Genomic DNA, 72,089 nt, shown 5'->3' with positions numbered 1-72,089 from the left:
TGTCAAAGCCGGCGCGAGTAGTTGTCACGTTTGGGGGAGGGAGTGCCATTAGAACTTTTGCCAACCATAAAAAAAAAAAACGTCATCGTTTTTTAAAATTTGCATACTGCATTAACGACTTTTGCCGACTGACTGTGTTAATTTACCGACTAACTTGTCTAAAGGGTCTACATTTACCGACTTACTGGACAAAAAGGGTCAAATTTGCCGACTAAATGAACAAAAAAATTATTGATAGGGGGTGTTACTTTCTCTCCCCCCCCCCTTCCCCCACACGCACACCCTTTGCGCCGGCCTTGTATACTGTTTTCTTGTACGAAATCAGAACTCTTCCACCTCGTTTATTTGTATAAAAATATCTAAAAAACTATAACAAATAAAACTCTATAAAAATATCTAAAAAACTATAACAAATAAAACTCTATAAAAATATCTAAAAAACAAAGATGGTAATCAGAGTTATTATGCTCAAAAATGCTTTAATATATTTGAAATAGCGTAATCAATAAATTAAAACTTTATTATTCACTTTCCGATGCTGTTGGTTTTGTTTGAAAACTAGTTCTGTTGGTTAAGTTTTATATGAACATTTTAAGAAAGACATTCTTCTTAAGACATTCTTCACAAGAAAGACAACTTTCTTGAGATATATTAATTGTTGCATTAATGAATCAATTTGATTTGCTTTCGGTCAAAATGTCAGGCGTTCGCAAACACTACACCTTAAACAAGGGAAAAACAGTGACTTGCAAAATATGTGGAAATACCAGTAAATAATCAAGTTCTACAACTGGAATGTGGTATCACCTAAAAAAAAAACATGGAATCAAAAAAGAAACATAGGTAAAGTTGACAACAAAAGCTGCAACAGAATCAAAGAAGCCTAAGATTTCATTTTTTTCCTAAAGCACACAATTGAAGAACTGATTTCAAGACTTGCAGCACTGAATAGATTTAGTTTTTACGCCATTGTTAACAGCACTTTCATTCGATCTGCTATGTATGAAAAAGATTATGATTTTCCAAAAAATCACAAGCAAGCAATTCAGTCAGTTAAAAGTTTGTGGCCGGCGTGACCATTGGAAAACGCTTTTTAATTACACAGGATGAGTACACTTCTTTGAAAAGTCGGAAGTAAATAAATATTAATATTCATCAAAAAAACACGTACTGGAATATGGGCTTGAATCAAATTTCTGGATCATTTCCATCAGAAAGAGTGGCCGAATTTAGGTAAAACATTAGCTTTACCATTGTCTGCTCAATTACGGATGGAGCTTCCAGCGACATATCCGTAAGTCGGTGATAAGAGAGGGTACGAACAAGTTGAATTTCATTAGGTTGATTTTAGTAATTATTTTTGTTATATGTATAATATAACGGGTGATAAAAATAAAAACGTCAACAACTTATTTATAAATAAAAAAACAAACTACTATTATATATTTTTTAAATAAAGCATTTATCTTTAAATAAAAATATATTATTTTTTATATGAAAAACCACCACCGTCTGTAATTGATCTCAATTTTGCCCTGACGCCTTTCATATGCGACTGTAAAAAGTTTAAATCAATTTCTTGTAGTTTTAATTTAATGCGATCAATCAAAACTTGCTCTTTGAAGCTTGCCAATCTCCCTCGTAAACCTTCTGTGCCAAATGTCCCCAAATATTTTCAATTGGTCGTGCTTGAGGCACATTTGGGGGATTGGATTCTTTATCAACGTAATAGACGTATTGGTCCATCCAAATTAGAGAATCTTTAGAATAATGAGAACTTGCTAAACCTGGCCAAAATAAATAGTTAAAGTCTCCATGATACTTGTGAATAAATGGAAGAAGTCGTTTTTCTAAACATTCATTAATATAGATTGATGAATTGATCGCTACAGCCTTGGAAGTGCGAAACAATGGCTCGGACATACCACGGTCAGATATGGCTATCCACAATAATAATTGTTTTGGAAATTTCTCTTTTCCTATAAAACGAACACTTTCTGGGCATGTCTTTTTGTTGTTTTTGTAGTATCCAGAATTTCCAGGCATGTTGTCCTCTGCAAAACAAAAGTATTTTTTGTCATCTATGACTAGAAGCGATTTTGTGTTATAGAGTTGGTTAACTAGTTTCCTGCTTCTTTTCTTTGCCTTTATTTGTTGTTCTATAGTGTATTTTGGAGTCTTTTCACGTTTTCTATATTTAATATTCATTTTTTTTAACTGACGACCAATTGTCGATTAATTTACACCAAATTTAATACCTATTTTTCTCTGACTGACCCCTTTTCGATTGTTGACAAGTCTCGTTAATTCGGCTTTCTTTTCTCTAGTCCAGGATGTCGGACGACCAGGGTGCTTTCTATCAGAAAACGATTGAGCAGTTTCAAGTCTTTTTAGGTTATCATATATTGTACTTTGAGCAAACCCTTTCTTTTCAAAAGGATTTACGATTTTTTTTTTTTTATATTAGGTTTATTTACAAAAAACATTTTTAGTCGCTTTCGAAAATATTCTCGTTCAGCTGCATTTAACCTCATTTTAAATAATTGTGTTTCAAATAACAAAGTTTATATTTTATAGAACGTTTATGCCTACGCATAAAACCACAAAAACTAATTATTATGCTCAAATAATGAAATTAGGATTTGTCCGATAACTTCCGCATCACCCGTTATATATATATATATATATATATATATATATATATATATATATATATATATATATATATATATATATATATATATATATATATATATATATATATATATATATATATATATATATATATATATATATATACATATATATATACTTTTTTTTTTCGTCATTAAAAAATAAGCTTTTACAATGTTTTTAGAACATAAAAATATAATATTAATGCTTCGACCGGAGCTGGCAGAAGACATGATCTTATCATTCAGCCACGTTAATATAACTAAAAAATTCAGCCGATAAAAATGAAAAAGGAAAAAATAAACTAAAATATTATTTTGTTTCTCTATTTTATTCTACTTTTAATTTTATTACACACGCACGCACACACACACACACACACACACACACACACACACACACACACACACACACACTTACACACAAATAAATGTCCGTTCATATATACATACAAAACAAAACAAATCTGTTTTATATTCCATCAACAAATTGCGTAAGATATAATAAATATTGCATTTAAAAATTACGTTATTATTGTAAAATAGAATAATATCAAACATGTTTTAAGTACCATACAATATAATTAAGATGTTATGTCAATTTATAAGACGTTAAATAATTAAAATTATCAAAAATTTTTAACAAAGGGATAGTAATTGCTTTGTATCAAAATCAAATATGTGTTGTTTTGTTGCACGTTTAAAATGTTGAGTTGAAGTTAAAGTTTTTATATTACTTGTTAAAAGCAAGTTCCATATCCGCGGCCCTCCATAACCGCGGCCCTCCGCAAGATGTCGAAAAATCAGCTTGTTTTAAATAATGTTTTTGGTATAAACAAATTATTTATTTAGTCTTTAGTTTCGTATTTGTGGTTTAAGGAAAAAAAGGTATGTTTGGAAAATGCTTGGTAGCATACCATTTTTAAACTTAAACATAAAAATATGTATATTAGGAATATTTATTTCATAGACATTAGGCACTCTAATTTTTCTCAGTAGTGGTCATGCACTAGCGTATTTATTTGCATTTAATATCAAGCGACTTGCTTGTCTTTGTATTTTGTGGATGGTATTTAACTTTGACTTGCCCAGATAACATTGCAGTAGCTAATGTGGCTATGAATAAATGCAAAATAAATATTTTTTAAACAATTTGTGTTCAGGAGATGTATTGTTTTATACATTATACCAATAATTTTAGATATTTTATGTTCTATTACTTTGATTTGAATATTCGTGCTAATATGTTTATTAAGAATTACGCCTAAAAACTTGATTAAGTATTCTTATTTAAGTTTAGTTTTATCAATTAGTAAATCAGGTAGTTTTAAAGGGCGGGTTTCAGATTTTTATAATTGTGTAAAAAGAATATATTTACTTTTTTCAACATTTAGAGAGTGTTTGTTAGCATTCTTTCAGGTTTTCAAGTTCTTAATTAAGTGTTAAATAATAGGCTAATGTTTGTGTGGCTAAAGAATACTTGCATATCATCAGCAAAAAGGACAAAGTTAAGTATGTTGGAAGATAAGTAGATATCGTAAATGCAAACAAAGAATAAAAATGGATTAATAATTGATCCTTGTGGGACCCCACAATTAATGTTTTCAAGTCATGTTACAGTGTTGTTATATGATAAAGCTTGTTTTTTTTTTTTTTTTTCTTTTTTTCTTTCTCTGTTTTAATATAATATAAGATTTTACAACTTCGTAACATAAAATTTCAATAAATAAAATAAGTAAAACAGATAGGGGCTCAAAGAAGATGAGGATGGCAGTACGTTATCGCAATCTTTTCATAGAGCCCCTATAACAAGATTTCAAAAAAATATCGTAATAAGTTACAATATGCGTAATAAAATTTCAATAAAATATCGTATAAAACGCGTAATTCGCTAATAAAATTGATAAGCAACCAACAAAAGTAGAAATAAAACAAAAACAGATTTATGAGAAATTATTCAAAGTATCATTAACCAAAAATGATTCTTTTATTTTAAAAATTTCTTTTTTTTGTTAAAAACTTGAATGAACTTAACGAATTTACCGTACCTTTGAATCCTTTTTGAAAAGTATTCCATACTTTTGGACCTCGATATAGAATGCTGTTCTCTGAATATTTGTTTATTATCCGAGGCAGTTTATATGTGTTGGACATATTCGCTCTAAGATTATAGCTATTGTTTCCGATTATTAAAGTTAGAGCGAAACCATTTTAAATTGTTATTTCTTATTCAATAATTATGCAGTTTATAAAGAAGAATTTTGTGGTCAACTGTGTCAAACGATTTTGAAAGATCGAGAAAAACCATAAGACTGTATTTATTGTTGACAAGTTTGGCTACAGCGTGTTCTGTTGAATGGTGTTTTTGAAAACCATATTGGTTATTATTTAGCAGGTGGTGGTTTACCAGATAGTTGTAAAGTCTGTTGTGCATTATGCGCTCTAATTTTTTTGAAATGCATGGTAAAGTAGAAATAGGCCTGTAGTTAGAAGCTATAGAATCATCTCCGCTTTTAAATAGAGGAACAACTTTTGCTAGCTTTAGCTGAACAAGGATAAATAAAAAATGTATGCAGGGCGTTAAAAGGGCGTCTATAACACACTTTAGCATACTAAAATTCTAGGTTTTTTCAAATAAAATTTTTATTTTTTATTGCAATTTATATTATTTTTTACATTTTTTATATTTTTTATGTTATATATACTATTCAATATTGTTTTATTTCATTATATACATTTAAACATTTTTAATGTTCAAATGTTTATTATGATGCTCCCTCCCCTTACTATAGCTATAGTGTTTATAGCGGAATATAAATACTATAGTGGAATATATGAACTATAGTGGAATATATATACTATAGTGTTTATAGCGGAATATATATACTATAGTGAATATAGGAATGTATATACTATATATATATATATATATATAATATATATATATATATATATATATATATATATATATATATATATATATATATATATATATATATATATATATATATATATATATATATATATATATATAGTGTATACTATATATATATATACTATATATATATATATATATATATATACATATATATAGTGTATACTATATATATATATATATATATATATATATATATATATATATATATATATATATATATATATATATATATACTATATATATACTATATATATATATATATACTATATATATATATATACTATATATATATATAGTGAATATAGGAATATATATACTATAGTGTTTATAGCGTAATATATATACTATAGTGTTTATAGTCTATATAAATATTATAGGAATCATGGCTATCTTTATACTAACAGGCCGTGTAAACGAACAAAATGTGCAATAAACTGGGAGCCAGTTTTATTCAATGTTAAAAAAGCGAAAGTTAAGAAGTTCACTTGGAGAATTAAATTGATGAAAATTTTTTTTCAAAGTAAATCGTTGTACTTACTCTATATTGTGTAAAATAGAAACGTATCGATTGTTGGTATAAAATTATAGGAATGCCAAAGAAATGTTGTGTGATGAGTTGCAATGGCAACAATAATAAAGAAAATAAAGAAAACATGTTTTGGTTACCAACTGATAAAAAAGAACGTGCTCGATGGATTACTTTAATACAACGGGATAATATACCTGATAGTGACAATACTGTTGTATGTGAGCGTCATTTTATACCAAATTATATAAAACTAATTAGGCATGGTAAAATGAGACCTCGTGACCCACTTTCACTGTTTACTTGTGTGAAAAAAAGTCTTTTTCCTACAAACCTGGTCCATCTCAAATAAATAAAACTTTGTCTGAAGTGCGGAGTATAATTCCAGATGAACTCCATCTTATCAATCAACAAAATAAAGTAGTCAATTTTGAGCATCTTAAAAATAAGTTTGAAACTGGCAGTCTTGATTTTTTGAAAATTTCTACTTTGTACTTCACCAACAATACATTATGCATTCAGTCTGCTGATTTTGAAAAAAATACATCAATACCCAGAGTTTTGATAAAGATTAAGAATGATTTGACCTTTGAAGAATTTCATTGTGGTGTAAAAAATACCATCCGAAGTTTATCAAAAAACAGAGTAACCAAATTTAAATATTCATATTCACAACTTGAAGAATGTTGGAGGTATCTTAATACTTTAATGAAAAGCAACAAAGTTTATGTACTTCAGGAACATTTTGATGCAATGAGTCCTGTTATCTTTGAAACAAAAAAGTATAATCCTGAAATGATTTTTCGTGGTTTCAAGTAATATTCTTTATCAAGATCCCTATATAACAAACTACCAGCTCCCAAGTATTTCACTTCTTAAAAAGCTTACATCAAAAATTAATTCTTCTCTTGATGATTTTAAGTTCATCAGTGAGATATTTAAAAAAGCGAAGAACGTTTATGAAAAAAAATGTATTTTATGAATAGATGAAGTCTACGTAAAGCCTTCTCTTACATATTGCTCTGAATCTTTATTAGGAAAGGCGGTAAACAAACCTGACTAATTAGCATCAACCGTTCTAAGTTTTATGTTGGTTTCAGTTTGTGGTGGTCCAAAATACTTATGTCGTAGGTCGCCAGTATTTGAACTCAATGTTGATTTTTTATTTGATCACGCGAATCATTTGATTGATTGTATTCATAAATCTGATGAAGAGTTAATTGCTATCATTTGTGATAACAATCGCATCAATCAGTCTTTTTACTCTAAGTTTACTTGTAGGGAGCCATGGCGAACAGAAGTAATATATTTTTACTTTATGACTTTGTCAATTCTATAAAGTCAGTGCGAAACTACTGGCTAACTGAGAAAACTCAAACTCTAAAGTTCGAAGATGATGGTGAATTGAAATCAGCATTATGGGCTCATTTAAAACATTTACATGAAACTAAAAAAGGAAGTTTAGTTAAAATTTCAAAACTTAATGATGTATCGATAGCATTAAAACCCATCGAAAGACAAAATGTATCTACTTGTCTCCGTATATTTTGTGACGAAGCATTAGCTGCACTCAAGACATGTTTTAACATAAGTAGTTCAGATGGTACCATACGATTTATTGAAATTATATCAAGGTTTTGGAAGATTGTTAATGTTAAAGGACGATAGACAGACTTACGTAATCGTGATGATGATAGAACTGTTATATCTACAGAAAATGATGAAAGAATAACTTTTTTGAACAAAATTGCATGTACTGCACAGAAAATGATTGGTATTCAAGGTTAACGTCAGTGTCAGCTCACAGGTGATACAGGGACAGCACTTTGGCATACATGTTCAGGTATCATTGCTCTTATCAAGTACCTTCTTAACTCAGGATTTAGATAAGTGGTAATTGGTAAATTTACAACAGACCCTTTAGAGAAAATGTTTGGGAAACATCGACAAGGGTCAGGTGAGACTTACTTATAAACACTCAGCAAAATTTAGAAAAAGTCAGAATATTTAAAACCAAAATAATTTTGCAAGTGGGTTTAAATATAGATGAAGTTGCAGAAAACGAAGCAGGCCATGGTTGTGAAAAGTGCATGTTTTTATTAGATGATGATTCATCTAGTGTTTTTCTTAAATTACCTGATCTAGAAGAAAAGCTGGATGTAAATGTTAAAAAAGCCCTAATTTACATTTCAGGGTATGTTACAAAAACAGAAACAGACGAAGGAACAAAATTTTATTATGAAAAATATGGCAACTACGTTAAAGAAATTAATCATGGAGGTCTTAACATACCATTTGACAATGTCTGTCAATGGATCATATGTCGAAAGTCATTATGATATATATTTATGGCAGTTTCTGATTTTTATGGTTTCAGAATGAAAAAAATTCTGAGTAATTTTATGATTTTAATATGATAATATTTTGTTTAATAACCATAGTATTTTGTATTATCCCAGATCATCAAAAGAACCAAAGCAAAAACTTATAAAGCTGTCAAAGTAAATGTCAAAGTATCGTTTCTCAATGAATGTATTATAAACCAACTGTTTTTAATTTAAAATAACTTTTTTTAATTTATCATTTTATCTATTTTGTATCAAAATTATCTAATCTAGTTTCGCTAATAAAATATTTACTTCACAAATTTAACTTATTTATTGCTAAGTTAGGATTATTAAACTTATTTTTTACTTGAATAATGTTAAATCTGTGTTTTCTCATTCAAAAGAATTTATTAAAAACGTTTATTTAATATGATACATAAATATGCTGTATTCTTCAATGGCCCCCAGTTTATCGCACATTTTGTTTACACGGCCTGTTAGTATAAAGATAGCCATGAGCGGAACTCAAATAAATAAAGAGAACCTGTTTTGGATGAGTTAGTAGGGTGTCTGCAGTTGTTTTTTTTTCATAAAATTTGGAATATAACAACAAAAATGATTTTTGCTGATGTCTGAATATATTAGAAAAAAGTCTCAGCATTCCTTCAATACATACCTTATCCAAAAACAACAAGGAAGTTTTAAACAACAACAAATTCATTATGAACGAAATTTTGACGAAGAAAACGGCTCAGATTTAAACGTAAAATATTTTTATATTTTTACACTTATAGCTTCAGGCTATAAGATAGTCGATCTATGTAATGAAACCAATAAATATTCCTTTTGCTTATATTAAAAGCAAGCCTCCACACAAAAGCACAACAAGCCAAAAAATTAAATTATTTTTGACCGCTTAACAGTACAAATACCCTTCTTATTACCTGCCAAAACATGCAGTTGTTGTAAAAATGGGCACGTACCTTTTTTTATTTATTAAAAGTGGTAAGTCATGTATTAAAACTATTTATTAAATTATTTATATACCACAAATCTTTAGGTATTTGCAAATCGCAAAAATTGGTTTTGCAACTTTACAAGGTATAGCAATCGTTTTAAGCACTATTCTATCCTCCTTACCTATACATCATCCAAGCACCAATCTTCCCCATTTTTCCAGTCCTACTCCAAATAGTTCTCTTCCCAGTAAACACAGATTGGTTTAGAATTGGTCAATATTTAATCGAAATCGGTCGAAAAATAGATAAAACGTTTAGCGACCTATTATTGATTAAAAATTGACGCTTGATTTGAAATGTATATTTCAAACTTTTTTATATATACGTTTACTAAACGTCGATCTAACGTTAGAATATCGACTTACATTAGTCAATACTGTAAACCTTTAATCGACCTTAATTAAACGTAAACATTTATAGATTTAAAGTCTACGCTTTAAATCTTTTAATTTATACGTTTGTTAAACGTCAATCAAACGTTTACAATATTGACTAATATAAGTTGTTATTCTAAACGTTTGATCGACGTTTAATAAACGTTTATTATATTATAATATAGCAATATAGACATTGGTCAGAAGACTCACATAACAGCTTAAGTCACGCGGTTTAAATACGCATAATTAAAACAAAATAAAAAAAATTATTAAAAAATTACTTTTTATTGGCTAAATAATTAATTTAAATGCGTTTACAAGATTCACTTCCATACAACAACTGAAAGCAAAACGACTGGTTAATAAATAATAAACGAGTGTCGGAAACTAAAAAAGTTAAAAATCTCTTATCGCGACAATCTACCTTCCTAAATGCCAACAACTTAATGGACTCAGATGTTTTAGAAATTATTGATTGCAACATTGACACAGTTAAAAAATATGAGTTGCTCGTCTCTTGTTATGAAAGTCCTGCTGCAAGAACTTTTTTCGTAAGTTTTATAAACAGTTTAAATTCATTTTGTAAGCGTTAGTATGATAGTGTAGCTGTAGGTATTCATCTTTGCATTAATTAAGAGGTTTAATAAATTAATTTTTTAATTTTTTTAATTTTAGATGCATATTAGCTTAATTTGCTAAAGAAAATTGGTTGAACTGAGCTGGTAAAAGCCACTGCATATAATATGGCTCGACTTTTGAAATTTTCCATGTTTATTTTTATACAGATGGTACAGGAAATTTTGGAAACTTCCATTCAGAAAATCCTCTATATGTAAAGTTGTTCTTTGTAATTCTAATTTAATTTTATGAATTTAAATTATTTTAATTAAAATAGTTTTTTGCGGTTACAAATCAGGTTACGAAATAAGACGATCAGGATAAGAATGTAGAAGATGATGTTGCACAAACAGGTGCATGATAAACAAGTGGTAGACGGTATTCTAGGAAGATTTTTGATAATACATAAACCAGTGATCCAAAATATTTGTTTATGAGTTTATTAACTTTATAAATAATCTTAATACTAATGTAAACTTTTATTTTCTCCTGAGATTATATTTAAAAAATATTTGATAGAAATTTTTTAATATAATATTTCTACTGCCAAAAGCTTGATCATTTAATTTTTTTTAATTATTGAAACATAAACAAGCACAGTGCACAAACATTTTTTCTCTAAACCCCCACTATATGAAAATGTTTTATATAAGTTTATAACTTTATACATAGTTTTATAAAATAAAAGTATAGTATAAGTAGTATAGTATAAAAGTTTATAAACATATTATAATAGTTATAAAAAATACAAAAAATAAGACCAGGTCTTTTATAACTCTATCTTATTTATAAATTTCATTACTTTTACAACTATATCCTATTTATAAACTTCACGACCTATATAGCTCTTATTACTTATATAAAGTTAAAAAGTTACAACGTATTTTTAACTTATATTAGTTTTAAAGCTTAAATAAATCAAATTTACGTTAACTAAATCAAAGAAACTAATCGACAACTTTAATATACGTTTACTTAGACTAAATCTAAACGCTTTATATGCGTTAATTAGACTAGATTTAAATGTAAATTAGACAAAATCTAAACGCTTTATATACGTATAATAATCCTATAATAGACGTCTAAAATACGTTTGAATATAGACGTTTTATGGACGTTTGTTCTAAACGTTAATCTGGATTTCATTCTAAACGGATAATTGACCAAATCTGAATTTTTTGTTGAAACGTTGTTTTGACGTTTAGTAAACGTTTGTGTGTTTACTGGGTTACTACTGTTTCAAGTAGTTTAGATTATTCATCACTTGAGCACGTAAGTAATTTATCACAACTAAATAATGATCCTTTATTTTCAGAACATTCTATTAAAAATATACGGATTTGGCATGAATCAAAAGGAGAAATGAGCCCTAGAAAAGTTTGAAAACCAGGTTTATTTATTTAACTTCTCAGCTTGCGGTCAAATTCAGCACACATTGAAAAACATTAGCAACAGTACGGGCAAAATTGAAAACCACGCCATACATTGAAGTTGCAATTGAAAGTGCTGAGACAAAGCATTACACAAAAGTAACAAATTAGTTATGTGGTCTATTCACACAGACCGCAAAAAGAGGATCTAATGAAGAATAATGATATATTCAAACAGAGATTTCAAAAAAGCATGCATGCAAACGTCAAAAAATTTGATGAAAAAGACAAAAGAAAGTTAAAATGACATTTGCGTGAACTTTCTTACGACAAATTAAAGAGTTTATATACATTGCCTACGAAGCAACTTGATGACTTAAATGTTGCAATGTCAGATAGATTCGCTGAGCAAAAACTTTGCCATGAATGGTTAGATCGTGAGTATCTAAAGTATGTCGTGTATGATGGTAGAATAGAAAAGCTTAAAAATACAAAACACAAAAAACAAAAGTTTACTCTGTTTCTTTATGGAATAAAAATGATACTGAAACTGAAGCTGTTGACTACAGCATGAAAAAGTTACAGCTTGTTGTTGATGTTGTAGGAGGAGAGTTGATCTTTTCTTGAAGTGTAATATGTAAAACATTATATTAATATTACTTGTAATGAAACTTTTAAAATAGATACCGCAAGTGATGAAACTTGCAAAACAGATAAAGCAAATGATGAAACTTTTATAAAGGTTTCACAAGTCATAAAGCTTGCAAAATTAGTCATATCAAGTCAGGTATACCAGGTACTCTCGAGTCCTTAATACAAGGGAGGGAGGAACAAACAAGGGGGGAGTGGGTTGGGAGTTTTAGTCTAGATCTAATAAACCTTTTTTTTAATATAAAGGGGTTTTAATAAAAGGAGGGGGGAAGTTTTTTACCTTACAGTATAAGTATTTTTTATAAAAAATTTCAGTTTAAAAATCTAAACTAATATTTTTTACACGCATAAAACTATTTAATTCTAGCATGGCTTGCGGTCTATTGCGCATTTTTTAACAGCTGTTTTATAATAATTCAATAGGATATACGATGCTATAAGTTTTATTTTTTGGTAAAAAATAGAAATTTTATTTTTGTTAAATGATTGAAATAGTTCTTTTCTAATTTTTAAGGCCGATTTTTTAGTTGTTGTTGCTGATAACAAGTAAAAATTAACTAACATCCCCCATGTTTATTAATTTTTACTTGTTATCAAGTAAAAATTAATAAACAATAAGCTTGGGGTGGGTGGGAAAATTTTCCAAATTATACAACACTGATTTTTTTTTGGTAATGAAATGAAATATGTTTAATGAAATATCAAAAAATGAAATATACTAATTTATTTTGTTTGCTAAACAGCCAAACATATAAAATTAAAAATGATTAGCAACATATCAAATTCAAAACATATCAAATAAATTAGTATATTTCATTTTTTGAAAAATGAAATATACTAATCAAAAAATGAATTATACAAATTTATTTCGTTTGCTAAAGATACAATTATTTTTGAGAATTCAACATATTTTTATTTTAGGATGTGGGTAACAACCACCACCCTATTCAACAAACTTCTCATCTTAGCCAAAATTCACGAAAAGTAGTGAAAAGATTTTTTGTTTTTAGCTACTAGGTTATACCTACTGCAAAAAGCCTAATTCAAGCTTTAAACTGTTAGCTCATTTTAAAATAATTATAAATGTTATTATAAAAATTTATTTTAATTTTTTAATTTTTTTGAGTTAAAGAGGGGTGGGGGGGGCACGCTCGACTCACAAGTCATGCTTGTGGGTGGAGCGTGCTCCTCCCCCCCTCACTATGCACGCCACCAATAAATGAAATTCTTCTAAAACTATTTTTTAAATGTTTTTTATACTGTACACTTGTTTCACTTATTTTATTAAATATAGAAATATTTATTTATAATTAAAAAATTAAACATTTTTAAAATTAGGGTGTGTTAAACCACACCACCATATCCACCACCAACTTTAATATACACCAATCATTGTTGTTGGTCTGGAATAAAATTATAGCAACGTTTTGTATAAAAAAAATTCCCATTCGCTGAAAAAAACAACACTCTTTATAAAAAGAAACACGCCTATTTTTAGGGAGAAGGTGGTGGTTCGGTACCCACTATAGACCCCAGTAAACGCTCAATATGTGGTTGTAATCAGTTATAAATTTGTAGCCCATTGTTAAGCCTATCTTTTGGTACCAAGTTATAGGTATTTAGATAAGAAATGACAAAGTTATAACAATTTATGTAAAGAAAAATTAAATCTTGAACATAGTTTTTTCAACAAATCCATATATCAAAAATTTACAACAATAAACCTCATAACTTTTTGTAAAATTGTTATATTTTAATAATACTTTTACCTTTAAAATACTGCTTTGAAGCTCTTTTTAATGATATATAACAATCTATCCTTAGATCAATGTAAAATTTTTAATTCACATACCTATTATAAAATTTTAAAGTTGTATCAAAAATTGTGCTCTTCTAAGTGTAATCAAAGCATATTTGGAGGTATATGAGGAAGGCATATTTGGATTAACAATATTATAGTATAGAGACAAAATCTTTTAATGCTTGATTTAGATTGAAACAATAAAAAATATCATTATTACTTTCTTGCACAATCGTGTAATTAGAAGTTATATTAAAAACTATTGTTATACACAGTTGAACAATAAAATCAAAATTTGTTATTAACATCAGTAGAAGAAGCAGTAGCAGAGGTTGCACGATTGAATGTTCTATTGATATTTAAAGACATTCTTTGAGACAGAAAGCCACAGTAATCAAAATATTTTCACTTTAATAATAACTGTATATATACAATCATGCGGGACATTTATAAACAGTTATAAACTGATGATGTGTAAAGACCTATGATGGTATCAATTATAGCATAATAATAATGATAAATAATAATAATAAATATTAATAATAGTAATAGTAATAATAGTATTAATTACAGTAATAACTCTGTGTCTTCCTTTATTGAATCAAAAGAATATCGTGAGATGAAAATTTTTAAACAAATAATATAATATTTGGTCGCCTAACTTGAAAGAAAGTGTTTTTTTCCAACGGACTAACTTTTTCTTTGAAATGAACTTCTATGAAAATCTATGAACTTGTGAATTAAGCGACATTTTGAACTAATCAACGGCCATATTTTATTTTTAGTAAAATTTAATAATTTATCAAATTTAATAAAAAACAAATTGAGCAGGGTGTATGACAAAAGGGTGTATTGCAGGGTGTATAACAAAAGCGGAGTCCGAATTTTATTTTGTTTATTTGAAACTTTTTCTCTCCTTATTTATCATTTAAAATGCAAGTTATTAAAATGATACGCAGTCTAGTGTAATAAAATTGCGAATGTCAATTGATATATTTTGATGTATACTTGTTGTTACTACCTAATTTTATCTGCTAATGATAATGATAGTAAATTTATTAATAAAATAATAGTATTAAAACAAGTAATAACTCTGTGCCTTCCTTTCTTAAATCCATTTTATTTTGTTTGAAACTTTTTCTCTCGTTATTTATCATTTAAAATGCAAGTTATTAAAATGATACGCAGTCAAGTGTAATAAAATTGCGAATGTCAATTTATATATTTTGATGTATACTTGTTGTTACTATCTAATTTTTTTTTAACCGTTTCAGATAATTAACTGTGCATAAATTTTTTGGTTTTTGCTGTAGTTTGGTTTTAATAGTTATATAAAGTAAGGGGTCGTCTATAAAGTACGGACGCTCATAGGTAGGGGGGGAGGGGGGAGGTCTTCAAAAAGCGTACGGAAACGTATGGAGGGTTTAACAATTAACCAGCTAATCAATAGAAAAGTTAAAATTCTGACTAAAGATCCTAGTTTGCCAACATAAAAAGATGAATTAGTAAAAGAAGTAGAATTTTATTCTATGCACACACATGCATGCGCGCCCGCAGGATTTTTTGATATTCCAAATTGGACACTTTCACACATTGTGCAAACTCCAAACATAAGTGTTTTATACTTATGCCAAATGAGGAGGCCTTTTAAAAAATTGGGATAGCGGAAACCTGGAAACAAAAAATCCCTAAAACGCGTGTTCATCTTGCCCAAACGTGAGAGCCTCAATGTGCTAAAATTTTAACTTTTCTTTCTAAAACTAAATTTAAATTTATTGACAGAGTTTAAATTTCGTAAAAAAAATTTTGTAAATAGCAAAAGTTATGACCATGCAAATTTTCAAACAACTTCATTTTACCAAACTTCTGTTATGACATGGACACTTTGAAATGTCGTAACTTTGATTTAACATTAATTTTGTTAAAAACTCTTTAAAATAGTTTATTTAATGTAGTACTTTAGAAATAATACTTTTAGGTGAATACCCTACAGCTAATATATTTGTTGAATACCTTAAGACTACTTTTGCTTAATACTGTAAAAGTTATACTTTATTACTATTACTTGTGTTTACTGCTTTATTACCAATATTAATGCTTTATTACTAATATTACTTTTAGATTAACATGTTAATCAACTATTTGTTTCATATTAACATAGTCTTCGTTATACTAAGCTTATCTTAAAAAATTAAATATGTCATATATTTAACAATTTTAGCACGTGGTTTACACAAATATGCATACACTATGTACTCATTTTCATGAACCACAAGTTGTTTGAATTGTAAATTCAATCGGAAATAGGGAGTTAAGTTATAAAAAAAAAAGCTACATAAATTGCTCAATATTTGAAATAAATTATTTCAATATTTGAAATAAATCATTTTAATATTTGAAATAAACCATTTCAATTCTTGAAATAAATCGTTTAATATTTGTTGCTGCTAAAATTTAGATGCAATAATGAAATTACAGTCACGATCAAAAGGTTGGAATATTGTATAAAAAAACATGATTTGTGTCAAATTATTTATTATAAGGGATTGTCTATAAAGTACGAAAGCTCATAGGGGAGAGAGGAGTCTTTAAATAGCGTAGGAAAGAGTATGTAGGAAGAGGGAATGGGGAGAGAGTTCAATTTAAAAGTACGTACTTTGTACTTTTAAATTGAGCTACTTCTTAGTAGCCTAGCCTCAGTTCTGAGTTTTAGATTTGTTTTCAATATTAATGATCTCGCATAAGACTCTTTTTTTATGGGTTTGAGAATAAGGGTGTCGGAGAAACACATCCTCCCTAATTAAAGAGGATGTTTTATGATTAAAATAATTTTCTAGAAAACTAAAACCTAAACTTTTGTTAAGATTTGAGATTTAAACTTACTTTGACATATAAAATGTCACAAGATCACATTGTTATTTGCTTGTTTTCGCGGGAAAAAAGATTTCAATAACAATTCAAACATATGTCAGTTAAAATCTGCTTTAAAAAGAATTTTATTAAGAAACAAAATTTAGCAACTGTCTTACTTTTGACCAAAGATCTTCTGGGTCAATCTTTTTTTATTAAAATGGAGTAAAAGGAGATAACCTTTTATCGAAAAGAATACAATATTTAGTGAGGGTTTGAATTACATTAAAGACCTTCCTAGTTGCTTTTTATCAGCCTTTTCTTCTGTTTATAAGGAAGCTAAACTTGGGTATATAGCAAGATTTATCGTTAAAGAACATACTTCATAGTAAAATTATGTCTGACATGTCCAAATTGTTTGATTTCTCAACAGGATTTTTCTTTAGATTATTAATCCTCTAGATTTTGCAGTTCACCGTGGTAAGATTTTAAAGCGTTTGAAAATCTGGGTATTTTAATATTTCTATCCTGTAATGTTTTAAAGATTGTTATAAAATATTTTTTATGTGAACACAAATGTGAGTACGTTTTTAAAGTTTTGGAGTGTAGGACAGTTCCATACACTCTGTAAATATATTCGAGTTATACTCTTTAAATGTTGATGGTTTACTTCGTAAATCAATAACATGCAAATAATGCGTTGTTTCCTAAAATAAATATGCACGATTTAGAACATGAGATCTTGACTGAAGACATGCTTTCTTCACAGTTTTTTTAAAAAATATTATAGAAAAGTATTAAACATAGCGTCTTTACCAAAACATGCAAATATTTAGGAAACCATTCAAATTCCAACCCTTTCACTTAAGGACAATTTTAATTTTAATTGTAATAAGATCAGTGGGCGAATTGGCTTACTAAATAAAACACGACAAATTATTTTATGTCTCAATGATCTTGCCAATTTGTATTTATTGTGGTTTAATCAACTTAAAACACACTTCAACCCAATTAAACCGCATCAACCGTTTATATTGTAGAATAAACCAAATAATATTGAATACAAATAAAATTTCAAACGTTAATATAAATTTGCCGCATTTTAAAAAAGTCAATGACAAAAAGCTTTAACTTGCGTTTTTAAGATCATAAAGAAAGAACTTGGTTGATGTGTATTTTTCTAACAGTTTTAAGGCGTTTTGTCATACAGCAAACACAAGAAACAATGAAATATCACTGACCATACCTAAAGTAAACTTTGAATCGGCGAAAAAAGGTTTCTTTTACCAAGGAGTAATTTTGTTTAATAGTCTCCCATTCGCTGTTCGCCAGAGTAAGAACCTAAGAGAATTTAAAATTAAACTAATGGATATTTCTAATTTTTAAATTTTAAATTTTAAAAATTAGAAATATCCGTTAAGAATATAAAATAATATTAAAACATTACTACTAATGTTTTAATATTATTTTATATTCTTAATTTACTGTTAAATTTGTTTTTATTTTAATATATCATGGCCCAACAGGATAACATCCTAATTTATTGTGCTGGTTTTGCATTACTCGTATAAATATTTTACAAGAAATAAATAAATAAAAGTAATCATATGGTTAGCTGTACCTTTGAAATGGGTATAAAGGAATGATTATAGTTTCAGATGTATCCTAACACTTGCAGTTGTAGAAATACAGTTACAGTTGCAATTGCAGTTGCAACTTGCAGTTACAATTACAGTTGCAGCTGCAGAAATTGCAGCAGCAGAAAATGCAGTTGCAGAAATACAGTTGCAGCTGTACCCTTGAAATGACATAAAGGAATGATTGGATTTCAGCAACAGTCCAATAAGCTTGTTTTATTTAAAGGTTTAAAAAAATATGCAATACTATTTTTATAATGTGTTAAAAAAGAAAATAACTCTTTTACAAAATAATTCTTTCATTAATGAATATTCCATATAATCTTATATAATTGTTTTTATTTCAAAGTAATTGAAATTTTTAAATTGAAGACTTCCATTAATAACGAAAAACATTAATCATTTCTCTATAACAGTAAATAAAAAGTAAGATGTGAAAAGACTGCGATACGAACTCGGACCTTCGCCGCAGTATCGCTCGCGTTGGCCTCTCGGCTAAACAAACTCAAGACTCAACGTGTAAAATAACTTTATTAAAGTAAATATTTGTTATAAATACACACATATATAAAATGTCAAATTAGGAAAGGTGTTTGTGTGTGTGTAAAGCTTTTTGCTAACCTCCCCGCATAACCCTAATTAGGAGAGGGGGGCTTAACGAATTTAGGGGACTATTCACAAATTTAGGGGAAGGGGGATCTGCAAAAAACGTTCAATAAAGTGATGGATGGTAACGTATAACCAACTTTTAAAAATGCACACTCCAATTTAAAAAATAACTTTTAATTTATACAATTTTTTCTTAATTTAAATTTTTTTAAACTTTTTTTAAAAAAAAGGGAAGGGTATTTTAAGAACGTACATATTTTTGAGGGTATGTGTGTTAGGGAGGGGGATATACTTAAAACTACGCATGTCAACAGGAAATATGTACTTTTGAGAAACCATCTCCTCTTCTTATTTATAAAAAAAAAATAATAATTAGACAATTGCAGACACCTTTGCATATAAGCGTACATACTTTATCGAAGATCTCTAAATTCTGAGCAAAATATAAAAATTGTAAAATTATAAACTACATTTATAATATTTATAATGATATAAAATAAATTAAAAGAAATTTTTGTGAACTTAGTAATAACTAATTCAGAATATATATAAAAAAATGGATTACGGAAATCATATTGTTTCCCATTTTATCTATATGTTTCGTTTTAACGGAAAAAGATTTTCGGTAACCTTCTATCATATAACGACTTCTATTAAAAGATTATTACTATGTAAATGTTTATTTGAAGAAGTAATCGAAATAATAAAAGCTGTTCAAAGTTTTAATACAGAAACTTATGGTGAAAATAATACAATCACGAATGATACAAAACGTAATATCGCAAAGTGTTTAAACAAAATGGGAAAATTAAACGAAGCTTTAGAAATTTATTATTCTGTCGATGAAATACAAACTGAAGTTTTAGGTATCAACCATCTGGATAAAATGACAACAAAACATAATATTGCAAGCTGTATGGACAATATAGGAAAATATAACAAAGCTTTAGAAATTTAGTATTCTGCTGATAAAATACAAACTGAAATTTTAGGTATCGACCATCTGTCTACAATGACAACAAAACATAATTTCGCAAGCTGTTTGGACAATATTGGAAAATATAACGAAGTTTTAGAAATTTGTTATTCTGTTGATAAAATATGAACTGAAATTTAACCATCCGCCTACAATGACAACAAAACATAATATCGCATTCTGCTTGAACAATATGGGAAAATATAACGAAGCTTTGGAAATTTATTATTCTGTTGATAAAATACAAACTGAAATTTTAGGAATCAATCATCCAGATACAATGACAACAAAACATTATATCGCATTCTGTTTGAACAATATGGGAAAATATAACGAAGCTTTAGAAATTTATTATTCTGTTGATAAAATAGGAACTGAAATTTTAGGTATCAACCATCCGTCTTCAATGACAACAAAACAAAATATCGCACGTTTTGTAGCTATAATATTTTAATATTTTAAAATTTGAATTTATTATTAAGTATGAAAATTCAAAGATCTCATCTTTTAATTTTTCATAACTAAGTTATGGTTTAAACTTCTTATATAAAGTATAAAATTATTTGAAAGCAAAAATTTTATTATTGCATGCTTCTTTATATATATATATATATATATATATATATATATATATATATATATATATATATATATATATATATATATATATATATATATATATATTTATATATATGGATATATAATTTATAAGAAAATATGGAAAGTGATCGCTGATATCAGTTTTTAATATTCCTCTTTTGATTTGGCAAGACATTGCAGTATAAGTAATAATGTTATCTATAATTAAATAAGTATTGCGTGTTACGCGCGTTAATTTGTTAATTGCAGGTATTAAACTGTTTTGAAGTAGAGTATTTACAAACCGTTTAGCGTTTTAATCATTACTTATTTTTTGAATAACTGTATTAAAATAACCAATTGAGTAAATATGTTTTTTAATGACTTTTTGCTATATATTTTTTAAGTGTTTTTCAAATGCTTTAAAAGTACCATTTTAGGTGGTCTGGTCTTCAAAATTACCAATAGGTGGTCTGTAAAGAGAAGTTATAAAAATATTTATGGTTTTTTGATTGAGAATTTCAATTGTTAACGACTCACAATTAGCGTCATTGACACTGAGGTTTAGTAATTTTGTAGAAGTAAAAGAATTACGAATAAAAATACATACACCCCTACCAATGCCGTTTTTCCTGAAAATAATATGAATCTAACTCATCGCCATGATGACACTAAGTTTCCGTTAGACAGATTACACTAAAATTGTAGTTTAAGTTTTTTAAAGTTATTTTTAGGGATTCAAAATTTTTACTTATACTCATGAGTTCAAACTTAATAATGAAATATTGGATAATATAGTTTAAATAAGAGTTTAAATAACTTGAGGCATCACTTATATTAAAATAAACAGTATCTTTTGAAAAGTTATTAAAATAATTCACGTCAGGGTCAAAGTCATTTCTTAAAAGTATTGTGTTTTCTCTAAAATATATCAAAAACATTAAAAATATTAATTTCCGCTATTTAAAAAATTTTATCTTGTCTTTATACCTTACCAAATTAATAAAAATTTCTCTGGAGCGTCCATTTCTTTTTAACCTGTTCAATGAGCCCGCCCTACATCTATTCTAATTAATCCCTATTTATTTTCAAAAAGCGATTGAAGTTTCCTACAACCCATCAATTCTCAGATTTTTCTTCTGGATCTATCTTTAGATATTCTTCGTTTTACCCAGATATTTTCACTAAATGATGTTTCTCTTCTTGATTTTTCGCTTTCTCGTTCGTTGATACTGGCAATTTTTTTATCGAACAGCTCCTCGTGGAAATTCAAGCTCAACTTAACATATTCTACGTCCTTAACTAATAACTTTATTTCGTTAGAACTATCATTAACTTCTTGTTCAACTTTTTCTAGTCTTTCATTGAATATGTTGGTGTTTGCACTTAAAATGTCGATAACAATTTGTTCTTGCTGTTTCAATAAAATCGCCATCTCATTTTTATATTCTGAAAATATTGATGTAGTTTCTTTTTTATATTCTAAAAACATTTCTTTTAGCATTTTTTGAATTTCAGCTATTGTGATATATTTATCAAACTTTCCTGTTGTTATTTTATTTTTTATTTTTTTTGTAAATAAATATATGTTATTATGAAAATTTGTTTAAAGATTAAACTTTTTTCAGCGTGTTTTTTTTTAATACAGAAAAAAAAACACGTCCAATTACTTCCGTGCACATATTATGTTGAGTAGTAGCAAGTGCTTTGTTACTACTCAACAAAATATAAAATATTATTTCAAATATTCTAGAACAATTGAGAACAATTTGGAATAATTTAGAATATTCTAGAAGAGTTTAGCCTGTGTATATCTAATTTTACAGTTTTTAATACAAAAAAACTCACAGAAAATGTCCGCGGTGTTTCTACGGATATGATAATTATATTTTAAGGTATTAATATTCCTGATGTTCCTGATTATTACCCTGATCACTGCCATTGGGTCAATTTTTTTGTTGCTGAACATGTGGTGGCATCTACTGTTCCATATTGCACTTATGATGGTTTGAGTGAGTGTCAACAGCAGCTGCGAAGTGGGGTTTTTCTCCGATAAATTCGCCGTTTCAATCGAGAAAATCGAATTTATCGGAGAAAAGTTGTTTCGGGATGCCAAGGAGTTATATACGTGTTTAAAATACTCCCAAATTTCAACAGAAGGAGGACAGTAGGCAAAGATATAGATGTTGTCCTCGATTTTACCACAAGTTTTGCATTTGTTATTTTTGACGATCTGTTGCCTTGTGCTTTTGGCTAGCAAGGCCGCAGAAGGTAAACTGTCGTGTAAAAAACGAAAGAGGATGTTTTGAGTCGGTCCGCATGCGTGGAAGGTGAAGTTTTTTTTCCAAATTTGGGTATTTTAAGGTAATAATATTCCTGATGTTCCTGATTATTACCCTGATCACTGCCATTGGGTCAATTTTTTGGGTCAAAAAACGGCATCGTTGTTTTTGTTGAACTGTTCCAGAAAAGTTTTGCTGGGACGACTGTCTTTTTGTTTTTTGCCACTTCTAAGTAAAAAATTTTTTTTTTTTTTTAGGGGGATGTTAAAAAGAGACTCGTTTTTGCCTAATATTTCTATTGTTGTTTTGTAGTACTGAGACGTTTTGTTGTCCCAGTGTTTTGGAAAATTGTTCTGTTTTAAAAAGTTCCAGCTTTGGTTTTGGTTCGTAAATTTTATGAGTGAACTCGCCAGCTAAAAAGTAGTAATAATCGTGAGCTTTGTCCTCTTCGCATTCTTTCAGTTGAAAGAGTGTTTTGAGGCGAAGTGCAAGACTTTGCTCCTTCGGTGATAAAATTCCGAGACCCCCGCTTTTGACGGGTAAGAAAAGTGTCTCTCTCTTGACCGGATTGTAATAGGTCTTTTGCCACAGGTTTTCGAAAATGGCTTTGTGCAGACGTTCTATTACCCATTCGGGAACGGGCAGCACGTTTGCCAGAAACCACACTTTTGACATTTCTAACGTATTTGTCAACGTAGTCTTTCCCCTAAGTGACAAATTAAGTAGTCCCAGAAACTTGAGTTTTTTCTCTATTTTGTTTAGAGTTACTAACCAGTTGAAATTGGTAGTATCGCTCAGTCTGGTGTAAAAAGTAACACCTAATATTTTGAAACCGGTGTTGTTGTTCCACTCTATGTCGTCCAATTCTGGGTACATTTTAGGATCAAAACCCCCAAGGGCGAGACCCTTGGTTTTTGAGGCGTTGATCACTGAACCACTTGCTTTTTCAAACAGTTTTATTTTTTCGAAAAAAAAGCGGACTGATTTTACGTCCCTGGCAAAAAAGTTCGAATCATCTGCGTACTGCTGTATTTTGAGGGGTTTAGGTGTACCTGGTAACGGGAAACCCTCGATTCTGCTGTCCGCTCTGATCACCAAAGCGAGAGCTTCGGCTACAAAAACGTACAGCAAAAGAGAGAGGGGGTCACCCTGTCTAACTCCTCTTTCTGTAGGAAAGGAGGCTGACAGGAAACCGCAATTCAGAACAGATGCCGAAACTTCTGAATATAAGGTGTGAACAAAAGACACAAAATTTTCTCCGAGATTGAATTTTTGGAGAATCTGAAGCAGAAACGCACGATCGACCTTATCAAACGCCTTTTCTTGATCTATTGACAAAATGAAACTAGGTAGATTTTTAAATTCCGCGTAATCTATGAGATCACGGACTAAATGTAAATTTGAGAATATTGTTCTACCTGGGATTCCGCAAGTTTGATTTGGTTCTATAATTTTCCCCATTACTTTTGCAAGTCTTAGGGCCAGCGCTTTCGTGATTATTTTGTAATCAGCGCCGATTAGGGATATGAGCCTCCAATTTTTGCATTCGGTAAGATCTCCTTGTTTGGGGATCAGTGAAATAATAGATTTTTTCATAGAGTGGCTGGTGTTTTTTTCTACGAAAAGTATTTCGTAGGCAAGTTCTTCAAAATCTTTTTCTAAAATGTGCCAAAAGGTTTTATAAAATTCAGCTGGAAGTCCGTCATAGCCCGGAGATTTTCCGTTTTCAAATTTAAAAAGGGCTTCTTTTAGTTCGGCGACGGATAGGCGGGTGTTTAAAAATTGATTTTCATCATCACTTAAACGTTTAGTGATGTGTGACAAGACATAATTTTGGCTGTCTTTGCATAAACTAGTTTTGGTGTAAATGTTTTTGTAATATGAAATCAGGGAGTTTAGTATTTCACCAGGTTCACTCGTCAATGTGCCGTCATTCTTGCGAATTTCGGTAATTGACTTGTTCCGCTGTTGAACTTTTTCCAAATTATACAAAAATTTTGAAGGTTTTTCTCCTTCTTCGATTAGTTTTTGTTTCGTGCGAATAAACGCTCCGGGAAACTGGAGCAAGAAAAGAGCATCGCGTTTTTCTTTGATGCTATCTAAATTCGGGTTAGCGTTTTGTCGCTCCCGTTGGATTTCCTTTTCAATCCTTTTGATATTTTTTTTGTTTTTCGCACTTTCCTGTATCGATATGTGTTGTAATTCAGCCCTAACAAAAAGTTTGCAGTCGTCCCACCATTTTAAAATTGACGTATAGGACCGTTTTTTAGTTTGCCAATCTTGAATTAAGAGCTCAATTTTTTGCCTATGCACCTCTATTTCCAAAAGGGAGCAGTTTAATTTCCAGTATCCTGGTCCTCTCCTGGTTTTACTAAAATTGACAGTTGTTGACACGAACTCGTGGTCGGAAAAAGGGTTGGTGAGAATTTTGTTGTATGTGGTTTTTTTGGCGACTTTTTCAGGGCAGTAGATTCTGTCGAGTCTACATTTGGCCGTCTGATTGCGCCATGTGAATTCTCTTTTGTTGGGAAATTTATAACGATAAACATCTACGAGGTTATACTTACCTTGGTGGACCCCGAGTTCATCAATGCCGTAGGTGTGATATTTAGCATTGTTTGTGCCCTCTGTGTCAAGAGGCAGGCTTTCGACCATGTTGAAATCCCCGGCCATCAGGACGGGTAGTCCTGTGTCCTGCAAGAAATCTCCAAGGTCGCCAAAAAAGAGGCGCCTTTCTCTCGGCACATTAGGCGCGTAAATATTCAGCACCTGCATTTCGTGTTCATCAATTTTTATCATGACATTTAATATTCTTCCGTTGTTGTCCCTTTTTAGTTCGTGCAAAGAAACATTGGATTTAGAGAATATCGCCACCCCACAACAGTTGTGACTCGGACCAGAGTTCCAAATAGACTCGCCAGTCCATTCGTCACTCCACTGTTTAACAGTGGACGGTCCGGATTTTGTTTCCTGAAGGAGGATGAGATCGAAGGTGGATTTTTTGAGAAAACCAAAAAAATTAGTGCGTTTATCTTGGTCGTTTAGACCATTTATGTTGCACGTTAAAATATTAATAGCCATGATGGAGAGGGTCAGGTTTCCTAATTTGAAAACTCGTGTATCTTAAACAAAAATATAATAATTTTACAACCTGACATAAAAAACACAAACATAAAAAGCTTAACCTTATAGCACGAGTTTTCGTTTGAACTGACGTAATACGAACAATAGGACGCACTGGACCATAACATTCCACAAAAAAGCGCGAACTACAACAATACGAATTACGACAGCTTAAGCGCTTATTTAAAAATAGAACATGCATTTCGTAATAGAACGTGAAAGAATCGAAAAAAAAATTAATAGATTTGAGAATAGAGAGAAATTAATAGTTTAGAAAAAAATTAAAATAAACAAAAAACCTAGAAAAATTAAAATGAAAGAAAGATCTTACGACATCTTCTCCGCACAACTTAAGGCATCGTATTTATCAAAATTAAAAGTTAAATCTTGGTCTTCATCTGTAGCGCCATCAGTGTCCATCTTTTCTTTTTCCAACAAATCTACGCTGTTTATTTCCTCTGAGTTTACTACACACGGCACTTCGTTGCTGCTTTTTTTAGAATGAAAAGGGTACTCTGCTTTATTTTTTGCCCTTTTCCTTCTCGATACCTTTGTTTCTTCGCTTGATTCTATTTGTTTTGTTGCGGTTACATTTGTAATTTCCTTGACTACAACGTCGGTTTCCACATTTTCTGCTGTTTCACTTGACAGCGTGTGCTCTTTGTGCTCGAGTATACTTTTTTCAGTAGAAGTTTTTTCCGGGACATTTACGTTTGTCACTGCAGTTGGGTTTTCAACTTTTTTTAATGTTTGCGGTTGCCCGTTGTGTTTGTACCTCAACGTGTACCCGTCGACGTTTTGGTATCTTGGCAACGGGTTAAGGTGGGGGTTTTGCCAGTTCTTTATAACAATTATGACGTTTCCGGTAAATATATTTTCGCCAAAAACATTTACCTTTTGACAGCTAAACGAGTCGAAAACACCTCTCCCAGCGGCGAGGAATTTCCCCAAGGTATTTAAGGCATTGGTACCTCCATTAACTAGCATACCAATTGGTATGTTTTGAACTAAAACATGGACATTTCTGATATATTTCTGTGTTATTGACAAAGTTACGTTTTTAATAACTATTTCTGCTGCAAGAAATTCACTCACTTTACTTGGGTTGCTCACTACAAACTCAAAGAATCGGTTGTTGTAGTGTCTGGTAACCCCCCAGACATAGCACAAAAGATTTTTCTTAGCGAGGACTTCTAGAAACTCTTCCACACTACAGTTAAGATCTCCGTATCTACATAGAAGTACAGTGTATGCATCGTTAGAGAGTGAAGGTTTAAAAATTCCAAGGTTGACTTTATCAGTTTCACCAGAGACTCCAGGTGCCACCACGCTGGCATAACTTTTAGCCATCTCAAAGCGATAAAAGGTAACTTGAAGAAAACCACAAGGCAAACAGGAACAAAAAAAACTAATATAATTCAAAATAGCAATGACGACTTCTTAATAACCATAAACAACAAAATCAGATAAAAACCACAAGCGCGACTAAAAAGTTTCAGTTAGTGTTTTTTTCCGTATTTTTTTTTTTTTTTTTTTTTTTTTTTATATATACCAACCAACTAGAGTGACCTGTAGCTGAAACCAGACTTACACAGGGCCCTAGATGGCAGTTTTTGTTTTATGATTTTTATTTATTTTTTTAGTTTAATGTTTTATATTTTGTTTTCTAGTTTTATTTTTTATATATATATATATTTTTTTTTGATATACTTTTGTTTATGTTTTTACATTTTGGTGGTAAAATAACTTTGTCTGCTGTTCAAAGATTTTTAACTTTCAGCTTGTGGTGTTAGTTTTGCTTTTTTAGATTGGTAGATTTGTTTTTTAAGTGCACGCTCTTCTTGTTTTTTTTCATGGTCAGGTTGAAACTGTGAATATTCCTTTCTCCTTTGATCCCACTCTGCTTTTCTACAGGCTATATATCTATTTCTTAAGGTTTCATCCTCAGTGTTTCTATTAACGTTTTTGAATTCTTTCATGTTGTATGAATACATATCACCTGAATCCATTTGCTGAAATGCAATTGGAATAAGTTGATCAGTTCTTTTTTCAAATGATTTGTACATGCCTACAGCTCTTTCATATTGTACCCATTCATATTTTTTATACACTTTAAACTTTTTCAGTTCTTCTTCACTGCAGTTCAGTCTATCAAATTTCTTAAAAAGATTCCAATTATAATCCACTTTGTCTAAGTGGTACAATTTTAAAAATTCATCAGGCACTTCACATTCATCCTCACTACTTTCATTATTGCTATTATTATCATTACAATCATGGTCGTCTTGACTATCAGCATTAACTTTACTATTATTATCATCTTTACTATCATCTTTATTTTTACTATCGTTATCATCTTTACTATTATCTTTATCCTTACTAGGATTGCCATCTTTCCTATCATCGTCATCTTTACTACCATCGCCATCATTACTTTCATCGTTATCCTTACTATCATCATTATCTTTACTTTCATTGCCATCTTTACTATCATCGTCATCATTTTTTTCATCGTCATCTTTACTATCATCTTTATCTTTATAATCATTCCTATCTTTACTATCATCGCCATCATTACTTTTATCATCATCTTCATTATCATCCTTGAGACTATCCTCTTCTTCACTATCCTGTTCGTTTATTTTATCTGCTACCTTTTTGACTTCGTTGGTTTTACTTGTATCCAAATCGTTCGTTGTTCTTCTTTCGAGATTTGTTTTCAGTTGGGATTCTGTAGCCGTTTCTAATGTTTGTGTTTGTACTTTCTCTTTATATTTATTTACTTCGTTTTCTATTACCGTGCTTTCATTTATTATAATGTGATTTGGATTTTCAATTTCTACATAAGTTGTGTCCAAGCGATTATTATTAGATGGTTTGTTATAATCGTTTGGATCTTTTTGTTGGTTAGTTGTATATTTTTTTTGTGGTCTTCCCACATCTTCTTGACCGTTGTAAATTGCCCTAACTTCATAACCATTTAAGTTAATGAATCTAGGGATTGGCTTTTGAAGGTTGTCCATAATCACGACTATAATACCGGAATAGTATGGCGTTTTGTTTTTAGGTGTACTTCTTAGTAAAGGCTTAGTTCGTAAGTGCCTTCCATATCCCAGCTCCTCGAGGTACTTCCCAGCTGGAAAATTGCTTTCTTCTATTGGCAAACCTAGTATTGATATTGTCACTCTTTTGTTGAAATTCCTGTTTGGGGTAGAGGGGTAGAAAGGATGTTTTACACCATTGATATTAATACCTTTTTCAAGAATTGTATGTTTAATTAAATCATTTTTCATAACAATTTCGATAACTGAGCCATTTCTAATTTGTTGGTAACCAAATAGATATTTGTCATATCCTGACTCTTCAATAGCTAATAGAAAATCGTTGTCACTAACTTTAGTTTGGACTTTACACAAAAGGGTATTTTTAAGGGATTTGTGGTCGTTAATGTAGTTGTTGTTTGTTGTAACTTGGGCATAGGTTTTATAAGCAGCCTGTGCATTAACAATAGTTTGGGCTGTAGCAGCACCAATATCAGTAACTACCTCCATGGACGTTTTTGGGTCGATTTGTAACATGGTAAATAGTACTAACTATATAATACACTCTTAGCTACTCGGACGCTCTGAGGCCAGTAGACCTCTAATGAGGTCTAATCAACCTCTTTAAACTCACACTCTCTTTAACTCACTGAGATCTACGATCTCTACAATCTCTCAGTCACTCAATACACTAAATAAATAAACCAGTACACTCTTATATAACTCGTCCTTGCAACCCGTGGAAGGCGCAAGGTAATACTCACTAAACACTCAGAAGGCCAGTAGACCTTCTATATACTAGTTAGGATCACTAGCTCGCCTAATTAAACTAAGATAAGAACAGATACTACACTTGATCTTAGCCATTAGGCCGAGAAGCGAATCCGTATTTTTACTTTGTATTTACTTGATGGTATCGTGGTTTATTCTCCGCCAGCTAATTGCCTTGTGGAGACCACAATACCAAGGTCCACAAAGACAAGTTCAACTCACGAAGGAGTGTCATAACCTGCTCTGCGGTCCAAGAGTAAAGTGAGTTTGAGAAGAACGAAGATACATTAGAGTAAAAGATAGAAGAAGTCGAGTTAGAAAGATAGCATAGAGAAAGCGGACAGGAATTGCACACGATCTTAGAAAGTGCAATAGTTGGATAAGTCATACCGACCGGGAAGCCGATTCATGACATTGTGTTCATGATCCGACTTAACTTCCCAGTCAGGTAAGTATTTACTTGATTGTAACAATTACTTACAACGATATACATTATGGCACAACGACAAAATTAGATTGTCAGATTTCAGATTATATATACATTTTTGATTGTGGGGTAATAAAAACAAAAGAAATGTTGCACTAATTAAATAAAAAAATAATAATAAGGTTTTATTTATACAAAACGTTAAAACGTATTGAGATTTACGATATCGTAATTAACATTAATAATAAGTCGTTAATGAGTTATGTGTATATATATATATATATATATATATATATATATATATATATATATATATATATATATATATATATATATATATATATATATATATATATATATATATATATATATATATATATATATATATATATATACGGACCCGTAACGTGAAACTTTTTAGAAAAAAGGCAGATTATAATAGTAAATATAAATTTTTCTTAACTTTTCATATAAAAGTTGCTTGAAATAAAGAGAATTTGCAAATAAAGGGGGTCGATCGCACCTGATTACCCTCCTCCCTGCTCTCATATATATTTCAAATTTCATATAAAATTTATTGATTATGTTCAGAAAAAAGCATTTAATTTAGAAGTTTGTTATAACGAAAAAAATAAGTAATATAGTAATAATATAATCTGAGTACATTTTGCCTATAATTACTGTCTTTAGTAAACGAAATATCATCGTTGCAAATAGCATCAAAGGCGTTATTGTCAGAATTGTCATTACCAATAGATTCAGGTGCAATACTAGCCTTCTTTGGTGCCCGACTAGGTATGCTTATTAGTCCGGCTTCTGCCTTGATTACTGCGCGTTTTGCATGCGTTTTAATTGATCCCCGAGCGCCTATCCCACCTTAAGGACGTTAATGCGTTTTTGCGATCTTAGCTGCAGAGAATCTTTAAAAAATAAAAATAAAATCTTTAAAAGAATAGAATCGATAAAAAAAAAACATTTATGCAATTATATAATTATTAAATTCACATTAGCACAACAGTAAAACTTTTTCTGACAAAATAAATAAATTTAGCGGCATAACACCTCGAAAAATGCCCAAACTGTCCCCAAATTATTTGACTTTGAGCGCAAGGTAAAAAAAAAATTTTTAATTTGATTATAATGGTCCAATTTCTTTTTTAGATTATTGTGTATTCTGGTTTTTTCGTATTTGTTGTTTCAAATAAAATAAAGTTTCGCAAAATTTAGTCAAAAAAACAAAACTTTATTGCGTATTTGCCCATAGTTATTTTTTTCCTAAATCTTTTTTTTTTAACTGAAACAATATTTATGAAAAAAACCGGAATACATAACAATCTAAAAAAAATTTGGGTCATTATCACATAGGAAATTTTGTTTTTAGAAAATATTGAGATTTACCTTGCGCTCAAAGCCAAATAATTTGGAAACATTTTAGCGCATTTTTCCGGGGTTTTTTGCTGCTTGAGCACAAGGTAAATGTCAATTTTTTTAGAATTTTTTTTTGTAATCGTATTTTTTTCATATTTGCTCCATATTTGGTTTCTTGTGTATTTTCGTTTTATAATAAAAAAATTTTTGAACACCCCTAATGTCTAGTTTAAAAGCCAAAGAACTCAAGCACAATTTTAACTATCATTGCTAATTGTATATGTATAAATGTATTTCTAATTAGGAGTCGTTCATTAAGAACTTACGCTTTTATTTCAACCCTTCTTCCCCTCCCCCGCATTTTGATATACGCTTTTTTTTAGTACCCTTCACCCCAATAAAAGAACCTACTCTTCTAACGTACCTAACTTCTTTTTAGTTTAGTGTATTCTTTTATAATTTTGATATACGCTTTTTTTTAGTACCCTCCACCTCAATAAAAGAACCTACGCTTTTAACGTACCTACCTTTTTTTTAGTTTAGTGTCTTCTTTCTTTTATAATTGACCCCGGCCCCCCCCCCCCCCAATCGTATTTACGCCATTTACAGATATAAATATAAGGTACAGGCGAAATGGAGTGTTCATACATCAATTGTGTATTGTTTCATGTACCTAAAAATAATGCTTTTCTACCGCATTGAAATCTAAGTTTTAATCAAAAATGTTGCAAAGAAAACTTGAGTAATAAAAATGTTTTAATATACCGTCTTCGGATTTATTAACGATTTACGTAGTTTTTTTTAAATTAAACCCACTAGCAATCTAATTTGGCTATTTTATATAAAACGGAAATTATTTGGCATGTTAATGAAAAGAAAAATTAAGTTTAGATAAAATAATTGGATTGGATTGCTTGTGGGTTCTATTTAATAAAGACTAATTTCTAAATTTATAAATTAATAGACCTTGATCAAATAAAACGTGATGTAACTTTATATAATCTAAATGTTTTTAAATATAATCTTTATATAATCTCAATTAAAATACATATAGATTTTTTTGACATTATGTTGCGTCTTACTTTAAACTTATTAAAATTGCACTGTTATAATTATAAGATTCATGGTTTTTTTTAACTTATATTTAAGTTAAAAAAAACCATACTGGTATTTTTTTAAACTTTTAGCAATATACAAAAAATTAGTTCTAATTTATTTTTATAACAAGTTTGTCACGAAAACAGCGTTTCGATTCGCGAAGTTGCAATTAACTAATCGACATGTAATTCAGTCAGTATCTGAAAGTCAATCAGTCAGTATTATCAAGACAACTTATCGAAGTGAGTTTAATCAAAGTGTTTTATCGAAGAACATCAATACAAGAAGTGAAATACAACAAGTGTTTCATTACATCAATACAGTCCACATCCAACCAAGACGTTATGTTCCACAGAGCATTATTGTATCATCACAAGGTAAAGTTCAATCCCCACCACGTCCCTGGTAGTACCGCGCTCAACTTGTTTCTCCGCGCGGCGGCCGTGTTCGTCAAGGTTCGTGTTTCGAAGTTATAGAGTTGAGAGAGGGTTATGACCACAATTAAGTAGCCTCCTCATCTGTAGTGGCCTTCTGGGCCTTGGGGAGGTGAAATAACAAAACAAACAAAAAAAAATGTAACACGGTAAGCCTTGAGAAGCGTGATTATTTATTTTTATTATTTTTATTATTATGGCTCCCGACAGTCTTGGATTGGAACTAAGAAAGAAAATTATTGGTGATTACGTAAGTGGAATGTCACAAAAAAGTATTTGTGATAAATATCGCGTGAAAAAATGGACCGTATCAAGACTATGTTCCAAATATCGTTCTACGGGGAAGTTGGCAGCAGATAACAAAGGTGGAAGACCGCGTTCCACCACTTCTAGAGAGGATTCTATGATCGTCAGATCCATCAAGAAGGATCCCTGGATATCATCAGTCGAGATACAAAAGCAATTAGAGCTGCCTGTATCGGACCGAACAATCAGACGACATGCTGTTGAAGCCGGATTGTTTTCTCGACGCCCTGCAAAGACACCGCTGGTTTCACTAAAAAACCAGAAGAAAAGACTCCTGTTTGCTACATCTCATATTGACTGGAATGTGCAGAAATGGCGAACTGTCCTGTTCAGCGATGAATCAAAGTTCAACATCGGCCGGAAAACGCCTCAATTTACGTTACTGCCATAAGACCGTGAAGCATGGCGGAGACAATGTAATGGTCTGGGGGTGTTTTTCTGCTAACGGTCTAGGTCCAATACATCGAAACGATGGAATAATGGACCGTTTTATGTATAAAAATATCCTGAAAGATGTTATGTTACCTTATGCTGAATGGAATATGCCAATAAAATGGGTTTTTTAGCAAGACAACGATTTGAAACACACTGCAAAAGTAGTCAACCAGTGGTTTCAAGACAACCACCTATCGGTGATGAATTGGTCACCTCAATATCCGGATCTCAACCCTATCAAGAACCTGTGGGAGATCGTCAACCGCAGAATTAATCGTGAAGGTGTTCGTAATAAGGATCAACTGAACAAATCCAAAAGGCCTGGGCAGCGATTCCACAAAGTTTCATTGATCACCTGATCGAATCTATGCCTCGAAGATGCAAGGCTGTGATCGACAACAAAGGATTCGCCACAAAATATTGATAGCGAAATACAGCTTGGTCAACATTTTGTCGAGTTGCACTTGTTTTGTCCAGAAGGAAATCAACTTTTTTTAATACTTTTGATTAATTTATTAATTTTCTTGTACAAATAATGAACTTTGTGATGAATAAAACTTGAAGAATTTTGTCTCTAAACAGTTACATAGTTATTTTTCTAAATTGAAAAAATGCAGCACTTTTATATAAAGAAACTAAGTTAGCATTATTTGGTTGCACTCGTTTTGTCCGATACTGTATATATATAAATAAATGTTTTTAAATTTTTGGAAATTTTTTATATTTTTGACAAGAAACATTGTGTCAGCGATTGCCGTTCATTAACGTTTGAAATTTTATTTTTACACGAACTTGACATTTAAAGTAAAATTTTTACAAATAGTCTTAAATATTTTACAAAAATTTTGAATTAACATTTATCTAACTAGCTTGAAAGTCTTAAAAAAACAAGTTATAAAAATTTTTCCAAGTAAAACTTCAATTTTATTTTTTTCAAATAATATTTGTAGATGACTTTAATATCAAAAACTCGGTTAAGGTGGCTACCCACTATTTCAATAAAATATTTAAATGAACCCTTTTATCCCCCCATATTTAAACATTTCAATTGCATTGGAATCAAATAAGACAAAAAAATACACAAAATTTATAATTTTAATATTACGTAATTAATTATGCGCATAGTTAACTCAAAAATAGCATATTTTCTAACAAGAATAACTAGTTGCAGAGATTTTCAAATTAAGTAAAACTTTTCAAAAACCTTGCTTCTTATATGAACTGTGTGCTTTTCAAAAACCTTGCTTCTTATATGAACTGTGTGCTGAGTTAAAAATAAAACTGATATTTTTATTCAATTATCTGAATTTTACAATTTAGTATAAATCCCTAGAAAATGGCCCCATTGACCCAAATTTTATTTTGAATGGGATACCGTAGTATATATATTTTTGACTCAGCACATTCATCTAACTAAGTTTTATCTCTGTAAAAAATATCAAAAAAAAAAATTGAACAAAACCAAAGATATCTTTGTTAGAAAATAAAAAATCTTTAATTAGAGAAAAACGCATTGGAAAAAAAAAAATTAAAAAGCTAAAAATTCAAATATGGTCTAACTTTAGTACTTTTGATCAATGTCATTTAGGTCGGGAATAACTTAATAGTATAGAAAAGAACTTGAATAAGGTACAGTAAAAATATGGAGAAAAAGTGCATATTAGTTCTGGATAAAAAAAGTTCCAACTGTCACTAAGGCCGTTGCTAAGGAACTTTTGGATGTTCATCCCTTTTTAAGGAACAAAGTTAGGGCAAACTTATAAATTTTTCTTCCATTGTTATTTATTTTATTGTTTATAATGGTTGAAACTTCCAAAAAATAGAACAAAACAAATTTTTTTTTTAGACTTTTAATAGTGGGTTTTAATTCTATCAAAAAATATGACTTACGCAAAAATTGATTATAAGATTGCAAGTTTTTAAAATTTTTAAAAGGTTTAAATATTTTCTACAGGAATGTCAAAATAAAAGATGCTGCAGGTTTTCTTTTTGTACGATTGTATATAGATGTAAAAGATGAAAAAGTGCATTTGAATGTTTAAAAGGTTAAGTATTTTGTAAGAAAATATATAATTTTTCATTTTAAAATATTTCAGTAAAAAATTCGAAAGATGCATTATTTTTTGACTCATGAATTGATGTTTGTCAAATAAAAAGATTTTTTTTCAAACTAAAATGGGAAAAAAAACATCTTATTTTATTTTATTGTCCTTTTTGTATTGTTAAACAAAATACGAAAGGAACCGTTTGTCCCAGAAAGCAGATATCCAAGGGATGCTAAATAAAAAGAAGGATCTCGGAGCCCTTTTTTGGATAAATATATTAATAGTTTCTATATGATATACTATTAGCTTTCTATATGATATATTAATAGCTTTATAGCTAATAATATATCATATGGAAAGCTATTAATCAAAACCCTTTATAGCTGAAAGAAAAGAAAGTACAAGTACAGTAGTTTTAAAGTGTAAATCAACTTTCTCTTTGTACTTTATTGTTGCCCCTCTTCTTAAGACTACACTCTTATAGATGTAATCTCTGATCAAATTGACCACGCCCTTTCTCTTTACCCCTATGCAAATATTGTTATTATTGGTGACTTTAATGTTCATCACACATGAATAAATGAATGGAATGGTTCTAACACCACTGACCCTGCTGGCACAAAAACTCATAACTTCTGTATTTCTCAATCTCTTGCTCAAATAGTTAATTTTGTGACTTGTTTTTTAAACAACCCTAATCACTTACCTTGACTTATTGGTTTGTGTCTTTTCTCTGACCCTAGCTTAAGCTCAGCTTTTTCTTTTTCTTCTTTACGTGGTTCAGATGAACTTTCAAACCTTTTATCTTGATCTTCTTCTTTGAACTCACCTTAAAGAAATAAAAAAAATAATGAGTAGTACTTTTACTCAGTAGTTGGTTAGCTTTATATGAATAAAAACTTTAGCAATTTTAATTAACTTTTTATTCACGTAAAGCTGAACAATTACTGAGTAAAAGCAATTGCTCATTTTTATTCGACCGGCCTATAGACTCTGTATTAAAAAGTCAAAAAAAAAGTTCCTACTCACTGTTTACAATGACACTGTTTGGGTGTATGCTAATATATATTTATAATTAGATATATTTAAAGTAATTTAAACTGTATGTTAATATATATTTTTAACTGTTTTATATCATATTTTAACTAATTTTTTGTTTTAATTAATATAATGTTTTAATCAACGTCGATGAAATTAATTTCGATGTATTAAAAAATCCGGAAAATTCTTTGGAAAATCGAGCAGAAGCGAAAACCCAAGGTAACTTAATTTTTATGTTTTTCCAATTTACTAATTTTGGAAGTTATGCAAGTAAAGCACGACATAATTATTAAAAAACAACAAAGAAAATCAAATTATAAAATACCAAAAAAGTATGAAAGTTATATAAATCTAATTTAACTAAGTTTCACAATTTTCTTCAACTTGATAGTTGTTGTAAGATTTATTTATAATATTTTTTATATATGACGTGTTAACAATATTTAAATAAATCACACTTGATGTATACGATGTATTTACATATTATTATATGTATTTATAGCGGCCGTGGCGAAATGGTTAGTGCGCTTACTTTAGAAGCTAGAGATCCTGAGTTTAAAGCAAGTCTGATCATAAATCGCGTTATCGGTAAGGAAGAAGGCCTGAACTTCCTAGTTAAATGTTCCTCCGCGGTGCTCTGTGAAAAGACCGTTAAGTAGTGATCGACCGAAACCGAAATTTGAGCCGAAACCGAAAGTACCGAAATTTCGGTTCAGTAAAGCCGTAGCCGAAACCGAAACCGAATTTTCGGCCGAAACCGAAACCAAAATTTCGGCCGAAATTTGAAAAAGAGTGTTTAAAATTCCTGAATTCCTTTTATGATCACCGAATTAAAGCAAAAAAAGTTATTTTACATATATCTAAGCAATCACCATGAAACATAGTTTGATAAAAACTATAATTTCAATAATTAAAGGTAATAATTGAAGTATTTTCTCTTCGGAATACATTTTTTTTCATGTTTTCTGGCAAAAGTCTGTTTCTTTCATTTGAAAGAATGTCTCCAGCAGTTAAAAACAACCTTTTTACTTCGGTAGATGTTGGTCGAGGTCGTAGGAATCTCTTTGCTACTTTTGCCAAACCAAACTTCGCTTTTAATGTTGTTTTCTAATATAAATCTATGAAACTTCAGACCTTCTTCGAGTTTGAATCAATTTTTGAGATTTTGTCAACCCAACCAGGCATTGCAAATTGCAACATTTCAGCCCTCTGTTGTTTTGTTCTGGTGTCAAAATAAGGGTAATTTTTTTTTTTAATTGTAATAGGCTTAACTTGATCTGAAGTTCGTATATTTTCAGGACTGCCGGTAGTTGTGAGTATTGCTTTTTCAGTTAGGAGATTTTTTAGAGTAAACGACTTCTTAAATGTGATGAAAGTCCGCTAAGTGATTGAAGTTTTGGATCGTGCGATCCACGAGATACTTTCAAATTGCAGATATTGCAAGTTCCGTGTTTGAAATCACTACCTGTAACGGTAAAATGATTCCATAAACCAGTTTTTTATCGATTATTTTCCATTGTAAAATTTAGCACTGAGAAACTTTTGATGAAACTATTGGTTTGGGTTGCTTTACTTAAATGTTAATTCATTTTAAGAATGATTTTGAGAATAGTAATTTAAAACTATTATGTAACGTGATTTCAATTAAAATTTCTACAATTGTTATAATTAAAAATTGATTTACTAACAAACGGTTACAATTAGTAACCAGACTAGTCTATGGATAGACTTACAACACAGACATAGACAATTCTGTATGTTGTAATGGACACAACAAATGTTTAATTTTTTGTTCTTGTTGTGTCTATCAAATTTTTGATGGTGTCCTAAGATTGCTCAGTTAAAAAATAATTTTCACTTCATAAGTCTACAAAGCATAATTTTTTGTCTATTTGGTGTCTATGATTTTGCCTAAATTTACTTGATTTCATAAAACCAGAAATCTTTCATTACCGTATTATTTGAAGATTGTTATGTAGTAAATTTATAATATTAAAAAGATATTGAAATGACATCAAAACTCCAAATGACGATCATTGCCCATGATTAATTATTGTTTAAAACTTGCGTACATATTCATCAATAAAATGAAAGTAAAAAACATTTTTCTTTTTCACTATTGAAAAAGAAAAATGTTTTTTTTTTCAATAGTGAAAAAGAAAAAATGCATATTAAACCTAAATAAATTTTAACACCTATTGGAATCTTCTACTTAGGGGTCGTCCATAAAGTACGTACGCCAAAAATTTTGAAATTTGACACCCCCCCTCCCCCTGTTGCCATGCGTACTTTTATGTCCCCACCCCACCTTAAAAGTACGTACGTTTCTCAAATACCCTCCCCCCCCCCTCAAATATCCCCTCCATCCCTCTTTTATTTTTTTTTTCCTAATAAAAAAGTTTAATTAAAAAAAAAAAAGACGGAGGGTACCTTAGATACTTTATACGACCCCAAAGCTCTTTGTTTGCGCATTTTTAAAACGTCTTTGAGTATATATGCAAATAATAATTTAAATAAATTTAAAATTTTGTAATAATAAGAGCGTATTAAGGCAAGAGGTTAATGCGACGGTAATAATCATCGGAGATCCAGGTTCGATTCCTGGTGAAATCCATGTAAAACTTTTTTTGTTTTAATAACGAATCAAATGTAAATAAACTATACTTAGGGTGGACGTTTTTTTCAGGCACCCCTCTTTAGTAAGTAAAAAACGAGTCTAAGGTGAGATCAGTAATATTGAAAACAAAGGGTAAAACCCAGTGGGAGAGGGCAACAGCAAATTTTGTGCCCTTTTGCTAATTAAAGAAGCTTTTTATTTTAGCAAAACCTAGCGGTCAAATTTGGAAGATTTTGAGACGCCATTGACACGTTTTTTTTAGGGGTGACTCCGTCGCATCAATTACGGCCCTCAGGTCTTACTCAGGGCCGTAATTGATGCAGTTTGCCTCCCCCCTTCCCTGCCCAAACGTGAGGGAAATATGTAGCAAAATTTTTAAATTTAACATCTAAAACTAAATTTAAATTTATTGACAGATTATAATTTTTGTAGAAAAATATTGTAAATTACAAAAAAGTTATGACCATGCAAAATTTACATCCCTCTTATTTTGGGGGTCGGGAGGGTAAGCATTTTAAGGCTTTTTATTCACAGGCTTCCGCCATCCCGATATTTTGCAAGGCCTCCTCATTTGGCATAGGTATAAACAAACTTAAGTTAGGAGTTTGCACGATGTGTGAAAGTGTCCTATCTGGAACGTCAAAAAATTCTGAGGGCGCCCATACATGTGTGTGCATAGAGGAAAACTATACCCTCTACTCGATATACCATACATCTTTTTATGTTGGCAAACTAGAATCTTTAGTCAGAATGTAACTTTTCTATTGATTAGCTGGTTAATTGTGATAAATTAGAAAATCGAAGTACGTACTTTTAAATTAAACCCTCCCCCCCCCCCCTCCCATACGCTTTCGTACGCTTTATGAAGACCTCCCCCCTCCCCCCTATGAGCGTACGTACTTTATGGATGACCCCTTACTAATCCACATTTTATAAAGGACAACTCCTTGATCACATATTTTTAAAATAATTTTATTGAAGGTGATAAAGATTTTAGTGACTAAGGAAAATTTTTTAAATGATAAACTTACCTTCAACTTTTTTGAAGTAATCCCAAACTGGAGAGGGCATTTTAAAAATAAATTTTCACGCACATTCACTGAGAATTGAAAAACAACTGAACTGAGTAATTAATGAACTTCAATTGAGCACAAAATAGTCCATTTTGAGGTTTTTAAATAGACATTAACTTTTTAATCAACAGCACACGCTGGACAAAAAATTAAAAAATGAACTTCTGTTAGAAAAATTGTATTTTTAATTTTATGCTCGTTTTCAGTTTTTGAAACGATGCTGCAGTGAAAATTTAATTACTCGTTTTAAGTCCAAATTATATATTAAATAGATCTTCTATACCTCATTAAAAAATCAAGATTGTTCATTTAGTGTCCGTTTTTAAAATGATTGTCTAGAAAGACAAACATTTTTTATAGACAATTAATTTTTGATAGTTGTAATTAAAAATGTTACAACTAGTGCTTTGTCGAAGTCTATTTTTGTCCTTTTATAATAAGTCCATTAGAGATTGTCTGGTTGCTAATTACAATTAGGAAACCGTTATAACCCCACTCTAAATTAAAACTTAAAAAAAAAAATCTTATAAAAGTTTCGGCTCATTTCGGTTGCGGTTTGAACCGAAATTTCGGCCGAAACAGGAAAAGTAAAAAAATTATTGAAGCAGAAATTTCGGTTTCGGTTTCGGCCGAAGCCGAAAGTTTCCGTTCACTACCGTTAACAGCATTTAACGTTCACTACCAATAACAGCAGTTGTTTTTAACTTACATTTTCTTGGATGACGAGAAACTTTTTTTTTGTTTTGTTTTATATGTCGAACATATAAAATTTATTTTAAATTAAAACTATGTAATATTCCTTTTCTTTTTTTTTTCTTACTTTTTACACTAAAATACAGTGGTTTTCATAAATTTAGACGCACTCATATTTGAGAATAGAAATTTTTAGTTTTTTTATCGATAAAACAATAACGAAAAAAGATTTCGGTTTTGTTTTTTTTTCAATTTATTAGATAAATACGTACAGAATACAAAATTAAAAAAAATTTTACATTCATGAATTTAGACGCACGATATATTAGGAGGTGTAATTTATGAACCGATCAATATTTTGTGTATCCGCCTTTTGCTTTAATACAACTAAGAACTCTTCTAGGCATAGATTCAACAAGGTTTTTGCACATCGCTTCTAGAACCCTATACCAGGTCTCCTTCAGGACGTCCTTTAGCTGGCTAAGTGTGGAAATATTACAATACAGTACGGGGTTCAAGTCCCACCTCCACCTAAGACTTTTTCTCTTTTTTCTCTTATTCTATATAAAACGGCAAATTCCTAGGGATTGGACTTCTTAACGCAAAATGACGATTTCAAAAGTTATATTTATAAGTTTGAGTTATTGCGAAACAACAACGGAGAGGTCTTAAATAAAACGATAAATTCCAGTAGGCTAGATTTCTAAACTAATGATTATGATTTCAAGAGTGGTGGCGCCTAAATAAAACGACAAACTCCAACTGGATAGACTTTTTTAACGCAAAATCACAATGTCAAAAGTTAATTCTTTCAGGCTAGATCACAATCGAATAACTATAAACATAACGACAAATTCCAATTGGGTAGATTTCTAACCCAAAATCATGGTGTTAAAAATAAAAATGATAATTTTTAGGCAAGGTTACCACCCAGTAGGCACGCAACGTTTTATTCACGTTTCAATCACGTGTATTTTAGGTGACTTCGTCCAAGTTACAATTTTACGTGAAAGTTACGTGAAAGTTACGTGAAAGTTATGTGAAAGTTACGTGAATGTTACCGTAGTCATAATAACACATCCCAGTGAAAAATAAAACCGCGTCCCACATGGGTTCCGCGTGGGTTCTGTGTGAGATTGATGGGATTTACGTGGGACGGATTTTCCCATGTGGTATCCGTATGGAAATTTGTCGCCTTAAACCCATGTGGGTAATCCCACATGGGTTACATGTGGGAACCATATGGTATTTACACACATGGGAAATCCCTCGTGGGTTTCCTGTGGGATTTGTATGGGAATTAATTTGAAAGCTGGAAACTAAAAAAAAAACTTTTTAAAGAAAACTAAAAAAAAAAATTTTAAATCGACATTGCATTGCGTTACGTTTATATTGTGTGAAAATATTTTATATTAATATAGAGAATGGCAAGCAAGTATGTAAGTACCACGAATAATGTTTATCTTTCTTTATAGAAATAAGATTAAGATATGTGCAAATAGACGTATTATTAGGATAATATAATAGTAGGTATGCTACATGAAATTTTTTTATTGAACAAATTCTAGGTTGTTATATATCATTAGAAGGAGCTTCTATTGAATATTTTAAAAGTGAAAAAATTATTAAAATCAAACGATTCCACAAAAAGTTATGACGTTTTAAGTACTGATTTTTAGATATATGTATTTGTTGATAAAATTGTGGTCAAAATAAAGTTTTTTTTAACTAAAATTGTTATAACTTTGCCAACTCATATATATATGCCTAAAACTTAGTTTCAATAGATAGATATAAGAACAGCCTACACATTAACACTGTCATACACCCTTAGGGTGTATCTGGTAGGCTAGAGGGGCCACCCAACCTCCACCTTCACTTTTTTAAATAAACTTTTTTAACAATGGGTAAATCATGTAGAGTCAAACAAAGTACTCAAATTAAAAAATACAGAAAATTTCATTTAAATAGATACACTAAAACTTTGCCAATCGATTCATCTCTATCAGTTGCTCTTGTTATTAGTTATAAAAATGATCATATTTCTTGTAAAACTTCTTTAAATTTATCGATACCTTCAATAAAAATTGAGACAACTCAGCATAATAAAAATAAAACTATTGGTTATTGAACTGTTGGTATTGAAATTTTGTCTGGTGTAATTAATCAACTATGTTGTAGACAATCAGAATTCAATCTTTCAGAATGTTTCCTCAAAAAAAGGACTCAACTCAATGTTCAATATTTGCTGCTCTAACTGCAATGAAAAAACTGAATTTTGTACTTCAAAGAAATATTCTGGGAAAAAATTTTGAATGTAAATAATAGAATAGTTTATTCAATGCGTCATGTGGTCAAGTTATTTCAGGATTAGAAAAGTTTACATCTTTAATGAACATTCCTAAACCTATGATTAAAAATGATTACAACAAAATAAATAAATCTGTCTCTGATTGTGCTAAAATTATTGCAAAAGAAACAATAATTGATGCTGTTAAAGAAATTTGTCAATCTTCTTCAAATATTGTTGACACTGCATTATCAGCTGATGGTAGCTGGCAACATAGTGGGTTTTCGTCATTAAATGGAGTTATTACAGCAATATCAATGGCCACAGATAAAATTCTTGATTACGAGCCAATGAGTCGGTCATGCAAAGCACGTAGTCTAAAATTAAAACTTAAAGAAAATAATCCTTTTGGATTTGAAGCTTGAAAGTTATCACATGTTTGTAAATAAAATTATCGTGGCTCTGCTTCTGGCATGGAAGTAATTGGTGCACAAAGAATATTTGGTCGTTCTATTTCACAAAGTAAACTAAGGTATGTTAACTATTATGGTGATGGCGATTGTAAAAGCTTACTCTTTATTCCTGGTATATATACTCTTCAAGGCTGTTCAACCATAAACAAAAAGCGTTTAATTTTCATAGAGTATTAAAATCGACCAACATTTTAAAAGCGAAAACAAGTTTTTCGTGGATGCAAAAAAAAAAGATGACACAGAGAATGACCAAGAAGGTTATCTATATGATTCTGGTTCGTGTTCTTATGAACAACAGATTTTAAATTGAGTATTTGACATTTTTATTTGGTAAAGTTGTTAATGTAATATTTAAATGCTTTTTTCTCAAATTATCAATTTCTAACCTCCTGGCCATCTTATCTCATTAACCGTATTTGCATGAAATTTTCACCAAATGTTTATTGCTTCTAGTTTTATAATTGGAACTAAAAATTTTACAATACTGTTAGGAGTTTTTGATTTATAGAAGATTTAGTTCACAAGAATGCATTTTTTTAAATACGCCATTTTGAAAAACTCAGCATAGCTTAAATACTTTGGTTTTTAGAACAATTTTGGTTCAGTTTGTAGATTACTATGTTGTTAATCATATGCCAAAAAGTCATATTCTATATGCTTTCGGTTACTGAGATAGAATGGCTGGGGTGGCCTAAACATTTTTGGGTGTTTTAAATTAATTTTATTAATTGCCATTTTATTTCGTAACCATGGCAACTAATAAATTTATTTTGGATTATTTAAAATCCTGTTATATAGTTGTTTCTCAGAATATACTTGGTTTTTTATTAAAGAGATTTTTTCAATATATAATTTTTTGAGGGGTCTTACACCTTAATAATTTTACACTAATAGTAATATTATTACTAATAATAATAGTATTACTATTAGTTTTACTGTTTCCATTCAAAAATCAACAAATAAATTTCAAAATGAAATTATTAAAATTCTTACAATTTAACTTTTCACTCATTTTATCTAAATAAAGCAACATTATAAAATTATTAATTATGACAGTAATAATATAAACAAACAATAATATAAACCTTTTTAAGTTAAAAAGGTTTATATTATTGTTATTTAATATTAATTTATTGTTTATGTTCTTAAAATATAACAATGTGATTAACAATAATAATAAAATTTAACCTGCAAAGAATTTTATCTCGTACTCCCTCCCCACCCCACCCCACCCCACCCCCTCCGCAAATGATTAAATAAAAAGGACATTAGGTACCAAAATTGTGCACCTAAATAGGGTATCAACGCCTCTGAATTTGGCAACAAAATTTAGCAGGAACATAAAAAATGTGCTAAATCGAGTGTCAGAAAAATTGAGAGTTTGTCAGGCTTTATCTTCAATAATTCCTTGATGCAGAAAGTAAAAAACCGTTTTGCCAAAACTTTTGAATATCAACATATCTACTTATAAAGTTCATTATTTTATTCAGAAAACACATATTGTTAAAGTTTATTCATTCAAGTTTTTAAAAATATCTATGTTGGTATGAAATTCCGAAAAATAAATCAACATAAGTCAGCACAAGATTATAGAAAAAAGGAAATTAGGTACCAAAATTGTGCGCCCAAATAGGATATCACCGCCTCTGAATTTGGCAATAAAATTTGGCAGGAATATAAAAATGAGCATACTCGAGTGTCTGAAAAAGATAGAGTTTGTCAGGCTTTATCTTCAATATTAGCTCGACAGAGAAAGTAAATAACAGTTTTGAATATCAATAAACCCACATATAAAATTCGTCATTGTAATCAGAAGACACATATTATCCAAGTTAAATCATTCTATTTTTGAAAAAGTATCTATGTTTATATGAAATTCTAAAAAATAAGTCAACGAAATTTGGTACAACCTCTATCTCTAAAATCAATCTTCAAAAATCGTTCCACAAAATTTTAGCACATTATCGGTTCCGTAAAACGCGATTTCCGCATACCTAATAATAGTTATTTGAATTTAGATTTTGAGTAAATTATTTGCAAACAATTAACTGATGCAAGTTGAAATGTTGTCAAAAACCAATCTTGCATGCATGGGACACTGCAGTGTCCCACAAAGAAATGCAGGTTTGAAAGTCGAAGAATTCCCAATTTTCTTTATTAAAAAAAAAAAAAAAAAGGATGGAGTTGGGTTTCTGTAACTTTTTTTATGCTCCAAAACTTTTAACTTTAGATATAATAAGGTCCTTAAGACTTAAGGGACTTACGAACTACATTGAGGAACAAAAACAGAATATTTACAGAAATTTTTCAATTTTCATTTTGAAGTACCACAGTGTTATTGGGAATAAAGAAAAAAAACGTAGATGTAATTGAAATATCGCACGATGTTGATGTCACCGAAATTACTCATTTATAATATATTTTTTTTTAATTTCAATATTCAAATGCTTGGAGTCCTGGTAGCTAAGGGATTTAGTATAAATAAATTATCAATAAATTTCTCTTAATATATATAGATACTAAAATTAAATAAGTTTTCAAGATAAGACAAATAAAAATTGTTAATAGTCTAGTTCTATCTGTTGCTTTCCACTTTTTAAAACCTTCATTGTTTCATTCATTGTTTCTATTTAGAATATATCTGATGTCATCATCTGACATCATTATGCATAGATGACCCTATGATTTAGGTAAAATAAGTAATCAATTTTCCATATTTCTCTTTAGAAAGTGTAAGAAAAAAGCATTGTTATGCTGATAACCTACCTATTGAGCAAACTTTGACCACCTATTTTATAAATTTGAGAGACAGAAGTGGAAGTGCGAATCGCAAAAGAACTAATAACAATGCTCTAAATTGATTTTATATTTGTTTCATATTACTTTGAAAACTGGAGCCTCTGGCTCCAGTTTTCAAAGTAATATGATCTAAAGTAATGTTTAAATAAAATAATATGCTTTAAAATGCATATAGTTATACATATAACTCCTGATAGTTAACTATATGTATAACTAGTTATACATATAATTTGTTATAAAAACTTATTTTTTAAGGTTATGCTTGAACAAATTAGTAACAATTAATTCAAATTCAAGATTTAGTTAAAGTTCAAGTTAAAGTTCTTATTTATTCATTGTTTTTGTTAATTTTATATTTATTTGTTCAAATTTATCAGTTAGTACTATTTTTTACTACAGTAAGAATGTTTATCATTGTTGAACGTGATTTTATTAGTAACTTAATTTTATTTTCAACATATTTTGACAACACCTTTTATATTTTAAATGATGACAGCTTTACTTTTCCATTGATGTTAAATTTATTACGTTTCAATAACTCAGATTGAATCTTAACTGAATTATTGTAAGCTTTGTAGGGGTTTGTTGTATATCAAATGGTGTTGTAAATAAAGTAAAAATAATATATATATATATATATATATATATATATTTATATATATATATATACATATATATACATATATATATATATTTATATATATTTATATATATATATATATATATATATATATATATTATATATATATATATATATATATATATATATATATATATATATATATATATATATATATATATATATATATATATATATATATAATTCACTTTATAAAATAGAGACTGACAATTGATTATTAATGGAAATAAATACAAATTATAAAAATCATGTAAACTTCATTAATTATTTCTAAATACTATATTAATGTTAGTCTACAAAGTTAAAATCAATTTAGAGCATTGTTATTAGTTCTTTTGCGATTCGCACTTCCACTTCTGTCTCTCAAATTTATAAAATAGGTGGTCAAAGTTTGCTCAATAGGTAGGTTATCAGCATAACAATGCTTTTTTCTTACACTTTCTAAAGAGAAATATGGAAAATTGATTACTTATTTTACCTAAATCATAGGGTCATCTATGCATAATGATGTCAGATGATGACCCATTTATTGAACACCTTCACCCTTTATCAAACTCAGTCAATTTTTTTCCATCTCCCATTGAAAATGTTGTCAGTTTTTGTTATCATTTTATGATGGTATATCTGAATTGTTAATATAATATAAAAAATGCATATACCATCAATTTTTTTCTGGTTCAATTATACATTTATTCTCAAGTAAAAAAAAAAACATAAATTGTTCTTTCAGATAAGCAAGCTATTTCTGAATTTTAATTGTTTTTCCTATGATCCTCTACAGTTTTAAGCAACAAAAGCAAGAAGTTTTTAGACCACATTGTTGGTGTAAATACCTCTAAAACCTGCTCACAGCTAGCATAAATTGTTTTACTTTTTTTTTAAATAAAATATGTTACTTTTTTTTTTAATTCAATTTTTTAATTGACATTATTTTGGTCTCAACATCCCCTCCCCATTGTCAAATATTGCTAAACTCACACTGCCCCTCTATCTACTGGCATCATTTATGGATGATCCCATAGCCTAAATACTATATATATATATATATATATATATATATATATATATATATATATATATATATATATATATATATATATATATATATATATATATATATATATATATAATATATTCTTTTACTTTATTTACAATAATTCAGTAAAAATTCAATCTGAGTTATTGAAACGTAATAAATTTAACATCAATAGAAAAGTAAAGCTGTCATCATTTAAAATGTAAAGGGTGTTGTCAAAATATGTTGAAAGTAAAATTAAGTTACTAATAAAATCACGTTCAACAATGATAAACATTCTTACTGTAGTAAGAATTAGTACTAGTTAACAAATTTGAACAAATAAATATAAAATAGTGAAAAAACAATGAACAAATAAGAACTTGAACTTGAACTAAATCTTGAATTTCAATTAATTGGTACTAATTTGTTCAAGCCTAACCTTAAAAAGTAAGTTTATATAATAAATATTATGTATAACTAGTTATACATATAGTTAACTATCAGGAGTTATATGTATAACTGCATGCATTTTAAAGCATTTTATTTAATTTATATATTACTTTAGATTGTATTACTTTGAATACTGGACCCAGAGACTTTATTCCCAATTACACTGTGGTACTCCAGATTAAAAATTGAAAAGTTTCTGTAAATATCCTGTTTTTGTTCCTCAATGAACTTCGTAAGTCCCTTAAGTTTTATGAACCTTATTATATATAAAGTTAAAAGTTTTGGAGCATAAAAAAAGTTACAGAAACCTCCCTATCTCCCCCCTATTTTAATTTTTTTTAATAAAGAAAATTTGATTTTCAAACCAGCATTTTTTTGTGGGACACTGCAGTGTCCCATGCATGCATGCTTGGTTTTTGACAACATTTCAACATGCATCAATTGTTAGCAGATAATATACTCAAGAACTATATTCAAATATCATACGAACATGTTAGAGAATGTTCATATGATATTTGAACATTTAATAACATTGTTGTTATTAAATTTGTGATGTGGTCACACATATTATATTATGTGTGACCACGGCCTTCTATAATAACAGGCCTTGACATCGCGCAACAAAGTTGTTAAATTGAAGGCCAATCCCTAAAACTGTGTTTACATTTTCATCTTTTAACATTAGACGAAAGTTTGTGTTCATGCTTTTTTAATAAGTCTTTAAAATTTGATTGGTTTATAAATTAGATAGCGCAACTTCAAGAATGTAATATAATGTTGTAAGGTTCAAGGCGTTACATTGTAAGATAATAATATTGTCAAACTAACGGTAAGTTTTTTTAATAATTAAAATGCCTTTAAAATGCTGTGTATCTCTTTGCAAGTCGAACTATCTCAACTACAACAAAAATATCAATTTATACAACTACAAATCAATACTCAACTACAACAAAAATATCAATTTATAAATTCCCGAAGAATCTAGAGGAGAGAAAAAGATGTCGTGAAGCTATCCCAAGAACTGGTTTTATTGTTACAGACTATACAGCAGTATGTCAACTTCATTGGCCAAATGAAGCACCTTTTGAAAGCAAATATGGGAAGCAACAACCTTTAAACCCACCATCTGTTTTTAAAAATATTCCGCCTAGTTGTTTAGCCACACCAGCAAGTAAAGTTAGAAAAACTGTAACTTCAAGTGGTTTTCGAAGCATTTTACCAGATGAGTTAAATGATTTTCTAAAAGAGGATGAACTTATATTTGACAATATTCAATCTTTGTTAAGTAATATTAACGATGTTGTTGTTTTCCAGCTTAATAAAAAAAGTTTATTAATCAATCAAAAATGTACAAATTTGGTGTTCCATTATTTATTTTAGTAATTTTCAATGATTATTCATTTGTAGCTAACCATAATGGCACAACTTGTAATATTTCATCTTTAGCTGTAAACAAATTAAAGTTAATAAAAACAAAATCAGCTTTATTTGAAGCTTTATATGATTGTTTGTGAATTGACTACAAGTTGTCAAGTATAAGGACTTTAACACAATTGACTTCAAAAATAAGCTCAATGGAGGACCTAAGTATTTTTATGAATTTAAATCCATTAATAGTATTTTTATGAATTTAAATCCATTGAAAAGAACTTCCATACTACTAATTGATGAGGTCTATGTCAAAGCTTCATTACTTTACCAAAGAGGTGCTTTGTTTGGTCAAGCAGTAAACTACCCTGAAAAGTTAGCTAAAACAATTTTATCATTTATGAATAAATGTCTTTTTGGAGGTCCAGAATTTATATATAGAGCTCAACCTGTTGCAAATCTTTCCTCTGAATTTCAGTTTGCTCGATGTTAACAAATTGTTCATACGATAAATAATATTAAAAATAGTAAGACATTGGTAATAATTACTGGTGGTAACCGTGTAAATCAAAGATTTTTTGGAATATTTAAAACAGTTGATAGTAAACCATGGTTAACAAGATCAGGTATATATTTATTTTATGATTATGTGCATCTCTTAAAATCTATACGAAACAATTGGTTGACAGAAAAGACTGACGAACTTCAATTTTTAAACAATAAAGAACTGGCTTTGGCTAAGTGGAGTGATTTAGAAACTTTTCTAAATCACTGCACTTAGCCAAAGCCAGTTCTTTTAATCTTTTTCAAAATTTAAAAACTGAGTGCAATAGTCTTTTTAAACTCTCTCAACTTACAGCTAAATCAGTTTATCCAAAACCAATAGAGAGGCAATCTGTAAAGTTTTGTTTGTCTGTTTTTTGTGAAGAAACAGTAGCTGCATTAAGAACGCATCTAGAGATTGAAAATAAAGCATTTGAAGGTACTGCTGTATTTATTGAAAAAATAATTTTTTTTTCGAATGTTGTAAATGTCAAAGCACCTGGTGCTGGCATTTGGTTTAGAAATGAATTATACGGAGAAATCCACTCAGTTGGTGATCAACAGTTACATCTGCTACGAGATATTGCTGAACCGTCAAATTTTATGAAACCTACAGGTAAGCATGTAAAACAGCTTACGCTAGATACTAGCAATGCAATAGCGTATTCATGTTATGGCTTTATTGATCTCGTAGAAACTTTGTTGAGTAATGGAGCAAAGTATGTCTTATTAGGTTGGTTTTCAACAGATCCACTTGAAAAAGCTTTTTTTAAGCTTCGACAGGGATCTGGAGGTATTTACTTTATAAACGCTAAATCTGTAATTGAAAAAATTAATATTCAACATACTAAATTGATATTACAACTTGACATTCCTGTTGATGGTATCGATGGTCATACTTGTGACATATGTTTTAGAGATATTTCTACTGATGAAAAAGAACTTCTGGATAATATACATGATCTTGAAAGCTCAGTTAATAAATCTACATTAGTGGCTATAGTTTACATAGCTGGCTATGTGCAAAAAAGCGAAATAAAAATTTATGATGATTCTACCAATTATTATTATAAATATGGAAGTTATCTGTATAGCCTAAACAAAGGCAGACTTGAAATTCCTTCTGATACTCTTGTCTAATGGTCAATATTTTGCTTTTTTTTTCAAGGTGCTGCTGACCCTTTATGCAGAACATTTGTGTTACTCAGTTTCAGTTCATTGCTGCTAAATATAAATTTAAAATCACAAAAAAACAATGCAGAGTATATTCTAATATTCTGCTAAAGAATTACTCACTAATTACCAATCCCAAAATACTAAAGCTATCATAATTTATGTGAAAATTAGTTTTGTATTTTATTATGCTATTTACTTGTTATGTTTTTTATTTTCTCATTAGCCTATATGTCTTTCAATATGTTTGGATTTGTAAATATTTACCCTGTTGAGATATATTGATAAAACTTTTTTTTTGCTTGAATCAACTTTTGTTGGAGTTTTTTATTGTTGGTAATTTTTATTGTTACCATTTTTAGCAAAAAAAAATTAAAAATACAGTTATCTTTCTAATATATAGTATATACTTTGTTATAGTTATGCTTGTTATTGATACTATTTAATATTACATAAATATTCTTAATGAAATTTGAAATACGAAAAATATGATTATCTTTTAACAATTTTTTGGTTTTCTTTTTATATTTCCGTCTTTACTAGAGATTATTATTAGAAAACATAGACTACCATTACACCCAACCTAATATAAAAATATATCATATAAGTAAAAGTGAAAGTTTAATCGGCCTTAAGTTTTTACGGCATTTTGCGCGATGTCAAGGCCTGTTATTTTAGAAAGCCGTGTGTGTGACGAAAAAGTAAAGATACTTTTGCATCCACTGGCTATTGCACCCAAGGTCTACATCATTGAAAAAGTAGGTTTTTACATTTTTGTTTTTGTTTTTTTGTTTAGCTACTTATCCTAATTGATCACTTTTTTTCAGGATTCTCCTCATGGGTTCAAGCTCATTACGCATAATATGTGTTCAATTACCCATAATATGTCAGTCATTGTAAGTAATAAATTAGAAAATAATTATTTGTGAAATATTGTAGTCATTAATGATTTCAACCTGGCTAATATTTAAAATTGCTCGACTAATAAGGTTCCTTATTAAAATTGTTCTCTTTCTCTCTCTTTCTGTCCCTCTCTGTCTCTCTCTCTCTCTGTCTCTCTCTCTCTCTCTCTCTCTTTCTCTCTCTCTCTCTCTCTCTCTCTCTCTCTCTCTCTCTCTCTCTCTCTCTCTCTCTCTCTCTCATCTCTCTCTCTCTATATATATATATATATATATATATATATATATATATATATATATATATATATATATATATGTATATTTATATATATTTGTATTTATTTATTTTTTTAGAAAATGTTTGGAGAAAGTTAGAAGATTCTAAAAACCTTGGTATTATGCAAGCCGAAGCGATTTAATTCATTCAATCGATAAAAAACGACGTGTAAATCGCAAAAGAAAAAATAATATTTTTAATATTCATTCTTGATGTATTGATTAATAGCATTTATTTTAAAATAAATTCATTTTGCAACACGTTTTTTAATTTTATAAAATTTTGTCATAATAGTTTAAGGTAAATCCCACAGGTTATAGGTGGAAAACATCACATGTAAAAGATCAAAAATGCTGCACATTTTGAATATCAAATGGGATAAAGTAGCAAATACCAGATTAAGTTAAACCTCTCTGAAAGCTTCGATGATTAATTTTAAATTACTATTTAAGTAATTTTTAAATTAAAAGAATTTTAAAAATTATCATAGAAGCATTCGGAATTTCATTTGTCTAGTATTGACTACTTTTATACCATTTGGATTAAAATATGTGGCATTTAAGATCTATAACATGTAGTATTTTCCACCTATATCCCATGTAGGATTTACCACATAAAGCCCATGTGGGATTTACCATATGAAAATCACATGGGACAAAATAATAATCCCCATATGGGTTACATATGGTAAAAACCCACGCGTATCCCATATGGGATTTACCATATGGAATCCATGTGGGATTTACCATATGAAACCCACATGGGACAAAATAATAATCCCCACATGGGTTACATATGGAAAAAATCCACGCGTATCCCATGTGCGCTTTTTTACTGGGATAGTTGGGCCGTTTTCGCAAGATTCTTTTGTTTTTTAACAACAAAAAATTAAAATTTGAAGTTTAGTTATCGTGCCCAGACTACTAATAAGTGCACAAAAATCTAAAAAATGGCAAACTTTGGAGAGGAACAGTCCATAGATTCTCTTATATTGGATCTAGAATCAGACGTTTTTTTTGAAAAAATTAAGTTTCTTAATGGCGTCGATGCTTTTCTTACAGAAATTGAGAATGGAAGCGTTTCAAATAACTTTAACTGCCAGCAGTGTGTGAAAAAATGCAAATCAGAGAAAGGACTCAAACGCCACATAACAACACATCACTCTAAGATTGACTCTTCAACACTGCCAACAAATGCAACAACAGATATTAAGCGTGCGTGTACTGCAGACGAGTTCATAACTTTCATTAAAAAAAGCATTAAATTTGAAAAAAAACGATCTTTGCTACCCTCCATATATCAGAGATGAGCTTTCAAGGTACAGTTTGTCTAAAGATGCTGCAAAGCATTGATTTGATCTAATAAAGGAAGTTATTGAAAATTTTAATGGTGATGCGGAAGTTTTTTATAAACAATTTTACAAAGTTGCTGGTCAGAAAGGTTTTATGAAAAATCTTACAGATAAAACTTCAACTCTTGTAGGATATGACCTTGCAAATCACATTTTGGCTCACTTGACTAAGTCTAATAATGCTACCTCAGTTTTAGTTATTGATGATGAAATTAAGTTTACAGATAAAGAAAAAAAGTTTAATTGAACATTTGGGTGGGTATGTATAGGTACGTGGACTGAAATTTTTAAATTGAGCATATACTAGAATGTTATATATCATTAGAAAGCCCTTCAATACAGTATTTTAAAGATGAAAAAATTATCAAATACGAACAATTCAAAAAAAAGTCATGACGTTTTTAATAGCAAACTTTAGATATATGGATTTATTGAATAAACTGGTTCCAAAATTATTATTTTTTTCACTGAAATTGTTATAACTTTGTCAAATCTTATCCAAATGCCTATAAGTTGGTACCAAAAGATAGATATAAGAGTAGGCTACAAGTTTATATTAGTCTATAGATATAGGGGGTGTCTAGAGGGCCAGAGGGGGTACAGCATTCTATCGTAAGCCTTAAAAAATATAAGCTTTTCATCTGAAAGATTGTTTTTTCTGATAAATTTTTTATCTTTATACACAAAAAGTTGTTCTAATTTGCTGCCATTCCATTTTCAAATATTAGTGGTCTATCTTATACTAAAGGGTGAATGTTTTCGTTACGTTTTAACACCCTCATAGTGAAATGTTACATTCTTATAAATACTTTAATCTTAAAAACACTGATTATATTTTGTGTTCAAAAGTATAAACTATACTTTCTTACTCTACAGCGTTTACAAGTGGTGTATAAATTGGCATTAGGGGTGGGACATGTGCCACGCCTAACTCCTCCTCCTCCCCTCCCCCCCTTCCTCCCGTCTTCTTTAGTCCTCCAACCTAAAAAAAAAATTTGTAAAGAGATTTGAAAAAAGATTTTAAATTGAGTTTATTGAAAATAAGAAATTAGTATACAAGTTTATTTTACTACATTAGTTAGGAAAGGGGCGTGTGCCACAACTAATGCACCCCCCCTTCTTTTCATATTCAAACTTGAAAAAAATGTCAACAGAAATTTAAAAACGTTTTTATATTGCTTTTATATAAAATAGAGACATAACTTTAAAAATCTTATCACATTACAAAATGCAGGTTGGAGTATCCACCCTAAAAAAAAGACTTTTCATATTTATCAACTCAATAAAATATTACACATAAATTTAACACTGTATTTAATATGGGCTATGAAATCCTCAAAAAGTCCTGATAGTATCTAAAAATTTATAGCTATTTATAGGTACAACTTGACTACTTTTTATACTACAACTTTTAATCACATTGAAAACATACAAAATATTTCATTAGAACTATTACACTTGTCAATGCTTCATTTTTAAATTATTTTGGGTAAAAAAATTTTAAATAAATAATTCAAATGTTTGAAAAAAATAGAGACAAAATGGAAAACAAACTTGATGATATTACATATAAATTTTTAATAAAAAAACAAGAATGGTGGTGCCTAATGATTGTGTATGTCACCATTAACCACAAAGCTGCTACCATGCTGTCTTCGCCTGCAAACTTCTCCACAACAGCTTTCTTCTGCTGTAGCTCATAGCACCCCTGTTAGGGGATGATAGGTCCAGCTAAATGATTCCCCGTCATTCCCTCCTAACTGGACCCATCACAAAAATGAGCGACTGCTAGTCGGTCCAGGGTGCTGATACATGTATCTCTGATTGACACCATATGTAAGATCTAATGACATTGAATTGTAAATAGATTAGTACTGACTAGTATTATGTAACATTTAATATAAACCAACTATTTGTGAAAGTCATTGGCTGAACAAATAAAATGAAAGACTAATAAATCAACTATATATTTTAAAAATGTTAATCAAAGTAAAAATTTAAAGACTACTCTTGATTTTACTTCTACTGCACTTTGATGGATAACATAATAAAAATGTATTAAATAGTGTATGTAAATAGAAATATTATGAATTCAATAATCATTCTGAAAAATAATTAAATCATAATTTTACTAGCAGAAGGTTGTGCTGATTATAGAGAAGGTTGTGAAATTAAATGAAAAAATAAGTTGTAATAAAATAAAATTTTATTTGCTATTGATAAGAAAGGCATACACATATTAGAAATAATTGTTTTACGCATACATCATGCATAAATAGATTAGAAAATAATAGCTTTTTTAAACTTACCAATTGTAGCAGCTGAAGATGTATCTCAAGGTTAACAAAGTTGTAATAAAAAACAAATTTGCAAATGTCAAGAAATGCATACATATTAAAAAGTAACAACTGTTAAACTTACCACTCGTTGCTGATTGTATTTGTAATTTTATAATCAATACTAAAAATTATCCTATACAAGTTTACCAGTGGTAGACTGTGTAGATTGGACTAAAGATAACAAAAATATTGTAAAATTACACTAAACACTTCGTAATTGTCAAAAGTAAGTTACAAAAGTAACAATCGTCAAATCAGTTCTGTGTAAGATACAACCTTATCAACAAAATGAAAATAAACAATCAAAATATAACAGTAAAAATATAAAAATATATATTTATTAAACAATACGCTAACATTAGGAATGTATATACTTTGGTTTATAATGATATAATGGTATTTATTATGCATACTTTGTTTATATATAAATTATGTTAATTTGGTTGTAGTTATATATAAACGATGTTATTTATACTTATGAAACCTTAAAAATAAGCATAATATTTAGTAGAGTCTAAACAATAAGTAAACAAAAGGCATGCTAGTATAATGATTTAAATAATAGTCCAGTTATAGAAGTATACAATCGAAGTAAAAAAAGATAATAACAATAATACCTTTTATTATAGTTGAAAAACACTAACAAATTTTTTGTTAGGAATAAACCATTTAAGAATCTGATTTGTATACTTATTTATATATGGTGTGTTAATAAAATTGTCAACTGATACTATCACTTAACAATCCATTCAAAAGCAAGAGTCTTTATCTGAAACATTATTCTTTTTATATGTAACATAAGAAAACAATAAGTTTTTACATTTATTATTATTTTTTGTTTCAAACATAAGTTAACTATAATATTATTATGAAATAAAAGAAATTAACATTAATCTGTAAAATAGGCACCAAAAGTTCTACACAAATTAAACTATTTGCTGGTATTTATTTTTCGTTGAAAATTGGCATGTGAATAGGAAATGCATGTAGAAAATTATTTTAATAATAAAAAAAGGGGATCGACATTTCTACAACTGCAATTTCATATGTGAACATCAACCAAATTTTCATGCAATATTTTCGAAAAAATAATCTATAAAAAAGTATGCTAATCATACATTATGGTCATAAAAAAATCAAGATTAACCTTTCGTTTTTTAAAAATAATCTAGGTTCATAATAGGTACGTGCCATGAAAATTTTAAATTAGATAAATTCTTGGTTGTTATATATCATTAGAAAGAGCTTCGATTCAATATTGAAAAAGTGAAAAAATTATCAAAATCGAACAATTCCATAAAAAGTTATGTCGTTTTTAGTACCGATTTTTATTATTATTAGAAACATATATGAATCATATATGTTTCTAATAAGAATCACCACAAAATAACGTTTGCCTAGAACTACCTAAAAAAAATGGTAAACTTAATCTATCAACAAATTAAACTATTTGCTGGTATTTTTTTTCGTTGAAATTTGGCAAGTGAATAACAAATGCATGTAGAAAACTATTTTAATAATAAAAAAAGGGGGATCGACATTTCTTCGACTGCAATTTCATGTTTGAACATCAACCAAATATTCAGGAGCAAAATAATCCATAAAAAAGTTCAGTAACCATACATAAAAGTCTTGAAAAATCAAGATTAGCTCTTCTTCTTTCAAAAAAGTATCTATGTGTATATATGTTTCTAAAAAAAAATTCTACAAAAACATGTCTGTTCCACGGTGCCTAAAAAAGTGTTCAAAAAATGAAAACCAAAATTTTAGCATAAAAATCGGTTCCGTAAATCGCGATTTCCGCGTACCTAGTATGTATTTAGTACTTTTTATCGAAGGATACGTTATTCAAAAAGTTGGCATACCAGATTTTGTCAAGAAACACTCTCAATTCTGTTGGCTAGAAAAATTGTAGAAAATGGTTCTAATTATTTTGATGAGTTTAATCATGATACTCATAAAAAATTTACTAGCTTAAAAAATCGAGGCGGTCTTTGGTCTATATCTTCTGATGCTTTGTCACTATTTAAATTAGCAGAAATAGCATTCAGAAAATCAACAAAAATTTTAACTAAAACTATTGACTGCAACAAAATGACTGCAGAGTTACTTCAAGATGTTGGGGTTATATCTCACTTCTCAAAAATTTGCAATGTTTCTTCTACTAAAGTATCTAAAGAAATGTCTCTCAATCTTCTAGACCATCTTTTAACTCTTTATATTCGTGTTCGCTCATTTTTCTATTCAAAGGACGTTGTAAACTTGCATAAAATCAAGTCTAAGATTAAAAGAACAAAATCATTAAGAAAAGAAATTAAGAAAGGAACTTTGAACTCCACTGAAAAGTTTAGATAAAAAATAGACATTAAAAAAGGTTATTTTCATAGCTACAAATGTCATTAAAAACATATTCTTGCATTAGTACTATATTGCAGCATGATGGAGAAATGCAATGATTAATAAAGTGAAAACCAAATGAAATTAAGTAAGTTTTTATTTAAAGTATCAAATGTTATACAATTAAAACTAGTTTAATAGTTATTTATTTTTACTATTTTATTAAAATAATTTTGAAATAAATAATGTTAAGAATTTTATTTTAGCCTCTTCTTTCTTTGTAACACAACTTCAACTTAAGAGTCACTTTTCAGCGTCTTAGAGAATTTTAAAGGTTAACAATGTACCTTTTGGTGCCCCAATTACCACTTATTAATATATATATATATTTATATATATATATATATATATATATACATATATATATATATATATATATATATATATATATATATATATATATATATATACATATATATATATGTATATATATATATATATACATATACATATATATATATAATATATATATATATATATATATATATATATATATATATATATGTATATATATATATATATATATATATATATATATATATATATATATCCCTCTAAAAAATGAAGCGTTGATTTGATGTTGATCAACGTTGATTTTGCGTTGACATTAGCGATCAACGGCGATCAACTATAAATGGATGTTGTAGCAACAGCAATGTTATCAACAGCAAATCAACGTTTATTTACAAACACTGAGCGTTCGTTGATTTACTGTTGACAAAAAACAAATTTATTGAGCTGTTTACTAACAGCAATTTGCTGAGCAAACAGCATGTTCTGCTGGGATTTTTTTGCTATTTTTGGTGGTAATAAACGTTTGTTCAAATTTTAATTATATTACGGTACCGTAATATAATTAAAACCTTTATAGATGGATAGAATAAATGGATAGATAAAACCTATGAAATGAATATAAACTTTATTGAAAAACATATATTTTGTTAAGTAATTATATTTTCAGTTCTTGAATAAAGATTATTCTAATGAAATTAGGGTAGTTTTTTAACTATTTGAGGATAATAGAACATCTTAATATAAAATTTTTAACAATTTAAAATAAAAAAGTCACAACTTAGCAGCAATTTGGCTTATTAATGCTTATTATAATAACATTGCTATTATCATAGCAAATTAGTAATGTTTATGACTGCAAGTATTTGCCTGATAAATTCTGACTGCAAACTAAAATCATATAGTACAAAATGCAATTTAAATTGGTTTTTTCTGATTTCTTTTGAAGATGTGCACAGCGATATATTTATGTTTTCAATCACTTTGCCTGAAAATAAATTTTGTTTAAGTAAAGTTGAATCTTATTATGGTGATGTTGACAACATTGCAGTTGAAAGTAGTTTATACAGTAGTATTGATACTCTCACTTCAACAAAAGATTTTTTATATGAGTGGTCATTAAAATACTGTATAAAATATGATGCTTTAAATGCACTTTTATTTCACTTAAATAAATTTACTCCATCTATACCAAAATGCAGGCAGACATTACAAAAATCTCTTCAAAAAGTTAATGTTTTATATGTCAGTGGAGGCGATTATATATATCTTAGAGTTGAAAGTGCAATTGATTATTATATATCAACAGTTGGAAATAAGGAAAAGCTTGATCTAATTGTAAGTATTGATGGTGCACCTATGTACAATAGTAAAAAGACTTCCATTTGGCCTATACTATTTACAATTAACAGAAAAGAACCATATGCTGTTGAGTACTTTGAAGATTTTATTCTTGATATGAAAAAATTTCAAACTAATGGGTATAAACAGCTGCATGTGACTATTAAACTTCGCACTGACATGGCTTTTAAAAATAATTTGTATAAAGAAGAAGGTCACCAACTTGACAAGAGTCTTTCTCCGCTTGCTCAGTTAAATTTCCCAATGGTAACTGGATTCCCATTGGACTATATGCACCTTATATGTCTTGGGGTAAATAAAAAACTTCTAATAAACTGGTGTAAAGGTCCCCGATGTATTAGAATAAGTTAATCTGTTAAAGACAGTATTTCAAATGAACTCATAAATTTACGAAGTTATACACCATCCAGTTTTCAATGTAGACCACACTCTTTAAATGAACTTGAGAAGTGGAAAGCAACAGAGTTTTGATTCTTTCTGCTTTATGCTGGACCTGTTGTTTTAAAAAGGAAAAATAAATAAAACTAACTATGACTTATTTGTTTCTCTTTCAATTGCTATGCACATACTGCTTTCTGATAAAATGGTGAAAAATGAATTGTTGCATTTGCTAAACAGTTGCTTATATGGTTTAATTAGAGAAGTACAAATTTTGTATGGGGAGATCTTGGTAACATACAATGTTCATAGCATGATTCATTTAGCTGATGATTGTGTTAACTTTGGGGAGAGTCTTGATCATCTATCAGCTTTTCCTTTTGAAAACTTTTTGGGTTGAATTAAAAAAATGGTGCGAAAATCATATCAGACTGTTGCCCAAAAAGTGAATCAATTAGATGAGAGAAAAAAGTTGGATATTTTTCTTAGAGAAAGGAATGGTAAAGAAATTTCTGTCCAAGCGGTAAATAAAAAGATCACATCAAATCTACGAGACAGAGTTTATGTCATTCAAGGCAAAGGGTTTATTTTAGTAGAAGAGGTTTTGGTAGATCTTGCAAAATGCAACACTCTAAATCGTCATTCAGTTCAAAAGTTTTTTCCTAATTGTTTTGAAACATCTTATTTAGACAATTGTTATGTAAATTCATTAGCCAACCTAAAAACAATTTTTCTGAAAAAAAAAAAAAACTTTTGAAAAAAGGCTTGATGATACCTCTTCAAAAAGGTGGTTATGCTTTTTTTTTCTACTTAGACATTGTGATATTGCTTATGATCACTGATTTCTTGAATTAAAACACAAATTTTGATTATACTTGCAGAGCATCAATTTTTAAAGAATGTCTGTGCATGTGTCATTATGTAAAATTTGTTATAAATTTGTCAAATATATAGTTCATTGAATAATTTTAAAGTGAGTTTAATGCATTTTAATTAAATATTATAAATTTTTTGTGAGAAACAAATACCTGGTATGTTTATAGAAATAATAAAATATTTACGCTGGTGTTTTACATTAATAAATATAAAAAGCGTTTTACAAAGTTCATTGTTTTTAATCTCTAATGTATTTTTAATTTTATTTTGTAACTTATATAAGATTGTTTAGAATTAAATTGCACCAGAATATTGAAATGTCATTTGCCATTGTTTAATTTTTAAATGGAAAAATTAAAGAAGTGGTAGTGATTACTAAAAGTTGGATGAAAAATGATGGGAAAAGCTTCTGGCATTTATTTAAAAGCTGCGATTCGTAAAGCTGTCACAACCTTGCAGGCACCAACCTCTGATTGGAAGATATACCCAGCTAGGATTTTATACACTACAGGTTTGCATATTACTATAAAAAAATGCAAAAAAATTGAATTAGATACTGAACTGTATGTTTTGACCAGGGCACTGGAGAGGATAAACATGTGCCGGTGCAAATTTATTTTGGGCCCCCCTTTACAATATGACTATTCTCTCATTTAATATCACTTATTTTAAATCCAATATTCCAACAGGCATTTGCTTAAATTATATGTTCTGAATGTCATTAGAATGTTTAAAGAAGATTCTTAACAAATTTTTTAATCGTTGACAAAAACATTTTTATTTTGGAGTCTTTATAAAAAAAGTTTTTTTAACAATGTTTTTATTTTTTTTTTAAATTTTCAGTGTTTTTTAAAAACTAAAAAATTTATTAATTTTCATGGGTTTTTCATTAAAATTCATTAATTTTTATGCGGTGCACCAACTGCACCCCATTCTCATAGCGCCTGCTTTTGCCGCAAACATTTCAATTATATTTTTTTATTAGATGGGTCATTCCATGCCAAGTGGTGCAAAGGTCCCTTATGGACCAACTCAGATTTTATTGAAATTTTTTGATTTTGTACATATATATGTTAAAAGCATGTTTTGAAAATTTTAGATCAATATCTAATATGGTTCTTGAGAAAACGCTATTTAAGTAGTGGGGTATTTTGCATAAAATTTCACTCTACAAGAAAAAAGGGTTTTTTCATCATTTTTAACAGCCAATAACTTTTGAACAAGTTAGTTTTATACTTCAATTATTATAAGATAGCAAATGTGCTGTGGATACTTTGAAAAAAGAAAAAAATATTATTTCTGGCATCTTAACTTTTTCCATAATGGCGGGCTAAAGTTGATTTTTTTGTTTTAAGAATAAGTTTTTTTGTGATTTTAAAGACCTTAATCTTAAAAACTAGTTACAAAGTTAATACAAATCAAATTGCCTGCTGATCTACATGTGGTGGATAAACATTTTTAAAAAAATCAGTTGATTAAAGAGCTGCATTCAAAAGTTATAGGTCTCCAAAATGAGTCAGATCGAGATTTTTGTAAAATTGATCTGTGATGCAAAGCATCTGTTACCTAAGATAGCACTTTTTTTTTTTAATAAAATTTTTTATACGCATCAATTAAAGACTGTTAATTAATAAAAACCAAAAAAATTAATGGGCGCTTATTTATAACCCCCAAAAGGTAGTCTCTAAAAGTCAGGTAAATTTTCCATAAAATTCTGAAATTGACATAATAATTAAATGCATTGAGTTATATAATGTTATTTATTATGAAATATCAATTAAAAAATATCAATGCTTAAAGCCTTTTAATCCCTTTAGATAAAGAACTTTTAAATCCCAATAGATAAAGTCCCCTCCCCTCTGTCCCCTCCCCTCTTTATAATACAATAATTTTTTTAATGAAAAACAAACAAAATGTTTTTAAGAAAATAAACAAAAATAATAAAATTTACAAAAAGTTAAATTTCTCAAATAATAAAATAATCTCATTGATTTCTTTTAAGTCAATACTATAAAATCTTCCACTGTTTGACTGGACTTTAAGAGATTGCACTTTGCATAAAATATGCATTAGAGGTACCCAACAAAGATCATCTCTGCATGGCCACGTAAACTTGTTACATAAAGACTTTTTCATGAATTTAATATTAAGATCTTGATGCTCTTCTGAAATACTAAGAATATTTCCTAAATACCATTGAGCATCGTAAACGCAGGCCATATATTCTCCTGGTGAGTAACTGGAAATTTTATTAATATAAATTCTGCAAGTAGAAAAATCCACATTAGTGCAAATAATATCAAATGAGACTCTTCTTATTTTTATTGAGGTAAGTGACATTGGGATAAAACTGTGGTGGTTTCGTGTCCCAGGTATTGTCGAACAAGAACGATATCTCTCTTCCAAATTGAAGTTTGTAGTATGTGTTTCTATTGAAACTTTGTCAACAAAAAAAAAATATATTCCTTTGACGTGTTGAACACACCAGCTGTACATTTTGCTTGGTGTGTCAATAGGATCGTTTAGTGATTGTAGACTGGCTCGTGCAACAAGACGTTTCACTGTTCCACCAACACCATCACAAGGGCTTTTACCATGCGATGTTGCAAAAAAGTGCCACTCTGCAGTCATGTCAAAATCGTGTTTATGGTAGCATAAGTTGATAAGATTTTTGTAATTTTTATATTGTGATGCAGCTCCATCACTAAAATAGATAATGTGTTCAAATGTTTGTAATTGTTTAAGTTTATCAATAACATTACTGATAAAGCAATGAACAGCATCTGTTCCATGTTTCAGATGATCTGATATAACACAATAACTTTGACTATCAAGTTTTCCATCTTTTATAAAATACGCAACAAAGGGGTGCACAGTTGTTTGGCTGTTATTCCAGTGAAAACCTTGCACTGCATCCTGTATTAGAAAACTATAGTTTTCTGCAAAGTCAAGAAGAACCAAAGCTTGATTTTCTTTTAAATTAGTTTTCAAATGTTGGTAGTAGGTGGCTTGACTTTTTGATATAAAATGATGCACTCGTAAACTATCTAACTGTTCATAAACCATTTCAATAAATTCATCTTAAGGTAGAGTTGCTGGTACTAAAGTACATTGGTAATTTGATTTTTGCCATTGATAAAAGTTAACTTCACTAATTTCTTTTTCTGTAAACAAAGTGTCAATGTAGTCTAACAAAACCTTTTTAGTAGGACATTTATCGCAGCTATGCAGCATACAATCTCTATTTTCAATGCTACAAACCATTAATTTTAATAAGATTTTGTAATCAGAAATTCCAGGAATTTTCTGTACAAGGAGCTTTACATTTTGATGGTACTGGCAAACACAAACTGCATGCAGACCAGAAGCACCACCCACAGGAATGCACCACTTGGGCCTTAGCTCACAAAATTTTGAAAATCCAACTTTAAGATAATTATATTTCTTTTTAAACTCAATATGTAGCTCTTTCATATTGACTAGTAGAAGGCGCTTTTGGATATGTTGCTTTTTACTATCTACTTTAACTGAAACAAACTCTTTTTTTCCTGGACAAACCCTTGAATATTCATCGCATTCGTAGAAATGAACAACCTCTGTAATTACATCTTCGCTTAGTTTTCTACCCGATTTTGGAGAAGGTTTTGATAGTATTCCACTTTTTTTACTTAATTTTCTGGCTTGTACTACAGATCTTTTTGAAGTAAAAAAAAACTTCTGAGTTTTCTCTATTGACCAACTGTCTGGAGTGAGTGTAAGAAGTGTGATTTTTTCAGAATTTGACAATGTTTTTTCAAATTTTGACTTAATTTGAGTCATAATATTGTCTAAATCTGTGTTTGTTTTTTTCAAACATTTTTTGAGGGTGATTCAATTCCACAAAGTGCAGCTATTTCTAAACCTAGCACATTGGCAACAGCCTTTTGTGTATGAGCTCTTACGCTATCAATTTTACGCTTTCCATATGCAACTCTATCTTTTTTTGAAACAAGTTTTAGAGGTGAGCATCCAAAACTTGCAATACTTGAATTAAGATCTTCTTTTAATGTATGGTTGTCAACATAAATTTCTTTTTCTTGGAGTTCATTTTCTTTTGTATTATGTTTGCAATTCAGAACTTTTCTGCAACTAGTGCAAATTTTTTGACCAGGTATTAAACCAAAATCTTTGGCATATGAAAGACTGATAACTCTTAGAGAATCTAAAAAATAACGGAAATAATTATTAAATATTTTTTTTTAAATTTATTTAGTGTTATTAAGGTATTTTTATTAGATTAAGATATTAAATATTGAAACTTACTTTTCACATTTTTTGCATGCTTGTTCAACGGATTACAACAATACCTGCGATGTTCATTCTCATACCTTGACAAGTAAACTTTCTCGTGATAGCTACAAATAAAATCTATAAGATTTATTTTGCTTCTCAAAGAAATAAGCTCTTGGTTTAGTTTAGACAGTTCTTGGTAGCGTTTACTTTTATTAGATAGATAGCACTGTTCATTTAATGCTTTACCAATAGAGCAAGTAGAAAGCTCAGGCATATTACTTATTACTAATTAGTTCTAAAATACAACAATTTATTTGGTTTTATTAGTACTTTTTAGATTGACATACTAGTAATATAGAATTAAATGAAACAATAACTAAACTTTTAAAAAGTAATAATTTTTTATGGAAAATTTACCTGACTTTTAGAGACTACCTTTTGGGGGTTATAAATAAGCGCCCATTAATTTTTTTGGTTTTTATTAATTAACAGTCTTTAATTGATGCGTATAAAAAATTTTATAAAAAAAAAAAAGTGCCATCTTAGGTAACAGATGCTTTGCATCACAGATCAATTTTACAAAAATCTCGATCTGACTCATTTTGGAGACCTATAACTTTTGAATGCAGCTCTTTAATCAACTGATTTTTTTAAAAATGTTTATCCACCACATGTAGATCAGCAGGCAATTTGATTTGTATTAACTTTGTAACTAGTTTTTAAGATTAAGGTCTTTAAAATCACAAAAAAACTTATTCTTAAAACAAAAAAATCAACTTTAGCCCGCCATTATGGAAAAAGTTAAGATGCCAGAAATAATATTTTTTTCTTTTTTCAAAGTATCCACAGCACACTTGCTATCTTGTAATAATTGAAGTATAAAACTAGCTTGTTCAAAAGTTATTGGCTGTTAAAAATGATGAAAAAACCCTTTTTTCTTGTAGAGTGAAATTTTATGCAAAATAGCCCACTACTTAAATAGCGTTTTCTCAAGAACCATATTAGATATTGATCTAAAATTTTCAAAATATGCTTTTAACATATATATGTACAAAATCAAAAAATTTCAATAAAATCTGAGATGGTCCATGAGGGACCTCATTAAAATTTGCACCACTTGGCATGGAATGACCCAGATATCGATAAATGATTTTTATGAAAAAGCTCAGTCACGCTTAGAGAAAACAGCAGATACTTTAAAAATTGAAACTGACACCGAAGAAAAAAAAGGGACAAAGCAAAAGTAAATTTTACTAAAATTATTTTTAAATCAATAAATAATTTTGCAATAAAGAATTACACAAATCATGCACTGTTTTTGTTTAAAAAGTAAAGTTTATATTAAAGGAGAAAGACGGCAATGGCATTCTCTGAAAGTGATGAAGATATTGTGGTTGGTGATGAAGAACTATACAGAAGATATTATTTTGATAGCTCAAATAGCTAAAGAACATCTAACGTGATTCTAAATATAGCAGGTTAACTATTTTTGTAAAAGTAATATAATGGTTTGTTAAAATAAACATGCTTATTTTTTTACTGAATTATAAATGTTTTTAAATCAATATCAACTCCCCATTTACACAGTGAAATAGCAAGCTTTTCAGTTGCTGAAAATAACATTGACTTCTCGAAAGAAACTAATCTATCTCAAGGGAAAATGATGTTTTCTTCAAATATATTGGTAAAAAAAAAAGTCCTAATGTTGCTTTTGTTCTAATTAAAATCTGTGTGCGTGTGCAGTAAAAAAATTAATAGAAATCAGAACTATATGTTATAGAATATAATTTTGTTGACAAATATTTTATAAATATATGTTTGTTGACAAGTTTAAATAAAAATCACTATATAACGTTTAAAAATTTTATTTAATTTTTGTATGTATAATTTATCTATACCTAGGTAGAAAATGGCTCTAAAAATTGTGTTTTGGATAAAGAGGATAGCAAAGAAAGACATTTGTCTTGCCAGGGTAAATTAAATAAAAGTTTTATTTATTTTTTCCATTTAGGTAATTTTTCATGGTTAATTTTTTACAAAATATTTTACATAAATAATAACAATATTATTTATTTTACTACATTTTTTTTTAAGATTTTCAAAAATTTGCGTTGAGTTGGATTGCAAAAATAGATAAAAAGGTACTACAGTTGCTTTTTATTTTAATATCAAGGATTGCATAATACCCCCACAAATTTTCAAAATTTTGAATCAAATCAGAAAAGTGATTCAAGAGTCAATTTTAAAAATCCATGTATTGAAATTAAGATTAATATTTAATGAAAATTAATATAAATTTCATTCATATAGAATGAACATAATATGTATTCTGACCCTTAAGTAATTTTTATTTTTTTAATAATAGATGAGTTCTCTTAGTCGTTGTGGAGGTAATACTCCATTTAAATTGGCTTTTGCTTTTGAAAAGTTGTTGATGAGCGAGGATGCTGGGGCCTGTTTTAATGTCTCTGGTGGTTCATTGAAGATAAATTTTAAAATATACACCCTGTATCATATGACAGTGGGTTAGAATGGTTTTATGTATTTTTTTAGATTTTTTTTTTTACAGGAAATATATTTTGTTTGCCCTAGTCAGTCATTTATGTAACTATTTGCTATAATTTCTGCAGTTTGATTTTTTTTTAATTTGATTTGAATTTTTGATTTAGATGCGATTACACGACAGCATCATGGTGCAAAAATTTGCGAAGGTTGATCAGGCATTTCGAAATTTTTAAGACAATCAGGAACACGACTCAATCAAAAAGTTTTAAAAATGAACAATGCTGCAAACGCTAAATAAATTGTTTGAAAATGTAAATTTTGTGTTAAACTTAATAAAAAACTTTCTTACTTAACGCAGTGCCTACTTTATTTCATTATTCTTTTGAGTTAGCTTTTAATTGCTCTATCAATAAATTTTTTGCTAAATCCTTTATTTACAGCCTGTTTTTTACAAAACAAATTAAGATATGAGCAATATGTATAAATTTTATATATAAATATTTTATATATGTGCATATATACATACATAATATATATCAATTATAAATTATAAGAAAATCACTTAACAAAAATTTTTTCAATTAACACAGTGTTTCATCAATAAAAAGACTCATCAGAAATAATGAGTTTTTTTTTATTGATGACAGCATTTCTGATGAGTCTTTTTATTGATGCAACACTGTGTTAAATGAAAAAAAAAATTTGTTAAGTGATTTCCTACTAATTTATAATTGCTCTGTTCTTCTAAGAACATTGAGCACTCTATTTTGTAGAATACATTTTAAAGTTGTTTAAATATATATATATATATATATATATATATATATATATATATATATATATATATATATATATATATATATATATATATATATATATATATATATATATATATATATAATATATATATATATATATATATATATATATATATATATATATATATATATAAATATATATATATATATATATATATATATATATATAAAATATATATCAACTATTTACGAAATATATATATGTTTATATATAAATATATAAACATATATATATTTCGTAAATAGTTGATATATATTTTTTTGATATATGCATCAAAAAGCGATATCAAAATGCCGTCGACTATTATGAAAATCAGTGTTGAATCACCAGAAAAAATGTTTGTTGATTAAACGTTGAAAAGCAACATTCGATCAACGTTTTTTGTAAACACCAAATCAACGTTGATAAGTGGCTAACATTTTGGACGAAAAATCAATATGGAATCAATGTTGACGAGAAACATTGAATCAACATCAAATCAACGCCTCATTTTTTAGCGGGTATATATATATATATATGTATATATATATATATATATATATATATATATATATATATATATATATATATATATATATATATATATATAAATACACACACAATTATTTTATACAAATAATGCTTTTATAAGGTTTGTGGCTATGAAAATAACCGTTTTTAATTTCCTTCTTTTGATGAATTTATTTTTTGTTTCAATTTCGGCGTGGTAATTTCTCTTTGGTAAAGGTCTTTGGTTCAGGATTATTATCAAGACTATTAGTTCCTATAATTAGTTTGAAAGTGCATTGGTTTCTTATCGTATTGTTATTATACCCAATATCATGTAAAGATGGGTAATCCTTTCTTCTTCCAATGGCTCGTTGTTGGCCAAAATAATATTCTAATGAATCTTGACATAGCCGTTCAGTTAAAACATATTGGACACCCATATTTAAAAGGTATTTAATTAAATCAATAACTGAGTGAACAGTAATATTGATCCCTTCGTATGTTTGCAAAGATAAAAACATATTCCCCCAATCAGCCTTAGTGAAATTTCCAGGTCTTTGATCTAAAGACAATTTCCAATCTTCAAAGTATTTTAAAAAGACTTCAGTCAACCATATTAGCCTTTCATCATTCATCAAATAAAATGGCTTGGAAAATCGATTTTGATTCCTATTGCTATCTGTAATATTTTTCACATTTACACAACCGAAAAAATCATTTAACATCTGACAATATTCAGCAGTTCTAGAGGCTTCAGCAGGACCAAATGCCTTTAAAGCAGTGCTAACAGATGAACTAAGTACTTGAGCTGCTAATCTTACATTCATTTTGGAAAATGGGCTTAACCTAATGTGTTCTAAGGAGAGATTTGGGCAAGTGTGAAGGCCACAGTTTAGATCTTCATAAAATAATTCAGATATGTGGTTCCACAAAATGTGATTATCAGTATTCCACATATATATTCCTTTACCTGATGCAGAATGAAAAAGGCAATTTCGAGCAGTCATTATCAAATGTTGAGGATCAGCTATAAAATATATAAAACGATCATCATTAGCAAATCTATTTTTGATGCAATAGATAAATTTAACATTTGTATTAATATCTTGTTCTTCTGTCATATGAAAATGCATGCTAAAAAATTTACGATTGCATGATGCACCATCACTTGTTGTAGCAATTACTTTAAGATTGCATGAAGGCTCTAAAATACTGACAACCTTCCAAAATAAGGGGAACAATTGAATAGCTTGGATGTTTGTAGTAGCAAAGTTTGCAAAACTATATTTAAAAGGGTTTACAATACCTATCACAAGAAAAACAAGGATATATGTTGCAATTTCATCAGCTTTGTTAAGAGTTGCATAGTTAATATT

General features: G+C 29.0%; 2 protein-coding genes, 1 long non-coding RNA gene and 1 pseudogene across 3 annotated transcripts; 1 reads left to right on the top strand and 3 right to left on the bottom strand.

Annotated features, from left to right (window-relative positions):
- Nucleotides 1-1,605: 1,605 nt before the first annotated feature.
- On the bottom strand, nucleotides 1,606-2,208 carry LOC136074229 (uncharacterized). The gene has a single exon (XM_065786535.1). It carries the CDS (start codon nucleotides 2,206-2,208, stop codon nucleotides 1,606-1,608), a length of 603 nt encoding a protein of 200 aa, XP_065642607.1.
- A 25,916-nt stretch (nucleotides 2,209-28,124) lies between these two features.
- LOC136074228 (probable ATP-dependent helicase PF08_0048) lies at nucleotides 28,125-29,906 on the bottom strand. Its single transcript, XM_065786534.1, has one exon. The coding sequence runs from the start codon at nucleotides 29,904-29,906 to the stop codon at nucleotides 28,125-28,127; it is 1,782 nt and encodes a 593-aa protein (XP_065642606.1).
- A 238-nt stretch (nucleotides 29,907-30,144) lies between these two features.
- On the bottom strand, nucleotides 30,145-30,279 carry LOC136075636 (U2 spliceosomal RNA; annotated as a pseudogene).
- Nucleotides 30,280-68,052: 37,773 nt separating this feature from the next.
- On the top strand, nucleotides 68,053-68,937 carry LOC136074830 (uncharacterized). Its single transcript, XR_010635481.1, has 3 exons — nucleotides 68,053-68,143; nucleotides 68,248-68,378; nucleotides 68,488-68,937. It is a non-coding gene; the product is annotated as an uncharacterized LOC136074830 (long non-coding RNA).
- The last annotated feature ends 3,152 nt before the right edge of the window (nucleotides 68,938-72,089 follow it).

This window comes from Hydra vulgaris, chromosome 01 (genome assembly GCF_038396675.1).
Source record: "Hydra vulgaris chromosome 01, alternate assembly HydraT2T_AEP".
NCBI classification, from domain to species: Eukaryota; Metazoa; Cnidaria; class Hydrozoa; order Anthoathecata; family Hydridae; genus Hydra; species Hydra vulgaris.
The sequence above is the reverse complement of the archived record's forward strand: the minus strand, read 5'-3'. Positions and strand labels throughout refer to the sequence as shown.

Excerpts from the sequence above, each read along its gene's own strand:
- LOC136074229 (XM_065786535.1), bottom strand. The coding sequence starts at position 2,208 with ATGAATATTAAATATAGAAAACGTGAAAAGACTCCAAAATACACTATA.
- LOC136074228 (XM_065786534.1), bottom strand. The coding sequence starts at position 29,906 with ATGGAGGTAGTTACTGATATTGGTGCTGCTACAGCCCAAACTATTGTT.